At 43.0% G+C, this 72,089-nt stretch overlaps 1 protein-coding gene across 1 annotated transcript; it reads left to right on the top strand.

Annotated features, from left to right (window-relative positions):
- Nucleotides 1-15,954: 15,954 nt before the first annotated feature.
- Nucleotides 15,955-60,595, top strand: NPR3 (natriuretic peptide receptor 3). Its single transcript, XM_086629417.1, has 8 exons — nucleotides 15,955-16,660; nucleotides 21,451-21,573; nucleotides 26,498-26,664; nucleotides 48,293-48,428; nucleotides 52,267-52,361; nucleotides 55,678-55,813; nucleotides 57,487-57,574; nucleotides 60,484-60,595. The coding sequence occupies exons 1-8, from the start codon at nucleotides 15,955-15,957 to the stop codon at nucleotides 60,593-60,595; spliced, it is 1,563 nt and encodes a 520-aa protein (XP_086485543.1).
- Nucleotides 60,596-72,089: the final 11,494 nt, after the last annotated feature.

The raw sequence follows: 72,089 nt of genomic DNA, 5'->3' as shown, positions 1-72,089 counted from the left end.
AGCAGTTGCCCCCTCGTTAGGCAGGAACAATAGGCTTGCTCGCCTCCTTCTCCGTGGGCATCTCAACTTTATTATTAAAAGTTATTTTTTTAGGAGGACGAGAAAAATAACTGGTATTTCATGCGAAGGAGACTAGTTTTGTTTGTATATCCATGATGGCTTCGTGTACAGCCACTACAGTACGCAATCCAGTAGTCTTCATGGTGCCAAGAGGTTTGCCATATCTACCAGGCATTTTTCTGCTTCTTCCAGAAGAGATACATGCTAGTGCTTGCTAGGAGGAGAATCCTTACTAACAGCAGAAATCCCACTGTCCTTTTGTAGGTTGGAAGCATGCTGCATAGTGACAGCCTTGTTCCACTTGTGTTCCAGGGGCCATGTCCTCTTCAATTGCCCGTCTTGGCACCGCTGCTTAATACCTGGAACTGTCAAGATAAGACATTCAAGTTACTCAGGTTCAGTTTGTTCTCTACTACCAGGCAGGTTTTTTGAGTAAAACACAAGAAGGTTGTATCTGGTCAAATGTCGGAGATGTCCAGTTTCAGTGCTCATAGTTACAGATGCTGGGGTCACAGGTTACAAATTCCAGGTGAAACTTAGAACCGGGGTTCACTCAGACAAGCATTAGACTCCTACCAGGAATCCTTGGGCCTTTTAAAGAAGTGAGGTGCTGAGCGATTTTTTTTTGCCCCTTGTTTTTCTCTAATAAAACTAGATTTGGCTTTCTGCTTCTTCATAACAGACATACCAGTGATAACTCATGTCTCGAATTTCCCCTGCATCTCAGATTTACCCCTACTTCACTTGGCTAAAACATTTTAGCATACTTAGAGCTGAGGCAACAATATTTTGTTGTTTCACATCATGAAAAGTAGTAGATATGCATACATTCAATTAAACTCAGATCTTTCCTGTGTTCTTTTCGTAGAATTCATACATATCATTTTGGAGGGCACATTTTTAACCCAAGTGACTTTTTCCAAACCTTTGCCTTTAGGATAAACTGCCCTCCCTTCACAGTATTACAGCAGATTACTCCTATTTTCCAGTGAGATTTGCATTTGAAAACATAAAACCATTGTTTTTCATTTAAAATCTTTTTTGGATACTAGTCTCAGAAAAAGATGTGCTGTCTGCAGTTGTGCGGATCTGTGACTCCCACTCTGGTCTCCACTCCTAGTTGTGACTGGGTTGCGAGACAGGTATTCAGAGCTCCCTCTTTCCATTTCCTATTCTTTGGTTAAGGTAAAACAGTGAGGCAGCAGTCATTTAAAAAGGCAAATAAAATGTTAGCTATTTCATATACTGAGGAGGAGTGATAAACTGAAAAAAATAAAAATCACATGTCCTTAACTATCCTTAATCACAACTTCAACTATTACAATGAAGTAATGTTAAAAATCCAATTGATACTGATGTGCAGAAATAGACTCCACAACTTGGAATGTTGTAAAGTAGGTATGTTTATTGCAGCGCAGTCTTATACCTACTCCTATACTCCTATACCTATCCCCCTATCAATACAATCTTTTCCCCAAACTTCTGGCTCTTGGACACATCCTTGGTTTTTGTACCTGAATTTGAACTAGCTTTTACTATAACTGAACATCACCAAGCTATTCTACTACGTAACTTTTTTCCCCCATATGTATGGAATATCCCAGAATCCAAAATACCTTTTTAGTAACCTTTTTATCCTAACAAAAAATATTGTGGTTCATTTTAGTGTGCCTTTCAGAATTTAAAGTCTGAGAGGGCAGTTTATTTCAGATATTTTTGTAATAATGGAATTTCAATTTCTGCTTTTCCCTATAGATGTCACTGATATTTTTTCCCTGAGAATAGTCTTTTCTGTGCCTGTAACAGCAGACCACAGATATATTTACGTAACACCTATAAAACAAAAAGTTGTTTTTCATAATTTATTAAATTTAAAAAATAATTAGCACAGCCTTCCTGATACTCTTACCAGAAAAAGTAGTGATTTGCACATTACAGAGACCAAACTGTTCCTTCATCTTCTCTGTAAGCAGAGTCCTCCATGCCACGGCTCATAAAGGAATCTCCTGCATAACATGATTAGAAGCAGGAAATACATTTCAACATAATTCATTTGGAAGTCCATAACCATCTGTTTTCCAAATTTATTTTTGGATTTTTGCTCCAGGTAATCTCCATCACACTCTGTAGCACTGAAAATTATTTCCAAGTAGCAAAAGACAAAAAATGCTTGTATTAGGTTCTTCTGCAAGTGCTCTATCAGACAATTTTTGGGGGAAATGGCAGTCAACACCGGAAAAGCAAAATGTTGCATTCTAGGGTTTTGTTTCCTTTGACCATATTTTTCATCGCAGTTATGGCTTAATTTCACACATTTCCAGTGAAATTTATTTTATTTGCAAAGTATGTTCTCAGTTTCTCTTTTTAGCCATGACTCAAATGTTCTGGTGATCTTCTCATTATCATCCCTTTGTAATGATGTTTCATGGACGCCGTCCAATAACATTGCTTCAAATAAAGAAACACATGAAAGCTGATGAAAACAGGGACGTCTTAACGATGAATTTTGTCAAACCACTTGTGACAAGTTACATAAAGTCTTTTTTCTGTGTGTCATTTTAACTTGGAAGTATTTTGAATCTTACTAAAAATAATACTAAACTGATAAATCATTTCAAGGTTTTGTAACGACAAGGATAAAGGACAGAAATCTCTCCTTAGTTAGCAGTAGCTGCCAGAAGATGGACTCCTGAGGGACTACATTGTTAGATGCTGCTCAGAGGAAAAAGACATTCCGAGGGGAGATACAAAGTTTTATTTATTCACAGTTTACCTGGAAGAGTGGGATGATATGTCTTGGCAATAGCATGGAACAGAAAAAACAACTGATCACTCTCTTTAAAACAACTGCTCCATACGGAGGGACCATAACATCCACGGGTCCTGAAGGAACTGGCGGCTGAAGTTGCTAGGCCACTAGCCATCATATTTGAGACGTCCTGGCAGTCTGGTGAGGTTCCTACAGATTGGAAAAGGGCAAACATAACACCCATCTTTAAAAAAGGGACCAAGGACAACCCAGGAAACTACAGCCTAGTCAGCCTTACCTCTGTGCCAGGTAAAATCATGGAACAGATTCTCCTGGTAGCTGTACTAAGGCACATAACAAATAACCAAGTGGTTGGTGACAGCCAACATGGCTTCACTAGGGGCAAGTCGTGCCTGACTAATTTAGTGGCCTTCTACGACAAAGCTACAGCTCCGGTTGACCGTTGCTCTGGTAAAGCAATGGATGTCATTTTCCTGGACTTGTGCAAGGCGCTTGACACTGTCCCACGTGACATCCTTGTCTCTAAAATAGAGAGACATGGATTTGACAGTTGGACCACTCAATGGATAAAGAACTGGCTGGATGGTCGCACTCAAATAGTTGTAGTCAATGGTGCAATGTCTACATGGAGACCAGTGTCAAGCGGTGTCCCTCAGGGGTCTGTTCTGGGTCCAGTGCTGTTCAACATCTTTGTCAGCGACACGGATGACGGCTTTGAGTGCACCCTCAGTAAGTTTGCCGATGACACCGAGTTGTGTGGTGCCGTGGACTCACTTGAGCGTAGAGATGCCATCCAGAGGGACCTTGACAGGCTTGAGAAATGGGCCAGTGCAAACTGCATGAGCTTCAACAAGTCAAAATGCAAGGTTCTTCACCTGGGTCGGGCCAATCCTAGGCACAAATACAAACTAGGCACAGACTGGGTTGGGAGTAGCCCTGAAGAGAAGGATTTGGGGTTGTTTATAGATGAGAAGCTCAACATGAGCCGTCAGTGCGCTCATGCGGCCCAGAAGGCCAACCGCATCCTGGGATGTATCAAGAGAAGCGTGGTCAGCAGGTCAAGAGAGGTGATTCTCCCCCTTTACTCTGCTCTTGTGATTCTCCCCCTTTACTCTGCTCTTGTGAGACCCCACCTCGAATATTGCGTCCAGTTCTGGTGTCCCCACCATAAGAGAGACACAGATTTGTTGGAGTGTGTTCAGAGGAGGGCCACAAAGATGATCCAGAGGCTGGAGCACCTCTGCTACAAGGACAGGTTGCGGGAGCTGGAATTGTTCAGCCTTGAAAAGAGAAGACTTTGGGCGGACCTAATAGCTGCCTTCCAATACCTGAAGGGAATTACAGGAAGGTTGGGGAGGAACTTTTTACAAGAGTGTCCACTGATAGGACAAGGGGAAATGGGTTTAAGTTGAAGGAGAACAGATTTAGATTAGATCTTAGGAAGAAATTCTTCAGTATGAGGGCGGCAAGACTTTGGAATAAATTGCCCAGAGAAGTTGTGGATGCCCCCTCCCTGGAGTCCACAGGTTAGACAGAGTCTGTCCACAGGTTGGGCAGAGCCTTGAGTAGCCTGATCTAGTTGAGATGCATCCCTGCCCATGACAGGGAGATTGGATTAGATGATCTCTGAGGTCCCTTCCAGCCTATGCCATTCTATGATTCTATAATTCTATGATTCTATGATAACATCTCTTTTCAGCCTTCTCCTTTCTAGACTAAGCAAACTTAACATTTGAACCTGCCGCAGGGGGACACACTTCAGACTCTGGTTCTTCCCTTCTGAACTCTCCAATTCGTCTGTGTTTCTCTCAAAATAATAATGCTGAAAGCAAACATAGTGCTCCTGCAGAGCGGAGAGGACTGTTTCTCACATCTGACATACAGTACTTCAACATAGCAGCATCATTTTGCTCACTTGCCTTCGGTGTGTGGCTCTTTAGGACGAGCAGAATCTTTTCTACAGCACTATTCTGTACTGTATTCTGCTTTTCTGTAAACTTTTCTGAAGGGCAAAGCACTGGACATTATTAAATTGATTATTTAATTTCAAACTATCTCTCCAGTTTGTTACGATCGTCAAAATTTTAAAGGATTTGTCAGTCCTCTTTCATCTTGACATGTTCACAGATTTTAACATGTACTCTTTCCTCCTTCATGCACCTAATGACTTTTGGCAAAGAATCAAACACAGGGTAGAATCAGCTTGAAATATTCTTCCTGTTTAGCACCGGCTGACAGATAGCTGCTCTCTAAGTATATTTTTTTAAACATTTTTGCCAGTTTCATCTAATCATGCAAGTGTTCAGTAAACTAAAGCAGCTTGCACAAATATAGACCTTTTTGTTTCAATAAAGTGCTTTTTGTCAGAGCTGGCTGCGCTTCTTGCTTTCATGTCCCTCTGATGTCTCCCCGTTTCTTTGTCATGGTTCTGGCTCTGTCTTCACGTGATTCTCCCATACCTGGAAAACACTGCATTGCTCCTTTCATGAATGTCATAGGGTCAATCACCTCTTTAAACCAATGCTGCACTGTGTAATGTTCCCACCAAGGGTAAATCACAAGAGAAGGAAAGATGGTAAAAAAAGAGACTGTCTACATATATGTTTATTTATCTTCTAGATCACCTGAGCCCAATATGCTGTTTTGTGTGCAGCTGCCTTGGGATAAGAAACTTGTTATTGCAGCCTACCTGGAGCTGTTTTCTTCACTACATCAGAAATTATCACCCGCCTCCAGTCTTTTGGCGTTTCTTCACATGGAGCTGCTCCCCAACCCGGTTCTATCAAATGACCTAGTTTAGCAGAAGCACCTTTTACACTCAAATCGTACTGACAGAATGAGGGTAAGTAGCAATTACACATGCAGTTGTCATGCCATATCTATCTGGAAGGGCACTAAAGTCTGGCAGCAGAACTCAGCCAGCCAGCCAGCTAGAGGCTGGAGGCCCATCCCCAAAGCCCTGTCTTTCAGGTCAGCTACTGCCAGAGTGGGTGTGACATCAAGACTTTTTTTTGCCCTTTTTTTTGATCCTTGCAGTCCAATTAATTTTGGCAAGAATAGTTGTACACAAACCCAGCACACTCCCACTTCAGCTACAAATTACATTGCGGTCTTGCTCTGCTCTGTCCTACAGTGGGCCCACTCCCAACTGGCTTTGAGAGAACAAAGTTGGCCAAACTCATCTTCTTAAAAGATCTGTCTGGTATTAAAAAAGAGTGGTCTAACAATTAAAGTTGAAAAAAAAAAAAGAATTAAAACCTGATATTTTCTGTCCTTTTTTTCTTATGTGAAAACTGCTGGGTAAATTTAAGAGGAGAAAGGAAGTGTAAAACCGCTTACTTCTTCAGAAAGAGGTCTAATTTTGCAGCCTTCCAGTACTTAAAGGGGGCCTACAGGAAAGCTGGAGAGGGACTTTTGACAAGGGCATGTAGTGATAGGACAAGGGGCAATGGCTTTAAACTGAAAGAGGGCAGATTTAGATTAGATATAAGGAAGGAATTTTTCACTCAGAGGGTGGTGAAGCACTGGAACAGGTTGCCCAGAGAAGTTGTAGATGCCCCATCCCTGGAAGTGTTCAAGGCCAGGCTGGAGGAGGCTTTGGGCAACCTGGTGTAGCGGAGAGTTTCCCTGCCCATGGCAGGGGGGTTGGAACTACATGATCTTTGAGGTCCCTTCCAACCCAAACCATTCTATGATTCTATGATTCTATGATTTCTAAATACCTTTTACAAGCAATATGGGTACCTGTTGTAGAGTTAATTAAATCTCAAGCAGAAATGATCTTTGCTCTCCAAAGCCTTTTAAGTCCTCTGGACAGAATTCATGTGGTGTTGGCAAGGCACAGCAGACATTTGTATTTCAGCACTTGCCACTTATCACAAACTATGATATAGTTCCTTGATGGAGACAAATGCGCATGAGGAACAAGATGGCCATTGTCTTGTGCATTTCAGCAGCAACCACCCAAGGCAGAACTGAGCCCAAGAAAGAGTCCACGGTATTCACATGAGTAAAATCCCAGGGGCAAATTTTGCAGGTGTTCTAAGACATGGAAATGAAAACAAAAGTGAAAATCACAGCATCACTTTGATCCAAACCAAGATGATTTATCCTTCTAATTTAGTTCAGTTAGCATGAAGAGTCTGTTCAATACCCATATAGTATCTATAAATACAGAAATTGATTGCCTAAAGAAAGTGAATCTTTTCCAATGTAGCCTAGGCGGAAGAGGAAGGTGCATTTTGGGAAGGGGCAATGTAAGTCAAGGGTTCTTTATAAAGTTTTAAAAAGAATGCAGTAATTGCTTTCTTTGTATTTCTCTCATCTCCGAAAGTACTTAGAAAAACAGAGGAAGTGTGAAGATACTTTGGTTAAATTAAAAATAAATATTAAAATCTCTTTCTTCTTAGAAATAAAAGTTATCTTGAAGGTTTTATTGTCGACTTATGATCAGTGTTTCCTTCCGTAGACTTCAGTGGAACCATGCATGTGCTGTAAGAGACTAATGATTAATGTAAATAACATTCACAGCGTATGAAGCTGCATTTTGCCAACGTTGTATGTTGTCTGGGGTGGCAGGCAGCAGACAAGAAGTGTTACTCCTCCTTGAACAGCCATGACAAGAAGTTTAATCTTCACTATTTATGGAAGAGAAAGGAAAGATTAACTTTCACTCTGTGAAAATCCAGCACTTCCGAGGAGTAACCTTGTGGAGCTCAAGTCAAGTCAGCAGAGTCTGGCGAGCCGGCCTCTCCATTTTTGTGGCGATACAGTTGTGCACTGCATTTTGCTGCTGTTCAGAGATTTTTAGAGCAAAAGATAAACCAGAAAATTTTCCACCTATCAATAGGAACTAGACAAGATTTCACCCGAAATATTACATGATAATTCCTCGTAATTCATCATTGCTTTCAAAGTTTCAGGCAGAGCTTCTTCTGCAAAGACTTTCAAGGGAAAAATCCACATTTTTCAGGGGTTTATTTTTGTAGTTTTAATCTTGCTACACAAAGGTGGAACTCCACTGTTTTGTCCTTTTTGGGAATTCTGTTCCTTTTTTCTTGGAAGTTCAGTTGATGACAAATGACTTGATCAGGCATAGCTTTCCAATGGCATTACCACATTAAATATTTTCAAGTGATAAAGCAAATCAAAATCCCGAACTTTGATGGTGATTGAGTTTATAATTGAATTACACTTAAGAGTTTTACAAGTAGTTCTCATATAAATAAAGAAAAAACTCAAACTCAATTGACCAACACCTGGGACTGGCTCAAAATTAAGGTCTCTATTTTACAGCCTCTGGTAACTGTTTTCAACACCACCACAAAACAACTTTCACAGTAGAGCATTGTATTACTCACAGACTCGCAATAAACCCAGAAGAGTAATTACTCTTGTTTGTATGTGGTCCAGAAATGACACCTGCACCACATCAATAACCACGCTATACAGTCAGTGCACTTCTTCGTTGGTGGATTTATGAGTATCGCCATACTCCATTGCCCTTGAGGTCAAACCCTCTTCCTTCCACTTGTGACCTGGGCTATGCTCAGCCTGATCACTCGTTTTAAATTTCCTCTTTTTTCTTTCGGGGAAGCTCACGAGCATTTCACTACTTCTGAGCGTTTGTCCACATTGTCTGGCCCCATGCTTGGTACTGGTTCAACACCGTGCAAGCCCTTCTGTAGCCCAACACACACACATACAAGCCACCTGCCACATTTTGTAGTGAGAATGGAGCGACTTGCATTTGAATGGGTGTTCTTGGCTTTTATTGATAGCTAATTACCTTCAAAGTCGATGCTGGCAATTGATGATCAGCTGGCTCTTTCTAATGAGGCCATGTTAACAAATGAGTCCAGGATTTCTGGTTGGCCTTTGAACTCTTACACCTTTACTTATTCTGCTGCTTGCTGCCAGTATAATTTCAGAGGCTTGCGGATGCTGGATTGAGGCTGAGTTCAACAAATACACATCTATACATAGTAAGAAGACCAAGTCCTCCCTAGCACAGTTTTATAATTAAAATACCATGCAAATATAGCATACTTTCTTATTATTAATCAGAGCAATTTAAAAAATTGGTCCAAACAGAATATAAAATATAGGGATCAGTTCCCGTTACCCAGGATGTCTTCTTTTTGTTAAGCATATGAAGTGGTTTGGGAAATCTGTGGTAGGACACAGGCAGGAATCACTGTGCCCAGCTGTCCCTGAAGAATTGCTAGTGCTGCAATGTCTCAGGAGGAGGCAAAAGAATCAGTCCAGCTTTCCCCTGGCTTATACAAAGGAAACAAACCGAGGTTCCCCAGTGTTATTTCTGGCACCCTCATCCAGCAGTCTGGAGCAGCTGAGGTCCCTCAAAGTCCTGTCCCAAAGCAAGCGTATTCATCCCTGCAGTGCTGTGTATGTGCCGTTGGGTCACCAGTTGGGTACAGGGTTGGGATGGGGATAAAGCTCAGTTGCTGGGGATGGCCAGTGCGGGTACAATGTGATAAGTAAGTTGCAAGGAGATGCCGTCCACGTAGGGGAGAGGAAATCTTGGATTTATGCTGTTAACCTTTTGCTGCTCGTAGCATGGCTTGTAGGAACATCAGTCTTTCTAACCTTAGAATTGACATCGGGTTAAACACAAACATGTTTTCATGTGCCTGTCCTTCACACACAGGCTCCACTCTCCTCACCCCCCTGCAAATTGAAGGGCTGAAGTCAGAAAGAAGTTGCCAGAGTTTTTTATCGATGTAGGGCACTTCCTTAATCTCTTGAGGAATGGCCAAGGTTTTCCAGCTGAAGTTAGAATAAGAACAACAAAACCAAAAAATGCTATGGTAGACAACATCCTGAAATCTTGAACCCAAACTGTTAGTGTTCAACTAAAATTATAAGCAGCTGAAAACAGTGTCAGTTTGTATATAAATGTTGCATGTAATGCCATTAATCATAGAATCATAGAATCATAGAATGGTTTGGGTTGGAAGGGACCTCAAAGATCATCTAGTTCCAACCCCCCTGCCATGGGCAGGGACACCCTCCACTACACCAGGTTGCCCAAAGCTTCATCCAGCCTGGCCTTGAACACTTCCAGGGATGGGGCAGCCACAACTTCTCTAGGCAACCTGTTCCAGTGCCACACCACCCTCAGAGTAAAGAATTTCTTCCTTATATCTAATCTAAATCTGCCCTCTTTCAGTTTAAAGCCATTGCCCCTTGTCCTATCACTACATGCCCTTGTCAAAAGTCCCTCTCCAGCTTTTCTGCAGGCCCCCTTTAAGTACTGGAAAGCTGCTAGAAGATCATGCCAGAGCCTTCTCTTCTCTGGGCTGAACAGCCCCAACTCTCTCAGACTGTCTTCATAGCAGAGGTGTTCCAGCCCTTGGATCATCTTCATGGCCCTCCTCTGGACTCACTCCAGCAGCTCCATGTCCTTCTTGTGTTGGGGACTTCAGAGCTGAATGCAATATTCCAGGTGGGGTCTCACGAGAGCAGAGTAGAGGGGCAGAATCCCCTCCCTTGGCCTGCTGGCCACACTTCTTTGGATGCAGCCCAGGATACGGTTGGCTTTCTGGGCTGCCAGCGCACATTGCCGGCTCATGTTGAGCTTCTCATCATTAACTAAATGGCAGTATCAAGCAGGATAGAGTAGGTGGAGCTAATAACACTGTAATAGCTAAGATACCTTATTGCTGTGTTTATTGAAAACTCTGGACCTTTTCTGTAGCCATGTGTTTTCTGGCTTTCTTTAATTTTGAAAATGAAAAGCATAGGAGTGGCAGTAACTGCTGCAGCTGCAGACATGCCTTGCCTGCAGAAGTACAGGTAATTATTTTTTCATTAATACTAGTCATAGCAGAGGGAAGAAGAACATGAATTTTAATAATTCCTAAAGCAACTACTTTCACTGGGAAGTGGTAGGACTCCTGGAGAGAAATTGACTTCCAATAGAAATACAATCTTGTACACACTGTTGTTATTTCCAAACACTTCAAAAGATGATTTTGCCTGTCCCTCATCGAACTTGAAGTGTTTCTTCCTGCAGTTATCAGAGGATAACCTTCCTGAGATGGATGATGAGTTATTAGAAACTGCACAATGCTGTATATAATTGTGACAATTCTAGTGGCATAATAGAAATGAAAAACTATTTCTCCATATTTAACATGAATCTCAATGAGGCCTATATTTCCTTGGCAATGTGTCATATATCGAGACACATTCATTACTAAGGTGGACAGTTCATTGTTCATGCAGACTAGCGTTTTAATTGGAAGGGAAGCATGGAATGTAATTCCAACATGCTGTCTTGATGGGCTGCTGCTGTAAAATAGAGTTATTCTTGCAACTTCACAAGCAAATCTATTGCCTATCTTTAGCTTTTTTGTACATAAAATATGTCAGAGCTGATTTATCCCTGCTATAATGCCAAATGGATTGACCTGAAAAGGAAGAGAGGAAGAAATGAGGTGACTGAAAGTGTATCATGGAACAGCTAATGAAACATCTCTAGTTTAGGGTCATTAGTGCAGGGCAGTGCTTCAGGGAGTCTCCAAAGTCTTCCGATGGAAATAAAGGTATGGATCCAGTTCCTTTGATATAACTGTATGGGGCGCAGAATTAAGACTGTTAAAAGACACACTTGCTGACTGTGATTTACACTCTATCGGTCTCAAGGTATTAATCTGTGACCTCCTGAAGCTGCTGTAACTTATACCAGTTGTCAATAATCTAATTTTGATAAATCATGGTATGTCCCTAACATGCATATCTGTCATAATTCTTATGCCAGACTGGGACCTCCTAAGACAATTTCGAGAGCAGGATTTTTCTGTAAACCATGGCAGCTCTTTCTGCATTTTTCCTTGACTGCTTCATCTCTGCAAAGATTTCCTCATTTGTTGTCTTTCACCCTGTTGCCTCACATTGAGTATTGCCCTGTAGATGTGAGGAAACACAGCAAGTGTTTGTGATCAGATTACATTGGGTTATCAGGTTGGGTTTTAGCTCCGTAATTTTTATGCTTTAGAAGAGTACATGATTTTGAAATACTCTCTGCGAACATGAGCAGCATCTGTGACTAAGTGGGGTGTGCGTGTGTCAGTCTTTTTCATCCTAGCATCTGCTTTTACATAATTGAACGGCACATCTCTCATGGGGCTTCACCTCAGCTCACCTTTCAGTATTTGTGAGAAAGGCTGGGTAGGTGTAGCATTGTGTCACTGCTGGGGGCCACCAAGCCATAATTTTAGCAATGGTAGTGAAAATATTCAATGTAGTGGAGGGGTGATCTTGACATCACCCTAGACCTCAGAGACAGCACAGTTTGCCTTCCCAAGTTCTGTTCTCCCCATTTGTAAAATAAAAATGAAATCTGTGCAATTTTATCTTATTTTGCCCTGTGAAGTAGGAGCTGTTAAGATAGCAAAAGCAGTGAGTTCTGCAAAGTGTTATTAATGTATGGAGGGATGTATGCTCACGTTTTGTGCGTGCAGTTTTGTCATAGAATCATAGTATCATAGAATGGTTAGGGCTGGAAGGGACCTTCAAAGGTCATCTAGTCCAACCCCCCTGCCAGGAACAGGGATATCTCCAACTAGATCAGGTCGCTCAGGGCCTCGTCCAACCTGGCCTTGAACGTCTCCAGGGATGGAGCATCCACCACCTCTCTGGGCAACCTGTTCCAGTGTTCTACAACTCTCACCATCTTGTAGTTCCTGTATATGTATTTACACAGAATTTGGTGTCAATTAAAAGAAGAACAAGTAAATATGTCTCCTTTCCATTTATTTTTTTAGCATCGGATCAGCTCAAGCTTGAGTTTTCATGCTGCAATATTTTCACCTAAAGGCTGTGTTGCATTTTTACATAACATACCTATACAAAGGTAAGACCAGAAAATGCAAAAAGAGACACCCAGATACATCATGTCGCAGTAAGAAAGGCGTGTTCCAGAAGAATATAGATTCCTTGAAATAAAAAAGAGAACAGATTTATTGAAAAATAAGGAAAGAACTTGAAAGTCTGAAGGGCAGGATATATTTGCAGTACAGAGAACATTAAAATATTTCATCTTTTCCACCTCTAGGGGGGACTATGTTTTCAGAGAACCTGCCTGGGAACAATTTTCTTAATCTGTAGCAGACTGCTCAGACTGTTGCTAATGCTAGCTGGAGCGAGTCAAGTGATCCTTGATTTGTGTATGAATTATTTCTGGGGGGAAAATAGCCTGTGTCTGAAACGACCTTAGTCCTAAAGGGCCAGTCTGAAATCTCTGCTCCTGCTGCAGTCCACGGGCATTCTGCCTGCTACCGATTCACAAGTGCAGGATTTGTTCCTATTAAAAAGCATTTGTGTAGCTGAAAAAAAAATAACGTGTGTGGAGAAACATTGAATTTAGAGCTATGGAAAATACTGTAAGTGAACTATATGATGAGGTGGATTAAGTGACATTTTGAGTTGGGATTAATGAGTAAATTCTCATGCATAACTTCCTGGCTCAGAAAAATAAATCAATCACAGGCTGGGATTCTTTGTTATCAAATTGCTTAGGGTGAACGGGAACAACTGAAATGTTCATGACACTTTGGGCCCACAGAGACACTGCGACTCCCTTAAGGATGAATGCAATTGCTCAGGTGAGTAAGGACCACACACTGTGGGCCAAATCTTTTTCTGAAAGCATCAAAATTGGTCTTGACGCTACTACTGCTACACAGTACTGGCTAGATGCCTTTTATTTCTTCTTCCCCTCATGATGGCCCTGCTTCTCCCACTCTTATTCATTCTCAGCTGTACTTTACCTCACAAGGAGCAGCCAGTGTGAAGGGATGGCAGCCTTGTGATTTATGGGCTTACTATCTCTTCTGTTGTGTTTACACAGCTCACACTCAAATAAAACAGCTAGGAGAGTATGGAGCTCACACATAAAATGAAAAAGATATTCTGGTGGGGGAAGGAGGGAATCAAGAGAGATCCGTCCAGATTTCGGTGTTGTAAACACATCTGTAGGGTCACCATAAAGCAGTGACTACAAAGGTCAGCATTTCAAAACGTGTCTTAAGAAAATGTTTTTGCAAGCTTTGTGGTGAAGATGGCTGGCCTGTTGTATATTGTAACATTCTGCTTAATCTCCGCTATGTTATACGGAGTCATTTACAACAAAAAATGCCTGACATAACTTACAGTACAGGAACATACAAAACCAGCTTCACCAGGGTGGGTGTTTATGTAATTTTCAAGAACACTCTGAAGTTCGATTCAGTAATCAAATAAAACTACGTGAGAGGCACATTTCTCACAGACGCTACCCATCTTTGAATTTCTGAGCTTCTTTATTTTACCAAGCCCCATTAGATAAATGCTCCCGAAAGAAAGATTTTTTTGATGATTATTTCTGTACATCCTGTACATCCAGGGAAGGTGTCCCTGCCCATGGCAGGGGCCATGGAACTAGATGATCTTTAAGGTCCCTTCCAACCCAAACCATTCTATGATTCTATGTTATCTGCTGTTTTCATTCCCCTTTGGTTGTAATTGCGCAAGTGCTCGCAGCTTGCTTTTCTTTTTAATCGAGGCATCTTAAAGGTGAGCAGATGGGTCACCCCAGGAGCCCAGGTTTCCCATTCATAGACTGCACAGTGAAGGCAGCAACAAAAGTAAGTTTACACATACTGCCCTGACAACGACCTCTGTGCGAAACTAAACAAACCTCCTCTGTAAAGCCAGGAGCCAGTTCACTCACCTTTTAATGCAAAGCTGGCACTCTGAGTAACCATAAAATATCAAACCGCGCAGACTTGCTCTGGGTTTGAGGAGGTGTGCTGATATGGGGCACAGAAAACTCCACAGAGAACCATCCTTTAGCATTTCGCTGTCAAAAAGCAATCAGGTATTCCAAAGCCTCTTTCACAAAACATTGTGCACACTTCACATTGACTTTATTATTTATTCCAGAACGGGAGTGTCCATTTTAAACGGACACTAACAAAATCTTAAGCATAGCAGCTTTACGGCCAGTAAGTACAGATGAACAGAGATGCATTTAACATGCTGTGACCAGGCAGTGTTGTCAAGATAAAGCAAAAAGTTACTTTCCTTTCTTTTTCTCAATAAAATAACCTCAAAACAGGATTGACTCCTTCACTGGGGAAAGCTCTGCTGCTCAGGGCATGAAATTGTGTCTCTGAGACACAGAGCATGGGAAGTGACAGGAAAATGCATCGGGGCCCTCTTGGCATGGGGGTCTCAGAAAGGCCCCAGAGGGATATGGGCAGGGGTCAGGGATCCAATGCCAGATTCCCTATAGGGTTATGCCGTCCCTGCGCACGGGCACCTTTCTGGGTGAGGAGACGGGAGTCGGGCAGCCCTGCTCGTACCCCGCCGCAGCACCCCTGAGAGTCCTGCCTGCATCCCCCAGCGCTGATGCTGCAACCCCCCCCTTCGCCAAATCCCCCCGCCCCGCTGAGCGCCGACCCCCGAGCCCTCGCGGGTGCTCAAATGCTTCTCCTACGCAGTGACGCGCAGCTTAACCGGGCTGAGGCAACGCGTTAAAAAAAATGAAAGCGCGACGGGATCCTTTACCCCCCGGCCCCGACTGCGGGGACTCGCTCGGCAGGGAGGGCAGCCGCCGAGCAGGAAGGTACATGTATATATACGTACGTAAGTGTTCTATAGGTGGCACGGACACCCCCCGCCGCGCGGTTTCGGCGGGAGCGGAGCGCGGGCGCGGGGGGGCCGCCGGAGGGGGCGGGCGGGGCGGGCGGGCGCGGCCGGGCCGGCTCCTCCCTGCGCACAAACCCGGCCGCGCCGCGCCGGGCGTGCGGAGAGCGGCTGCCGCTCCCGCGCTACTTAAGGCGGGAGGGTGCAGCGCGGCAGCCCCGCGGGGGGATCCGGCGGGGGGGGCGGGCGGGGGGAAAGGCAAGAATTGATAATAATAATAATAATAATCTAAGCTATAAGAAACCAAGAAAAGCAGAGCCGAGATGCTCCGTCCGTGACCCGAAGGCTGGGGCAGGTTGTGAATTCGCCAAACACCTGAGAAATAAAGCACGACCGAACAATTTCGAGGCGGGCGGGGAAAGGGGGGGCGAAAAGTTTGCCGGAGCTCGGGCGTCTCGGGGGGGGCGGGCGCGATGCCGCCCTGGCTGCTCGGCAGCCTCTGCTGCGTGCTGGCAGCGCGGGCGGCGCTGGGCGGCGGCCCCGCGGGCGCGGAGGAGGCGGCGGAGGAGAAGCTGATCCGGGTGCTGGTGCTGCTGCCGCAGGACGACGCCTACCTCTTCTCGCTGGGGCGGGTGCGGCCGGCCATCGAGTACGCGGTGCGGAGCCTGCGGGAGAGCGGCGCCGGCTTGCCGCCCGGCTACGCCTTCCAGCTCACCTACGAGGACTCGGCGTGCGGCAACCGCGCCCTCTTCAGCCTGGTGGACATGGTGGCCCTGCAGCGCCGCCGCCCCGACCTCCTGCTCGGGCCCGTCTGCGAGTACGCGGCGGCGCCGGTGGCGCGGCTGGCGGCGCACTGGGACGTGCCCATGCTGTCGGCGGGCGCGCTGGCCGCCGGCTTCGGCGCCAAGGGCGGCGAGTACTCCCACCTCACCCGCGTCGCCCCCGCCTACGCCAAGATGGGCGAGATGCTGCTGGCCCTCTTCCGCCACCACCAGTGGAGCCGGGCCACGCTGCTCTACAGCGACAGCAACCCCGAGCGCAGCTGCTACTTCGCCATGGAGGGCGTCCATGTGGTCTTCCAGGAGGAGGCCTTCCACATGGCTGTGCACAGCTTCGACGAGAGCAGCCGCCACCTCGACCTCGACGACGTCGTCCGCGCCCTCCAGACCGGCGAGAGGGGTGAGTGGCAGCGGAGTGCCCGGCTGAGCTCCTCGGCAGCACTCGGTGGCAGCCGGGGTCAGGGACGGGGCGCTGGGGCAGTGGGAGCACCAAAGAGGGAAGGTCCTGTGGGAGCGGGGAGTCACGTCATGTTCCCACCCGCGAGGAAGCTCGCTGCAGTGCTGTGCTGGCATCCCTGAGCTGGGCACCCCCTGATGGATGGGGACCGGCTGCCCTGAGCACAAGCTGTGCCCACAGAAGTTCATTAGAGCTTTGCCTCCCGTGGCGGGGAGGGAGGCTCGGGCTCAGAGACCATGCTAGGAGAGTTTTGTGGCATAGTAAGAAATCAGCTTTCTGCCGGCAGTCTGGGTTACCTAAAATTGCCCGCATCTGTGGAGCAGCAAATCTGTTCCTTATTCTCTTGAGATTTTTGAAGTGACTCTCTGTAAGTTCAAAGTCTAAGCAAAGATGTTTTCTTCCCACCCTGCTGTGTCTTGCCGCAGGGATCCTTTTCCCTGCTCCTGCCGTTGGAAGCCCCGTCGAGTACTTCATAAATAACAAATGCATTTAGGGGAGTCGGTCATTTCAGGGGATGTGTGGATGTGAAACCTGTAAGTGCGTGCAGTAATATTGCCACCAACTGTTAGCAAAACACTGTGGAGATAAATGGCTTGTAAAACATCTTGGAAAGTCACTGGATGAGCTGGCTTTGCAGCATGAGGTAGTAAAACGCTCAAAGTGCTTTAGGACATGCAAATTCATAGTTGGGTGTTTTGAAGTGAGATCTCATGGAGCAATGAGCGGATACATGGGTTTATCAAACAGGCGTTTTCTGTTAGGGGGCTTTTACCAGCCACAGGCTTCTCCAGTAAATTATTGCCAAAAAAACAGAAAAGGTGTATTCCAGGAGCGGATTACAGCATCAAGTTAAAGAAAGTCCTTAGCTGTTTTCCGGAAGAGACATAGATGTACAAAGTGCTTTGTGCAGTTTTTACATCCCTGTAGATGTTAAATAGAATGTTAAAATAGGATCAAAATTGGGCTGATAAAGATCATGCCGTGCGTGACCGGCACAACTGGTGTTCCGGTGCCACAGGCTGCGGACAGAGCAGCCTTGCGCTGCTGATGTCGTTACGCTGCCGCAGATGGCTAACGTGTGTGATAACTGGAGATCTAATAGCATACGGCTCTTTAATTCTCTCTTCACCGAAGCAGGTGCTTAAAATAGAGCTTTCCTAGTAAGTACCATTCGGGGAAGTGAACTGAACGGAAAGAAAGAAACGTGCAAGTGCTAGAGGAAACCGCAACGTGGGAAAAGATGCTTTTCTTTTGAATCAGCCTAACTTCTGCGTGTTTGGCTTTCCTGAAACTAAGAGCATGCCAGCACGCTTACGGCAGGAAGAGACAAGCGTGTGCCCTTAGCCAAAGGGAGCTGTGGCTGAGCCGTGGGAACGTGACTGATGGCTGAAGGCAAACCCAGCTCTTCAGACCGCACTGACAGTCCGGCAGGAGAGGCTTGCTTTCAGCCTGGGCTTAAACGCTTTGCTGAGCTGAGACTTTGGATCTCGCACCATTGTGTAACTTGCAAATGACCGAACAAAAGCAGTCCTCTGTCTTACTTCTTTCCCCTCCTTGTACCCTGTGGCATCCCCTCCCTCCGTCTCACCTTTTTGTTTGTCCTCTGGCTCATGCCACTACTGCAAAATGCAGCAAGTGGGGCCCTTCAGCTTCCACTTATGCCTTTCTGACTTTAAAGACTGACCGCAGGACTGGCCTGGCATGTTTCTCTGGGCCTGAGGGATGGTCCTGCTGCTCATGGCATCTTTGAGATGGTCACGGTATTTTAAAAGTCATATATCATGTGAAGTATGCACCATGTGCCTTAGATGAGGTCTTCATTTTTCCTGAGGACTCCTTGGAGGTCCCCTCCACAGAGCAGCAGGGCTGATGGGAAACAGGGCACTGTCCAAAGCACTGTCTAGAAACATTTTTGATTCCTTGGTTCTCTCACCGGCTTTTAAGTGCTCCTGTGTCACGCCAACCTCGACACATTCCTGTACTCTGGTTCTGCACCTTCTCTGTTTCCAGAGATTGCTGCTGGTGGTGGTCCCACCTGAGTGGTTAGGCTTCCTTGACCTGCTCTGAATGGGAGTGGGCTTTCAAGCAGATCAGAGTATGTGCTCGAAACTCTTTCAGGACTGAGAAAGAAGCTGCCCCATCAGCTGGCCCATGGGGACCTGGGACAGAGGCTGGCCCCATGGGTTAGGTTGCCACTGGCTGGGGTTTGCACTGAGCTCTTGGGGGTCTGGGAGGCAGGGGCACACCCAGCCACACACCCTTGTTTGCCAGCGGCTGCCTGTTCAGTCCCTGGAGACACTTCACAGGACACAAGTCCTCAAGGCACAACAAGATCATGATGAAAAATATGATGATAAAAGTAGTCTGTAGTGAACTTTGTTAGTAGTTCGAGCTCCCTCGTAGACTCAGTTCACCAGGCTGCAGACTCAGTGCTGTAGGCTGAGGTTTACAATAATGGCCACAAACCCAGGACTGTGCTTAAACACATTCTGCATAAGCACGTAGTCCGAGGCATGTGCATAGCAAAGGGAATGCTTACTCCTTTAGCTGGAATAAAACGCTTCAGTATTTGCAGGATGAGTCAATAATCCTAGTCAATAAATTCAGAATATTAGTATTAGAATTACTGTGGTCTGCGTGTATTATACTGGAGGGAGAACATTTTGTATGCGTTTGCACATACAGATTTGTATGTACACAATAGTAAGGTACAGATGCAGATTAAATACATGCAATTTACATTTTGGTACAGATGCAGATTAAATACACACAATTTACATTTTTGGAAGATTGCAAGAGACAGGACCATAGCTTGTTTGCTTCAAAATTTTGAAGTATGTTGTTATCTTTTCTCTCCTGCTGGGTTAAAAACCACATCCAAATAGCTAATATTACTTCCCTTACATTCCTTTAGAGGCTTACAAAATGCAATTTAATGTATTTTAAAGTAGGTTTTTTTCCCCCCGCTTCTTTTTTTTATTCCTCCTGCTCAAGGTCTTTTACTAGTGTTGTGGGAATCTCTTTGATTCCATCTACAGATTACCATTTTATGATAGATGTGAATTATAAAGGCGAGATCAAGGGAGAGTTGGGAGGGCAGCAAGGAAACATTTCAAAAGGAAATCTCTCACCTATACTGAAATTAGGAACAGTGAAACAAATTCATTCCTGATGTGCATCTGGAAGAGATTTGATCCAAATTTTATTGTAAGAAAATTTTTTTCCTTCTCTTTTCCTTCGTGCTAATATACTTCACAATGGTCATGAAATATGCCTTGCTCTGTTGCTCTGGAAATTATTATATTACTCTGCTATAATCAGTAGGACAGAGCTATGCATGGTATAACTCTCCTGAAGCGCGGGGATGTACCGAACATGACTCACCCCAGCAGCGCATCTGGAGCTGCGTGCCTGTGATGGCATCCAACCAGAAAAGCAAAGGGAGAAGATTCATTGTGTGCGAAAAGACTTGGCCTGTTTGGCCTCTTCATTTCTTATAATAGCAAACACTTCTACCCAGAAAAGCCGAATGTGGTTTTGATTCAGTTTTATTGTTGGGGTGAAAATGTTTGCGTACATTATTGTAGCTTTTGAGCCCTGCCATGCGTGACGGCGTTCTTGGAAACGCGCATGCAGTTGGTTTTGAATCATCATCCCAACAGGATCTCTTAGGACTTTGCTGTAGGATATAGTCCCGCAGCATGCACTGGTGTGATACTTTACTGCTCTCTCTGATGTCAGTAGCTTCATGCCCATAGTCTTGTGAACGTATATAAAAATTTGCAGTATAATGTGCTCAGTGTGGGAGGTGTCTCCCTGTTGCTGCAGGCCTCGCCTGAGTTCCCTCTTTCCCTTTGGAGAGGGAAGGGATTAGCAAGGGAAGCAGGTTGGGGAAGAGAACTCTAAGCCACAGTTGTCACAGTGTGGATGACGGTGCCCACATGGAGCACGCCTGTGGGCTCGAAGGTCCTGTTGTAGCAGCAGAGCCTCTGCTTAGCTCTTAGTCCACGATAAATGAGGCTCTAGTGTTTAATCTTGTAACCACCTTTGATGTTCATGCTCAGAAGGTGGCACTTGCCTTTCCCATTTCTGAATATTAAGTGTCCCATCAGTGGTCATTGCTTAGGCTTATTGCATACTCTCTGGAGAGAAAGTCACGTCCTGAAGAAAGTCATTCCACTGTCGCTAGATAGCTGCAGAGATGCTGCTTTATGTTAACTGTAGAGGGACAACAAATTCTAGAGCAGATACCTAAATTTTAGGTAGCTGAGGTGTAAGCGAGATGAATCTACACCGAACTGTTCAATGGAATGGAAATTAAAATGGTAATTTTGTTGTATCATGTTAATTCTTCTTCTTCAGATTGTCTTACGTCCTTAGTAGTAACAACAGAGGCTTATGGTTGCAATCGACTCTACAAATATATGCAGTTGAAGAAATTTGAAGCCAGAACTTACCACATGTTGCAGGGGCAAAAAAACTTAAATCACACACAGGCTCTATTTAATGGTTTTTAGAGGAGACGAGGCAGTAGGAGGCCTCTCTGTGTTTGGTACCTGCCTTCTGCCAGCTGTTCGGGAAATCAGCTTTGTTTGCCATCTGCGTTGTCGTGTTCGTTGCAACACCGGGAGGACAGCTGGGGTCAGTGTCTTTGGCAGTGTTCATGCTTGACAGGCTGTTCCCTGGAGTTCTTGAACTGCTTCTTATCTGTGTTTTCCATTTTCTTCCACCAGTTGTAATCATGTGTGCCAGCGGTGACACAATCCGGAACATCATGTTGGCTGCTCATCGGCAAGGAATGACCAACGGGGATTACGCTTTCTTCAATATTGAACTCTTCAACAGCTCATCATATGGTAATGTTTTTCCTGCCCAAGTATGTTGCAAAGTCTTCTGTAAGCCCGATAATATTTTTAGATTTATTAGCCTCAAAATACACTGCGCTGAGTCCCAGAATACACCACTGTCTCTCCCTGTTGTTGCAGTTACACTCCACTTGGACTACGGTATTGCAGGGAAAGATCTTGTGGCTATAGTTGCTGCTGGGTGGATCACAAGAATCCAAATACTCTATAGGCGTTACTTATTTAGTTAACTTAGGGGAAGCAGCACCAGACGGAGACGTTGGTTATAGGAGCCAGGTGTGAGTACTCCGTGCTGCAATGTGTGTGCCCAGCTCTCACTCTCTTGCACCATCCCCAGCCTTGTGACTGCCACGTCTCAGGCCAGGGGTCTTCCTGGCTGCCTGGTGGCCGGCCGTCTGTGCAGGTGGCTGGAAGGAGGCACTAGCAATGGCCGGGGCAGTGGGCAGCTGCTGGGCCTGGGTCTCCAGAAGTCATCTCTGCGTTGGAGGATCCACATGTCTAATTTGTTGCAGGTTTTGATCAGAAACTGCATCTGCAGAAATGCTCAGCAGTGTGGTGTTGAAGGGAAAGCACTGGGTGGGACATGGACAGTTCAAATGCACTAGAACAGGGTAGATAAAAGTGGCTGATTCCACCCCTAAATAAAAAGGGTGAGATTTGTCAAATTAAAACATGACTTTAAAATGTAAATTAAATATATTTTCTTTTTTTTTTACACATACCTACATTCAGTTACATTTGATATTATGGCAGCACGTGGCAGGGAGTAAACCTGCTCGTAGGGACCAAACCTGCTCTCAGGTACAGCTGTCTTGGTTAAATTCAGAGTAATACTGGAGCAACGTGTTTGCTGAGTTTCAAACGACATCAGATGCTTGAAGATGAGGCAAGTTCATGCCTCGGAACTAGGTTTTGTTAAAGTGTCAATGCGACTTTGGAAAGGAGCAGCATCTTTTCCCCCTGCAGGCTGCCTTAACTAATCCACTACAGCAACAGATTCATTTCACATTGAAAACCAAATGGGAATTGAGAAAGATGCAAAACTTGGGTTTTTTTCTTTCTTTCAAGCCTCAGAAATCTGACTGACAGGAACAACTGAATTCATAAAAGGATGATGTGTTTTGTTTGATAAATCAGTTAATTGTAAGTTAAATTTTTTGCCTAAACTTTTTGTTACTCGTCTACCATCTCTGAGATTATTTCACAGCAAACAGTACTGTTTGTTGGAAAGCTCTATAGTGAATGTCTGTGGCTGTCTAGATTCAGAGATACAGATATGTTCTCTATGCGTTCTGTTAACGCATGTAACAGAAGTACAAATACTGTTACATGCGTTATCTAGGTTAGCTACAGAAGTGCCAAGTTTTGCCAGATAATGAGGAAATAAATAACTGAAAGATAAAGTTGCAGAATAGGATCAAAGCCGATGGTTTGAATCAAGGTTTTCTTTTTGTTGAGTTGAATTTGGAGTGATTTTATCCCTTGTGGCATAAACAGAACTATTTGACATTGCAGCCTTAATCAGGACTGGAGCAAAAAGCCGAAGGTCTGCCCACATCAGCCATCCAAAAACTCTATAAAGTTTTAGCCCTTCTGTAGACCATGGGAGCTTTGCAGGCTTCACTTCTCTAGAAACCACTGATCAAATAACCCCTCTGGCTGCCAGCGATGGCTCGTTACCACTGCAGGACTGCTGCATTTCATCTCACAGAGTAGAAATGCATCAGAAGTGATTCATCTGGCCATAGGTACAAGTCTGTGGGTGAGCTGGGCTGCCTTTGGAGTTACAGGAGAAAAACAGGCACCCCTGAACAGCGATTCACCTCACCATAGGTGTCTGCAGAGGCTGAGATTAATCTCCCCCTGCAACTGATGGTTTCCTTGCCTTGGCTGAAATGAGCTCAGGGTGACTACCTGGGAAGTACTGAAGCTGACTGGGACAGATGGTACCCAAAGTTCTCCTTGAGCGGAGGTTGCTCATGTAAGAGCAGCATCTGCAGGAGGTGGACTGCTGTGTTTTGTCATGGTTTTGCTTCCCAGGATGGTGTTTGCTAGGAGGTAACAAGTGGTTGCAGGAGGCAGTGTTGCCATCCCCAGGCTCAGAGCCCTGCCCCAGCAGGGACCCTGGTGTCACAGTTCATGTGGAGTGGGTGTCCCCAGTGATGCAGCCCCCGGTAGACGGCACTTTGTTCAGCCATGTACAGGACAGTGCTGTGCCATTCTGGCTTGAGACCTCCACACAAGGTGATGGGGTGATACCTGTTTGCCCCACGGTCGTGTGGGAGTCTCTGGAGAATCCTCCTTTGCATCACAGGTGGTGCAGTCTTCTTGTAGCCTGTCCAAGGGATTAGTGAAAACTCTTTTCTGATATAGTGTTGTTAGAATGTGGCATTTCCTGCCATTTTCTAGGTAATAATTATTTTAAACTATTTTCTGCTTCTTTGTGGGTGTGTTTCCCATGAAGAGTAAAATGACTGTGCATCAGAAGTTGACTTCTGTGAAGATGGTCATCTGGATGGTCATGTGCAAAGCAAGTGTAAAAGAGAAATGTAGAGAAATTCCCCCAAAATTCCTTGTTCCCAGTGCCTGGAGAAAATAGTGTGGGTGCAATTGGTAAATTGGCATGTCGCCTTTAAGTTCAGATGACCATATTGCAGTTTGTTGTTGCCCTCTGTTCTGAATATTTTTAATTTTTCAGAGGAACAGGCATATTAAATGCCAAGGCTGCAATAATTGCACATAAGTACTGTGGCAACACAACCTCCCACGAAATAATCCATGAAGGAATTTAAATATGTAAATTATTCTAGGAACGCTGTTGTGCAAGTGTACCTTCCCAGCTCCCAGTGTCAGGATCTTATAAATAAGTAGGTATAGTGTCCAGGATGGAAACTTACTCACATTTGACCGGCATTATAATTTTTTTCGTATATAATCTCTTTTTAGCCATATCCATTTGCAAATGGACGCAAAGCTATAGCAAAGCCCTTCATGCTGTATTTTCTGCCATACTTCTTGAATACCGCCCCTGTGAAAAGCAGGTACCCATCTGGGGCAGAGGCTTTTCAGCTTCGAGGCTCTGGCAGGGCTTGTGTCCTCTTGCAGGGAAGCTAGCAAGACAGGCTAGCTTACAATTGCCAGATGTGCATTTCGTTCTTTTCTAAACTGGTTAACAAGGGCAGGGTGTAGGCGTTGTAGGGAAGAGTGCTACCTCTGAGGGCAAAATTAGACGGTGGGATGTTAGTTGCTCTCTAGTGTTTGCATCAGGTCTGATGAACAGGGTCCTGGTGTAAGTAATTTTGACCAGTTGAACTTTGTGTTGGGAAAGGAATCCCTAAACTATGGCAGACATATCTAGGGCTTCTTCCTAAGAGAATGAAATAACTGCCCCCCCCAAAAAAAAAGAGGAAAAAAAATTAAGCGTTAGCAAGGTTCATGGTGTTTATAAAGATTGCAGTCCCAGCTGGTACTGTGGTAAATAAGAAAGGTGGAAAAGAAAGGTAAAAGGGCTGAGGTAGTCCTGTGCCTACTGACCCGTGCTGGGAGTGACGGGAGCTGCCCTGCAGCCAAAAGTAGCACAAGGAAAGACTTGTCCTCAGGAGAAGTGCAGGTCCTTTGTTCCTTCCCCTGTGCTCCGCAAGGAAGCAGAGCAATTCTCCAGTTACTTTTATTGTCAGAAAAAAGAGGGAAAAAACCTCCCAGGATACTGGGAGGACAAAGTGTAGGCTCTGTCAGGTCACCTGCTGTGGGAGACGGGGGTGGTCTGTCCATGAATTTGCTCTTGCAGGCATGCGATGCAGCTGGTAGTGCTGTGCGAGGAACACCTGTGGGTTTGATGTCTGGACTCCATCCCCGTTAGCATCTCCACTGCTAAAATGCTTGCCTTCTCTCGGCCCAGGTGTCACCATGGTCCTCAACCTGAGAAAAGCAGCCACATCCTCTCTCATCTCGGGGTCCCATGTGGGAGCTTAAGTGCTAGTCTTCATCTTGGCGCCTTTAGCCGTGGTCGATTTTGTTGTTTTGTTCGAAAAATAAAATGACTGTCTATCTTTAATGATTTGTAAGCATTTAAAGGCACACTGCTTAGGGCTACCACTGTTCCCTCTAGGTCTCTTTTATCATTTATGTAGAATGGACAATGTGAACCTTTCCACTGATCTCGTGAATCTTTGGATCAGGCTCTCAGGACCTGCTAGGGTCAGGCTCTGTTAGGCAGAAGGACTCCTCTGCTAATTAACAGCCAGTCAGCTCTCCTGCTTTTTAAAAATCTGATTGCTTTTCTGGTGGTCTGAGTTAAATTGTTCCTTTGCTGTGACGCAAAACACATGTACATACAGCACAGGCACAGGATTGCATTTTATTTCTAAGTGTTTTTTTTCCACTGAGACCAGGGCTGGTCTGGCAGCCACCGCACACATGGTTCTCTCCTTGACCGCAGTGGGAGAGCTGTGGGAGAAGTAGCTGCACCATCTGCCTCCCATTCGGGGTGACGATCATACTATTGACTTTACTGGTGCCTTTCTGACTGTCCAAGAGTGTCGCTGGTGGAGTGACGTGTAACAAAAACTTTATGGTCGGATCCTCCTTCATTTGTTCTAACTTAAATATCTCTGTGTTTGAGATCTGGCGCATGATTTTTGCTCTGAGATGTCTTCTCACGCTTAGGCTTCATCCTATCCTTTCAAAATAAGCAAGCACAGCATGGCAGTAAAGTTGTCCTTCTGTTTGCACATTTAGTTCCCACTAGCCGTTCCTCCCTGCCCGGTTTCCTGCATGTCCTGGAACAGGTTCAGTTCTCCCTTGTAGTCTGCCATCTCCCCAAGGTGCAGGAGAAGAGACTTTTGGGTAGAAAAAGGAAGGTAATCCTGTAATGATATCTAATTTGGCATTGGAAATACGCTTCTTTTCCCCTTAGGAAATGGCTCTTGGAGAAGAGGAGACAAACATGACCTTGAAGCCAAGAAGGCGTACTCGTACCTCCAAACCGTCACTCTGCTGAGGACCGTGAAGCCTGAGTTTGAGAAGTTTTCTCTGGAGGTGAAAAGTTCTGTTCAGAAGCAAGGTCTACACGAGGACGACTACGTAAGTACTTGACGACATGCTTCAGGTCTTAGCATCTTCAAAAACACGCTCCTAATTAAAACGAAAGTAGCGGTGAGCCCTTCTCAGGACAGAATCACCTTGGTTCAGTTTTAAAAGCCCACTGTTGCTTATATAATCTCTTTTCTTTTTTTTTTTTTTTTTTGCGTGTGGATAATGCAAATAGCAGCAAGAATAGGCATGGTCTATGTGTGCTGGCTATGTGCACCACCATCCCTGACCAGTCGTCCTGTGCTTGTCCCCTTGTTCCAGCAGGAAGGCTGGGGAAAGTCAGATTGCTAGATCTCTCTGCCTCTCTCTCAATGGTCACTTGCCTTTTTTTTACAGGCAAAAAATTAAATTCTTCAGTTTTGTTCTCTCTCAATACCGTTTTTTTTGGTAGAATCATATCTCAGGAAGTTAACACTCTGTATTACATCTGATGAAGCTTTTCTTGATGCAGATGAGAAAAGTGGTCTTATTTCCTAACTAAGCATATTTAGGTGGTTGCTGTTGTTTATTTTGAACTATCTAAAATATCTCTGTAGTCCTTGTGAGTTGTTTTAAACCTAGGGGAGTGCCACTGTCCCCCAGAGATGGAGATGGGAAAGTACGTATTTTTCTAATCTCTGAAAGTGTAGGAGGATGATGAGTCTGAAAATTGCATTTGGGCTACTACAAAACTAGTTCGTTAGGGATTTTCATAGAAAAGCGTTCTGTGAAAGCAAGAATTTGTATCACATACCTATAGGGATTTCTGCATGCTGATACAAGTATTTCCTGGACAGTCAGCACTCCGCCTCCCAGACAGTCAGCCTTCCCCATGATGGAGAGTAAACTTTTCAAATATACTTAAAAAGAAAAGTGGCTTGAAGAGTGTTTGGTCAGTCTTTAGCTGTAGAAAACGAGAGCTGCAATACAAACAATTCCGTAGGAAAAGTGACTATCAAGAAGAATTTAAATCTCATGGAGTTAAGAGCATAAGACAAAACTACTCTCGTTATGATAAATGCCTACAACTAGAGGAATAATGAACCCATAAAGACAGAAGGAATTTAGGCTTCATGGACTAAGGCGGTATATTATGTTGTTTTTCAAGCAAATTGAAATGTTGCTGTGAAGTGCGCTCTGTGAAATTAAGATGCTGCTGCAAGGGTAAGTTTGCTTGAAAGTTGCTATCCTGGTGAAAGGAAAAGAACTGGTGCATCCAGAGCAACAGCTTTATCTCCTAAAGGAAGGTTTGGGGGCATTCGTGCTAAAAAACTCAGGAAAGCAACTCAAACCCCTCGTTTACTAGCTCCCACTTAAGCACTTACCTCAGCTTTTTGCTTTAAGCATTGTGTCCTGCCCGGGTGGAGGCATCATCTTTAGTTCAAAGCACAAGCAGATGAACGTGAAGATTGTGTTAATAAACGACCTTTCCTGCAGTTTATTGCGTAACATTGACTGTCTTCAGAAAACCTGTGCTTGTTGGAACTTGGATATATTTTATTTAAATTTTTATTTAAAATGTAATGTTGAATCACATCAGTGGCTTGTGTTTTTCCTGTGAAACTTTCAAAGCCTAAGCAGGCAGAAATAGTCTTTTGTTGGTGTTCTTTGCCTCGGGTTAGTAGAGAAACCTCATCTGAGTTTAAGGTCCTGCTCTCTGAAGAATGTGCAAAATTAGTTTTGAACAAGGTGTGGGACTGTATTTTGTGCTGTTTCTCCCTCTTCCCTCTGTATGCCCTTTTGCAGATGTCACTTAGCAAGATATGTACCTTGAAAATCTGCCACCTGCTCTTGGTTGTGCTTAGTGAGAAATGTGATTCTGAGTATTAAAGATCCAGTTATCCCCAGATTTGTGGCTTTTCAGGTGTGGGCAGCGTGAGATTTCCCCAGATTAGAAAAGGTTTAAACTGCTGAGAGCTCAGAATACTGTCTGTCCAGCTTGTGAGTGATGGATCGTGTTAAGGTGGGTGGTGTGGAGGCGGGCAAGGGGATGATTTCCTCTTCTTTAGGATGAGGACCCACTGCAAACCCTGTGCAATTGCATTGTTGATAGACACTGAATAGATGCAAGGGCTGTTATGGTCCAGTAGAATTGGATCCACGAGAGAGCAAATCCCCCTGTGCTGGTGGTGGGGAGATTTTGCAGGCTAATGTGTGTGTTGGGGAGACTCCTTACTCAGCTGTGTACCTGCTGCCAGGAGTCCTCTTTTCTCTTTCCTCACTCCATGGTTGCTCATGCAGTCAGAGGTTTGTGCTGGTAGTGCTCCTGGCTGTTGCAGGGCAGCTGCACAGGCACCTGGCTCCCTGCTGCTTTCTCCTTGACCTTCTTCTGCCTGGCTCCAAGGGATGCCTCTGCCTAGATCCCATTCCCACCTGTCATCCAGACCTTTTCATCTTGCTCCAAGCACTCACTCACCCAAAAACATTAGCCTTTGCTAGGGCCAGGCAGCAGCATTTTCCTGCTGCTGCCTCTCCTACTCCTCTTCCTGCTCTTCCTTTCCCACCTGGCTTTCTGCACCTTCCCAATCTCTTCTTGTTGTCACAGAGGGAGAACTTACAGTCTGTCTACATCTGCCACAGCTTCCTGCTCTCTGGAACATCAGTCCTTGTCTCACGGGAAGCTCGTGGTGAAGGCCATACGGATCTGGGGCTCCCTGTGGAGGAGTTGCACAGCATGGCTATGAGGGAAGGAGGTTTTGTTTTAAAATGCAGAGTGTCCTGATACTGCATGGATGCTTAAGTTGTATAGCTCTCAGCAGAGCCTCCCCTACCTGCTTTCTCACAGCCTCCTAGCAGAGGGGGAATATAAAACTTCTTTAAGAGGGATGGCCTTGGGTCAGCGTAGCAAAAAACATGAGCTGTGTTACTTCATTAGCGATGTGTGAATTTTAACTACCTGGTTTGCTTTTCATCATTTATGATGAATTTTGCATTTCCGCACTTGGGATAATGGGAAAGAGATGCTTCATATTCCCATAACCAATTGTCCTGCTGACATGTTCAGAGGAAAAACATGCCAGGACAGCCTTCTGGCTTAAGAAAAAAATCCATTTTAAAAACTAATGGGGAAAGATAAAAAGCCAAACCCAGGGCCAGTTCCTTCCACTCTGAAAGATATGTGGGTAGTGGGCACCTCATTAATGGTGCTTCTTTTGGCAGCATGGGAAGAAGGTGGCAGTGTTGGCCTCGGCATGCTCTGAGGAAGGCTTTGTCCTCCAAGGGAAGCTTGGGAGAGAGAGGTCCTTCAGCTGAGTGGGTGGGAAGCGGCAGAGATGGATTTTTCCCTGCTGGTTTCTGCTCCTGAAAACAAAAACTCTGGGGAAAGATAGCTGGTGGTACAGTCCATCTCAGGTCCCATCCACGGGTGTTGAAATATAATCCTCGTCCTTTTCTGCAAGCTGTGTCACAAGAGGTTGAACTCAGGGAGGTTTGGATTTGAAGCATTCAGCGTTTCTTCTTCTCTGTGTGCATTTTTCCTGTGTCATGGGAAAACAGGGCCCTGGGTCCGTGGTCTAAATTATCTCGCAGTGACCCTAACTCAGACAAAAGTCATTAGCGCTGCCATTTTGCCCTGGCTTCTTGCCAGCACTAATCCTAAAGGCATTATTATCTACCAAAAAAGAATATCATAAAAATGGAAATTAAGCAAATGACAGAAGGAAAGATAAGGGAGACAGAAAGGGCAAAGTCCTAAAGCAACAGCCGTCCAGTTGCCAGATGGAGGACACATACAGCCCTTGGAGGAGTAACGGGTCAAAGAGTGTTGGCCATCTTCATCTCCAGCTGTGAAATCAGACAGAAAACAGAAAAACATGTTCTAGGTACCTTTTTCCTAGGTCAGGAATTGCTGTTGTTTCTGCATGGATGTTATGCTGTGGAAATGGGGAAGGTGGAAGAACCTGTGCCTTGGGAGTCAGCAGGAAAGTGTGGAAAAGGCAATTTTCTCTCAGTCTTCCAGGAATCTCTTGTGAAGGAAAAAGCTTCATTAAGCACCTTTTAACTAAACAGCATCGAAAATAAGAGTGGCAGAGAGGTTCTGAGAAAGCATCTCAGAAGTATTTGGGTATGATGAGATGTTCCCTGTCTGCAGTGTCTCATTGCAACATCCCGTTGCAACAGCTGCCTGAGTCCGTTAGCAAATATTGTTAGTTTGCTTGGTCACCACTTTCAGAGTCTGAAAGCAGTTATTGTCACGTTAATGTAACCCAAAGAATCGTGGGCTGAAGTATCAGATCTGCTCAGCTCTCATTTCAGCGTTCAGTAGTGTCATGATTTGTGTTTTTTTTTTCAAGAAACACCCTGTAGTTCTGTAGAAAGCTGGACTGTTTTGTTTCACGACTACCTGGAGACTGACTTCTCTGATAAGATAGCTGGAAAAAGAGGAATTTTTTCAAAAACCCATTCAGATTTGGGGTTCAGCCATGAGGACGGTAGAATTACTTTAATGCTGTTACACAAATTGTAGCAGTTTCCTCACTTGTATAATGTTAATGCATTAGGAAGACATTGGCAACAATGTGTCCTAGTCTCTGTAAACCAGTTGAGACCCTTGGTTTAATTGCAGAACGCAGGACAAGCTCTGCTTGCAGACCTACAGCCTAGGTGAGGCAGACAGCAATGGGAATTGTGTGCATTTACTTGAAAGAAGAATTTGAAACCATCTCTGAATTGGTGCGTGAATAACTCCCAACAGATACTCTAGTTAAAAATGTTTGTGAATAAGTAGCATTTCAGTTAAAGTATGTGCATGCGCCATTTTTATTAAATAATGCCGAACACTTAATGAATTGGCGGTAGGCTGAGGTTTGGAAGCTCTTAATGCACCTTCTGTTCCCAACTCAGGCCTAAGTTCAATAAATGCTTTTTTTATGTCCAACCCAGTATTCTGAGCTGGGATGACTTTACAGCCTGGGGTATTTGCTCTTCTGAGGTTACAGACCACCCATGGCTTGTTTTTTCTTCTCATTTAAGAGCTGAAAATGTAACTAATTAAACAAATATTTCTGCTGTGTTAACTACGTGACAGCATTGTTTGCGAGGTGGATGCGTGGGTTTTGTCCTAGCCACAGCCCTTTTCACACTGAAAATGAGCAGCAGGAGAAGGGAACTGGAGCCCAATTTGCCTGTGAAGTTATCTCAGTGAAAGAATGAACTATGCAGATTAATTAGATCAGTGAGATGCTACTACCTATTAAAAAGGGCAAGTCTTGTTTTATGTAAGGTTTTCAGCCCTCTGAAATGAGAAATGGTCCACATAAGCGCAGCTATTCGAGCTCCAACAGTTAACTACAAAAGCTACGTAGGAGGTAGCTGTGCTTATAAAGTTTATCATCTCATCCATAACATCCGTGCCAGACTCTTCCCCATGTGTATTCCTTACGTCAGCCTTTTAATTAGGATTGTACACCAGCTAAGATAAGGGTTGGGAGAAGTGAGCCATTCAGTCATGTCACAGAGAGACACTGAAAATGTAACATATTCAGCAGTGTACGTCCCACTCGTCTTTTTTTCAGGCACAGCAGGCAAGATTAATGACAGGCAGGCTTTTGTGTCTTCAGACTACACCAGGATGGGAGAGAGTTTTGGGGAGAATTTTTTTTTTAAAAAAAAAAAACCAAAAACAACTCTGCCAGGGAATAATTTGTTCAAATGAATAGGTCTATTCAGCTGCTGGAGAGCTTTGCTAATTGTGTTCGAAAGAATAAAAGCAAACCACAAGCTGCTTTTAGCAGCCGGAAAAAATGGGTTCACATGCCAGCTTATTAACAAGATGAATTCTATTAGCAGAACATATTTAGGATTTTCACGACCAGCCCTTCACCCCTTGCAATTAAGGAGAGTTTCTTCAATTTCCGTAAGAGCGGTGTTGGACTCTGGACTGCTAAATTTGGTGAATATAGAAGATGTTTTTTTTTTTTTTTGTGAAGTTAATGCTTTCTCAGTGGTGTGTAAGACTAGTGTCTTCCATGTTGGGGTCTTAAGCAAAACTACGGTGAAATAGTATGTTATTTGCAGTTAACAGATGTCATAAAAGGCAGGAAAAGAAAGAAATTATTCTTCTGTCTTTCAGTGGTTTAGTTTTATTTTTAGTTTTAGTTTTCAGTTTTAGTTATAGTCTATTTAGACTATTTTATAGTCTATAGTCTATATAGACTATAACTATTTTATAGTTTAGTTAGTTTTAGTCTATTTAGTTTTTCTAGCCTATCTGAGTATAGTTTTGAAGATGTCTTAAACCATGGAGGAGATAGTATAAAACTGTAGGTATATCTTAAAAGAGTAACGTGAACTCTTTGAGAATGTAAAAATTTAGAGTTGCTTGTCATCTATGTGTTGTATATTTTCCACAGCCCCATGTTTTTACTTGGATTTCACAGATATTCACATTCCACTTTACTAAACAGACACTCAGACATTTATGGGCAAGGCAGTCTTCCTTTGAAGTGCTTACTAGAAATACACCTTATTTTCCACTAATAAAGTGTGAAAAATGTCTACTCGCAAAGTTTTTAACCTGTTTTTGTTTGCATAGCTAATGATCCAAAAGCTAATTTGTCCCAGTGAGGTCTTGGTTTTATGTGTACTTGTAGAATTTTTGATACCAGCATTAACTGGTCTTCAGGCTTGGCTCTGAGATTCATAGATTCATAGATTTCTAGGTTGGAAAAGACCTTAGAGATCATCGAGTCCAACCATCCCTAATCCCCATTAAACCATATCCTCAAGTAGCTCATCCACCCTATTCTTAAACACATCCAGGGATGGGGACTCAACCACCTCCCTGGGCAGCCTATTCCAGTGGCTGACAACCCTTTCAGAGAAGAAATACTTCCTAACATCCAACCTGAATCTCCCCTGACTAAGCTTATGCCCATTTCCTCTTCTTCTATCACCCATCACTAATGTAAAGAGTCCTTCCCCTACCTCCCCACCAAAACTACAAAGGTTGTCCAAGGGCCGGGGGTGCAGCCAGGAGGAGACACCCCCCGTGCACCCACACCGCAATAAAGCAGTGCCGCTTTCCTACACTGCAAACTCTGTTAGGGGGTTTCTGTCCAGATTTTTGGTGACAGGAGGAAGAAATTATACAAGAAACAAAAGACCAAATACACCCAGGAGTTTGGGCATCAAGAGTGCCTGGTAAAGCAAAAATGCAGCTCCAATTAAAACCGAAATAAAAGCAAGAGCTGGTCCAGTTAAAATAAAACAATATCCCTTGAGACTAGAAGATCAGAAGGAATAAAAGAAATAATTGATAACTTTTTCAAGATCTAAGAGCTATTAACACAACTGTAGAAGATATATATTCTGTAGCAGCAAATCCATACACCTTGTTAAATAATAATCAGCTATGGTTTACCGCTTTGGATCTAATAGACATATAGACATGGCACCATTGACCACAACTCTTTGAGTGCGACCGTCCAGCCAGTTCTTTAACCACCGAGTGGTCCATCTGTCAAATCCATGTCTCTCCATTTTAGAGACAAGGATGTCATGTGGGACAGTGTCAGACGCCTTTCACAAGTCCTGGAAAACGACATCCATTGCTTTACCCACGTTAACCAGCGCAGTAGCTTTGTCAGGCACAACTTGCCCCTAGTGAAGCCATGTTGGCTGTCACCAACCACTTGGTTATTTGTTATGTGCCTTAGTACAGCTACCAGGAGAATCTGTTCCATGATTTTACCTGGCACAGGGGTAAGGCTGACTGGTCTGTAGTTTCCCGGGTTGTCCTTGGTCCCTTGTTTAAAGATGGGGGTTATGTTTGCCCTTTTCCAATCTGTAGGAACCTCACCAGACTGCCAGGACCTCTCAAATATGATGGCTAGTGGCCTAGCAACTTCAGCCACCAGTTCCTTCAGGACCCCTGGATGTATCTCATCAGGTCGCATGGACTTGTGCACCTTCAGGTTCTCTAGGTGTTGCCGGATCTCATCTGCTCCTACCCTGGGTGGTTCTTCGCTCTCCCAGACCCAGCCTACATCCTCTGTGATTTGGGTGGTGTGGTTCGAGTGGTTGCCAGTGAAGACTGAGGCAAAAAAGTTGTTGAAAATTTCAGCCTTCTCCATGTCCTCAGCAACCAGGTCACCCTTATCTTTCCAGAGGGGCCCCACATTCTCTCTCATTTTCCTTTTTTCTCTCACATGCCTATAAAATCCTTTTCTGTTATTTCTAATATTGCTGGCCAGATTTGACTCTGTCAGGGCCTTAGCTTTTCTAACCTGGTCTCTGAGTACACGAGCAACTTCCTTGTAATCATCCCGTGTTACCAGTCCCTGCTTCCATGCTTTGTGTAATCCCCTTTTGTATTTGATTTTAGCCAGGAGTTCTTTGTTTATCCATATGGATCTCCTGGTGTTTTTGCCTGATTTCTTCCTTTTAGGGATGCAATGCCTTTGAACTTGGAGGAGATGATCCTTGAAAGTCAACCAGCAATCTTGGGCTCCCAGTCCTGCCAGGGCTTTATCCCATGTCACACTACCAAGGAGGTTCCTGAAGCGGCAAAAGTCAGCTCTTCTGAAATCAAGGGTTTCAAGCTTGCTGAGCTTCCCCCTCTTAGCTGCCCTTAGGATCTCAAACTCCACCATCTCATGGTCACTGCAGCCAAGGCTACCCACGAGTTCAACATTACCTACCAGCTCTTCCCTATTGACGAGAACGAGGTCTAACATGGCACCTCTCCTTGTTGGGTCCTGTATCACTTGGATAAAGAAGTTATCGTTAATGCATTCCAGGAATCCCCTGGATTGCTTGTTCCCCGCCGTGTTGTTTTTCCAACTGATATCAGGGTGGTTAAAGTCTCCCATGAGGACCAGGGCTTATGAACGAGCAGCAGCTCCTGTCTGCCTATGTAGTGCCTCATCCACTTGGTCCTCCTGATTGGGTGGTCTGTAGCACAGTCCCGCTGTAAAGTCTCCTACCCTTCCTTTCACCCTGGCCCCCAGGTACTCGTTTCTTTCGTCATCACTTGCCAGGTAGAGCTCCATGCGTTCTAGCTGTTTGTTCATATAAAGGGCAACACCCCCTCCTCATCTCCCCTGCCTGTCCTTCCTGAACAGTTTATACCCGTCTAGTCCAACGCACCAATCGCAGGAGTCATTCCACCATGTCTCTGTGATGCTGATCAGGTCATAGCGCTGCAGGCTCACAAGCATCTCCAGCTCCTCTTGTTTATTGCCCAAGCTGCGGGCATTCATAGAGAGACATTTGAGTTGGGTCCCTGATGAGGTACCTGGAGCTCCCTGATGATGCTCAGGTGTTTCCACAGTAACCAACCCCTCAACAACCCCTGTGCTCTGTCTGCAACCTGGCATGACACCTTGATCCTTTGCTAATTCACAAGACTGCATGATCTTGCTAGTGCATTCCTCCCCCACAAGCACTGGCATACTGCATTCCGGCTCCCTTCCAGTGATCCTGATTTCACCCCCACCCCCTTTCATACCTAGTTTAAAGCTCTGGCTATGAGCCCTGCCAACTCCCTTCCCAAAACTTTCTCCCTCTGTGGGACAGGCTATTACCATGCCTGTCTAACAGACCTGGCCTCTTGCAGATCCACCTGCTGTCAAAAAACCCAAACCCCTGCCAGACACACCAGGCTTGGAGCCAGGTATTAACCTGTTGGTACTTCCTGCCTAATCGCTTGTCATTGCCCACAGCTGGAGGGATAGAGGAGAACACAACCTGTGCTCCTGATCCCTTGACCAGGTGCCCCAAGGCTCTGAAGTCCTTCTTCATTGTCCTTGGAGTGGTTCTTCCTAATTGCTCACTGCCTACCTGAAACAACAAAAGGGGGTAATAGTCCGAGGGCTGTAGGGAAGGAAGCTTCTTCCTTACATCTTTAACTCTGACCCCTGGGAGGCAACAGACCTCCCTGTGCAGTGGGTCTGGTCTGCATATCGGGCCTTCTGCTCCCTTAAACAGTGAGTCACCAGTGACAATGGCCCGTCTTTTATTCCTTACTGATGAGGTTTTAATGCCGACGGCAGTCCGACTAGGCTTTGGTGACACCTCCAAAGTCTTCCTGAAAGAACAGTATAGGTGCCGATCAGAAACACCTCATGTCTATGACCTCTTGCGACATCAACACGCTCATTTCTTACGGTGGAGCACGGGAGGTTAAGCCACTGGGATGTAGCGCTGAGAAGGACTCACTCTCCACAGGGACGAGTGTTTTAAGAGGAGGATGGGCTGGCCCCACGGGTGAGCCACGTCGGCTGGGTGTGCAAGTGCTGGCGGAGCATGGGCAGGCAACGGGGCTTGAGTGTGCTCCGCCTGCGCTGCCGGAGGAAAACAGTGTACCGTGCTGCCAGCTCCCGTTTTTTTTTCGGTGGATATTTAACAGTTCCTCTGACGTGGAGGGGTTAATGTAGTCAGCCGCTGAGGATGGGCTGTGTGAATAAGGGCAGTGGTGTTCTTGTGCGCGCAAGGGGCCGTAGGAAGCCACAGGAGGATACTCACGACTTTCCTTCTGTCTTTAGGAGGTATTTTTTTCATTAGGAAGAGAAGCCTGAGACAAAAATAGAAAAGTTTAGTCCATTCCAAGAAGAACTAATATATCAAGGCATATTGAAAGGACAAGGTCTCTCTATGTCCCAGAGCAAATGAATAAGAGGGGCATGAGAAAGGGGCATGAGACAATGGGAGGAGGGTAGGTGAGGAGCTCTGGGTGCCCTTCGCTCAACGGCAGGGAACAAGGCAACATTCAGTAGGCAGGAGGACATTTACATTTGATGGGATACGCGTTTGTACAATGCATCCAGTTAGCCCACCGGACTGCAGACTACGAAATACCTTAGAAAGGAAAATCAAGCAGGATCTCAGGGATCGAAGAGTCAGTAAGGAGGCAAGAAGCTAAAAAAGTGAGGTTTTAGCCTTTTGGAGGATCTGTAAATCCTCAAATTTTGAGTCGACTACTGTGCTGCTGCTGCAGGGTGGGAGAACATGTTCCAGGAGTGCAGCTGGAACATTACGGCTCGCTGACAGGTGTGCATAAATATCTTCTGAGATAAGCTGCTCTACCTCTCCTTTCCCGTGCTGGTGGGATCCTCGCAGGTGTGCCAGCAAAGGGATAGTTAATCAGCCAGTTGAACACCTTTCATCAGATACCCGGCATCTGAAGGAAACCGACAAAAACAAGTCATTTGTTTTTAAGTTATTTGGAATGGAAGCATGATTAATCGCAGCCTGAGGGTTTGCATTAGTTCTGTGCCATTAAGGTTTACAAGTTCGTATGCCCGTTTACCCTGGTATTTAATAAAAGGATCATTTGTCATGGCAACCCCAGCCTCAGGTGGCCTTTTCTGGCACACGATTTACTCCTAGCCCATCTGTACCCTGGGTGGTGGCAGGTCATCCCTGTCCCCCAGCACCCGGGTTTCGGCTCCGAGGCGCACCCCAGGATTCCCTGCAGACAGGGCAGTGCAAGGGTGGAGTTCAGATGGCCTCAAAGCAGGGGTTTGATCCTGAATTTCTCTCACGCTAGCACAGCAGTTGTAGCCCCGGGGCTTTTAGATGAAAGAGGCAGAGGATTTGAAAGGAATGGCTCCCTGTGGGGTTTTTGTGAAGACTCGACTGGGTCTCCGTGCAGCGGGATTTCCAGTGGGGGTTGTTACCTGCCTGCGTTGAGGGTAACGGGGTCACATCCATCTCTCATTCTGCACCTCCTCTGCTGGCAAGGGTGAGGCGTTCTGCTGATCCTTATGAATCCCAGTTTTGTGTGCCTGATTTTTGCCTGGTACTGAATAAGGAGCTTAAATGACTAATCCCAGCTCCGAGCATACTCTAGAGCTAAGCACCACTTTTGTCTGTGCCTAAGTCACCCGTGTTTATCCAGCCCTTAAGACTGTATTTAAAGGAAGCACTCTGCTGGGTATCTTTTGCTAAACTGCTGCAAAGCAGAAATATGACGATCCTTTCACAGCCCTTTGAGCAGACACTCATGACAACCCTGCGTGGCTTTTTACCCCATCGAAGATTTCACCAGTCCACCCTCATACTATTTGTTCACCAGCTAGTGCAGCACAGGTAAATTCAGCTTGAACATATGAGTTTTCTCAGCAGTGATATAGCAATTTTTCTCTGAGTTTTGTGTGAGAACTGATGTGATCTTGCGACTTTTTAGTACAGAAAATAGAATATTTCTGTGATTTTTGTGGTTTGGTGATAATGTTAGAAATGCAGAACCCAAAACAATTGCACATTGTACAAAGATAAACATTTAACAAAAAATGTCCTTCCTGTTTGTCATAGCTCTGCATTTATTTAAACCAGTTAGCTTATTTTAGCAAGTGGAACTGATTTCTTCAGATGAATGACTCTGTCATCTTGAAAACTGAAATATGTTCCTGCTTGAAAAACAGAATTGCTTGCTGACATTTAAAGCTTGATATGTAATGAAAGAACTGGGGTTTCTTTTTGGTTACTGGGTGTTTATCTGCAATTAGAACGTCCCCATGGTTACATAATGCTAACTTAAAACGTAAGCATTCATTACAACTGTGTAACGGGTTATCATCCGACTACCAATGGGGTGCTTAGAAAAATCTACTTAAAACAAGCGTGTTTCAATTTCTGTGTATGTTCAGCTGAAAATAATAACTTCTTTAATATCTCTCACGTTTTCACCTCTGTGAGTAGAAGTATGATTTCTGAACATAGCTTTGTAACCCATCACATGAACGACCATGTAGTTTGTTAGAAGGTAGGAAATCCTAAAAATGTAGAACGGTTAATTTATAACTGACAGCTATAACTTGTACAATTAAGAACCCTTCAGTGTTCGAGCAATGCCAATATAGCGCTGGGTGCTAGAGATCCTTTGCATTGGTCGTTTACGTGGAGTTAAGAGATGTATTATGAACACGGGGAGGTGGATTTCAGCTTAGCTGCAGGCACGCAGTGATGCATTTCTCTGATTTTCTCCATTTCCTTGGTACTGGCCTGGAGCCCTTTAGAGCTGAGTTGCGCAGGCAAATAGTATGTGTGTGAAGCACAGATAGAGGAAAAATTCCCCTAAATGATTATTCTGTAGGTAGTTCACTTCTGGTACAAAACAGTGCTGCTCCTTAGCTACATGGATTGCGCTCCTCTGAGACCAATATTAAAAGGTAGTACAGGAACCAGAACCACAGAAAGATAAAATGGCTGGTACCAGCTCGCAGAAGGAATCAGTGGGCACTTTAGATAAAGCCGGGAATAAATTCCACACAGGTTTGCAGGGGGATAACCTAGTCCCAGAGGTGCTCTCCGTTCCTGGAGCAGGGCAGTTTACAGCTCATCCCCCTCTTGCTTTGGCCGTGCTGTTGGAGGTCTGGGGGGGGTCTGAGACCCAGTGGTGTCAGGCTGTGGGCTGGGTCCAAACTTCATGCAAATCAGCAACAGCAAGAGCCCCTTGACATGATCTGACTGTGGGTAAGGCTCTAAATCTGCTGAGGTGGCGATTCCCGTGTCTGTGCTTAGTGGAAGGAGCAAGTTTTGGCCATATCTTGAAGGTTTTCTGCCCGGCCAGTTGGCAGCAGGCACTAAGGGTTTAAAGCTGTTTTCTAGATAATCATAGGAGAGTGTTGCAAGCAATAAACAAACAAAGAACGAGCAACTCTGGGAGTCAGTGGGGCGGGAGGGGTCCTCCATGCCCTTGCGTCTCCGTCGTCGCTGTGCCCTGTCGTGTTTTCGCTGGCGTTTCCCCATGCAGCTCCCCTGCAGCCTGGAACTGTACGGGTTTCTGCTTCAATTCACCGCTGAGACAAAAGAGCAACTTGTGCCTGCCCCAGCCGGATGACAGTGAGTAAATCTACCAGTTTTTCAAGAATGGGCTATTAAGAAAAACAAGGAAGAACGCATGAAGAATGAGGATGAAGTACAAGAGCAAAGGAGATGGCTTTGTGGTTAGTTTTCTTTCCCTAGCAAGAAAATAACCTTCACTGACAAAATCCCTTAACTCCCTGAAATTGGCAGCCTTTATTAAGTAAATCCCACATACTGGTTGTTAATTTACTTTTATTTTCTTTTTGTTTCTTTTATTTCAGCAGACCTTTTTGTGGAACGCAGGGCTGCCTTCTGGTCCACAGCTGGCTTTAAAGTGGATGGGAGTTTGTCACTGTTAGTATTTCAGTCCCATTGGAGTAGGCATCCTCTTGTCTAAGTGGAGCAAAGGTAGCAATGGTTTGGCATGCCCGGGATGCACATCAGCTCGTGTGCCAGCTGGTCAGATGCATGGCTGAACAGTGCAGGCAGGCAAAGGCACGGTCTCGCCCCGAAGCAAAAGGGCTTAGCTGTGGCAGAGCGTCTTTGTGTCCAAATCAAGCAGACTGTGCAGTAAAATCAGGGATCTTTCTATCCATCTTGTCTCTCAAACAGTGCTCTCAGGCTTTTTCATGATGAAGGTGGGCGGCTGGTGGGCTGTGACCACTGCTTGCTCCCCAGACGTAGTCATTGCCCTGGTCTTTCTACGTACACCTTCTCTCTCAACGTGCACTTCAGTCGCAAAGTCCTCACGCGGAGGCCGGATCTCCTGGTGTGCGGAGTGCTTGGGCAGAGGCTCATGTCTCCATCTCCGCTGCGCTCAGCATTGCTGCTGTGCTGATGCAGGCAGGCAAGGAGATGGCGACAAGCAGGCAGCCTTGTTGGAAAAAGCCTCCTTAAAAATAAAAGGAGGTGATGTCTTGTTCAATTGCAGTGCCAAATTTTTAAGGTATAATTTTAAAGCAGAGTATAAGCCTCAGTTTGCAGAATTCATATAATAAAGTCACATGCTCCCCAATAAGGGAAGTCTCATATGGGTTTCCACATATACACTGTCTCCCTGTGAAATGTGAAATTGATGGAACGGTATTCGAATAAATCTCTCTTAAATATGCATAAGGTTTTATTGTTCTATGACATCTCCTTATGCTGGGGAACGCTCATCCTCTTTTTCTAGAGGGAGATGCGGGTTCCAGCACCAAATAACAAATGAGAGTTGGACAGTCATTGACAAAACCAAGTCCTGAGCTCTGGCCTGGTGTTCTTGAGCAGGTGCCAGCGTATATATTTATGTATTTATAGAGAGTTGATATCAGTGAACACAGTGAGAGGCTGTCCTTGGCTACAGCTGCGTTGTTCAGAATTTGGCATAATGCTATATGTTCTTTTTCAGTTGTGAATTAAATACTGAGGAAATGGCCTTCTCTGGAGAACGCATGAGTTTCTATTATTTTTCTCTTTCTCTTCCTGTTGCTTTGAACCACTAAAGTCCAGCTCCATTAGGGAAGCGGTCTGGTTGCCCAAGCGAACAGGCTGTATGTTTAGTATTGGGCATCCAAACATACAGCTTTGATTAACTGTTTTACAGCTTTATCCTCCTTTCCAGTTGCTGGGCTGGCTTCACAGTGATGTGATCTCTGTGGGAACAGGTCAGGTCATGTATGTGCTTACATGCCTGTAGGCACCCCGAGAGATGCTGTTTATGGCATCTGGCTATGGATGAATCATAGAATCATCTGGTTGGAAGAGACTCTAAAGATCATCGAGTCCAGCCATTCACCCTGCACTGTCAGGGTCCCTAAACCATGTTCCTCAACACCAAATCCACACGGTTCTTAAACACCTCCAGGGCCTCCCTGGGCAGCCTGTTCCAATACCTCACAACCCTCTCTGTAAAGAAATTTTTCCTGATATCTAACCTAAGTTTCCCCTGGCGTAACTTGAGGCCATTCCCTCTCGTCCTGTCATTCATAACGTGGGAGAAGAGCCTGTGGCTTTGCATTTGTTATACTTGGGAGTCCTTGAAATCCCAATCCATGGGAGTAGCTGTTATCCATAGGAGAGATTTAGGAACTGTTGTCGCTCACCAGCCTGGGCTGCGGCACCAAGGACACTGTTGCATCCTCCGCAGCCAGGAGGAAATGGCCTGCCTCTTGTAGGCAGGATAGGTACCTTGAGTTGATTAGTAATTAGTTAATTAGTTCATTATCTCAACTCAATCCAGCTGGGTAAGAATGATTGGTGCCATACTCTGTGAGTTTCTGTCATTTTGTGGCATTAAGAAATCACGTGAAGATGTGAGGAGCTGGATGGTGAGTTAATGAGAGCTATGCAATCCTGTTATGATGGTAACACACAGGATGATACATGGTAGGGTTACAGCAATAGGACTAACAAATTACTGCAAAGCTGAAACTGGACATGGCATTACTGATTTGAAATGCACTTTACCTGTTTGCAGGTAATGCTCAGATGTGAGGATATTCTTCCTTCAGCTTCACATTCTCAATCTATCTCTCACTTCCATCCACAGTGTTTCATTGACTTTATACAAACTAAAAATTTAACAGAAAATCAGTTTGTAGCAATCCTATTTTATCTTTAAAAAAATAATTTGAAACCAAATCAGTTGAATCTGTCATCTACTGTATGGGGATCATGAGCACCTTGTTCTGGATTTGTGCAGATCAGAGCAAGGGCATACCAACTCATCAAGGAACTGTTGAGGGTTCCTGGGCATCCCAGGAACACAAAGGAGTACTTGTGACAATGGCATCAGCAGTGGCTATGTCCTGGATGAGAGTGTGTAAGATCAGCAAATGGTAACAAAGAGAAAAGTCCCTGCTCCAAAATTAAGTGCAGATATTGCTGGATAGTGAGTCAATTGACAGGAGACAACCAAAAAGATTTGTCAAGAAATGCATCTAAGAAGGTGAGCTACATCAGGTTTTCCTTGGAGAAGCATGTAAAGGAGGGACCATAATTATTATTGTCTTAGTGAAGAAGGATTAAAAAGACAAAACTAACAGTTAAATTACAACTGTTCAGAAGAAGACTTGTTACATTGAGATACATTAAACCAGCATGAGATAGTAGGAAAACATCTACCTGTACTGTAAGATGTGTTACTGTGCGGAAGATGTCCATAGTCGCGACGTAGGTGAACCAACTTGGCATGAGATTGGTTTGAAGTACATCATGGCATATATAGATTTGAAATATAGTTGATGTATTTGAATTTTGTTGCCATATTTTTACTGTGTCATGCTGTGGTTTTACAGTATAACACAGTATTGCTAAAATTCACGAAGGTTCATTCTCAGTATTTGTAGTCCTGAGGTTAGATGAGCTTCATGTGTTTATAGGATCAAACTTCCATACTTGATTGCTAAAAGTTTCGTCCCTGTGGACTGATCTGAAAGAGGGTGAAATATCAGTGGACTTTCAATGGGTGTTAGCTCACCTGAGCATCATGTCGAGTATGTAAATTGGTAAATTAGCGGCTGAGGGAGCTGGGACTGTTTAGTCTGGAGAAGAGGAGGCTCAGGGGCGACCTTATCACTCTCTACAATTACCTGAAAGGAAGTTGTAGGGAGATGGGGGTTGGTCTCTTCTCCTGTGTTATGAATGACAGGACAAGAGGGAATGGCCTGAAGTTATGCACCAGGGGAAATTCAGGTTAGATATCAGGAAGAATTTGTTTACAGAGAGGGTTGTGAGGTATTGGAACAGGCTGCCCAGGGAGGTGCTGGAGTCCCCATCCCTGGAGGTGTTTAAAAACCGTGTGGATTTGGTGTTGAGCAACATGGTTTAGGGACCTTGACAGTGCAGTGTGAATGGTTGGACTCGATGATTTTGAAGGTCTCTTCCAACCAGACGATTCTATGATTCTATAACATTTTTGCAAAAAGTCTGGATACACCTTATGCAATCCCCTGGTGTCCTTTCTGACTTTGGTTTTGACTGGGACTGTGGTTTGACAACTTGAAAATCACTGCAGATGTACTGGGAAGTAGATGCAGAGATCTAGTTTGGGGAATGTTAGCTGTTTGCTTTTGCAGAAGAGGAAAAGGGATGGTGATCCTCCCCACCTAGCACTGAGGTGGTGTGAATTGTAATTGCCATGATTCAGAGCTGGGCAGTTCCAGATGTAAGAGAATAACCTTGCTTAACAGTAAGTGGGCAGGATATGGAAAATTATGGGTCCTGCATAGCTGTAGCTTGGCTGTCTTCCACGTCAGTAGTATTTTGCGTTGCTGTATATGCTGTTAACACCTTGGTATATATGAATAGTGTGGTTACACTATAGCTGCTTGGGGAACTATAACTTTGAACTGTGTAAAGTTTATTCATGTGGTTTGTATGCAGAGGAGTTTTTTTTCTGATGGAAGGTGGGTAATTAGAGAAAGAAAGTATGAAGATAAAAGGCGCAAATGTATGTTTATCTCATCCAGCTGTGCAGTTAGCTTACCTGCTTTTTGGTTATATGGTACCATGAATAGGATGTGAAAGTAATGTGGAAGATATCTCAGCAGGGGGGTTTCCACATGTTTCTATTGCAGCCTCCAAAGATGTTCAGCAAACCTGGCAGCTTCTCTGCTGCCACTTGTGTTGCTGATGACGCACGTTGAGGGGTGGCTCTGCTGTGCGGTACAGGTCAGGGACAGCAGCGCTTTGGTAGATCTGACGTAAAAATTATGATCACAGCGTTTGGAGCTCAGCTTGCACCTGTAATTAGAAAAACAGCGTAAGTCAAAGTGGAAAATACTAACATCAAAAATTCTGCTTTTTATTGGAGCTCAACTAAAAGAGCTGTTAATTGCCTACAAGATTAGTGAATCTTTAATAGCTTTTTTCACTCGGTTTAGTTTTGTCCTGAGGGCTGTGTGATATTGAACCACACATTATTAATTACCATGAAGACCTTCAAGCGATCTGTGAAGACGTCTTCACATTTACTCTGGTTCCTGTTTGACACATTCATGGAACATTAATTTCTTCTAGCCCTTTTTAACCCTTTTCCTGCAGCAAAGGAAGGATGGGAGGATGGGGTGGTTTGTAAGCATTATTTATTATTATTCTCACATATTCTAAAATTCAAATGAACACAGACCAAAAAGCGTAAAAATTGTTGAGGAAAATTTGATGTCAGTCTGTTTATCACTTCTGATAGGACTGAATGTAGAACAGAAGCTATGTTAAAATAAAATAAAATAAGAATTAAAAAAATCCTTCGTTTCCACGAGGTACATGAGATACCATTAACAGACTTAATGTTGTCCAGAAAGAAAGTCTTGGGACTATATGGCTTGACATACTTTCTAATAAGTCAGGAGTGGTATTAAATGGAACAAATTTTGCACTCTTGTTACTCAGAGGATCTGTCTCTAAATGATCAAGCAAGACGACATGCAGAAAAACTGTATGCCCTTCACGGCATCCTCTATCCCCTTTCAAGAACTGGTGCTTGACCATTCTCCCAGAATAACGTGAAAAGTAGTCAGTGTGCCCAACATAGGGTTTGGCTGGGGGGTGTAGGTGCGTTCTCACATGCAAACAGTGAATATCACTCTTTCAAGAGAAGATTTGAAATGGCATAAATTGCCAGCAGTTTCACCTTCCTTGGTAACGTAAGATAAAATGGTTTGTGTGTGAGGAGCTGAGAGGTGGCAGAGATGATCTCCTGATGATTTTCTGATGTGATTTTTCATGTATAACGTTAGGGCTTTTGGCCAAGAGGCAAGGCAGGGGGCTACGGCAGTAACCTCCCAAACTGCCAAGTGGGATTTGACAGGGCTTAGCTGGCAAATCTGCAGTGTCTACAGGAGGGTTTTCAGGCATGGTGGCATGGGTAGATTTCAGATTGAGCAAATTAGCTGACAAAATGGATTTTGAAGGTTGCTGTGTTACGCTGAGGGGACTTTGCCATGGACAAAGGAAGTGACAAATAGCTTTCCTTGAAAAGGATACCAGCCACAAGCTGTAAATCAGCCAGCAGGGAGGTAAAGCAAAGAGAGACTCATTTCTCTCCTGAGAGAATGAGTGTCGCATCAAGAAAGCCCATGTTTGATCATCCACAGGCCACTTGGAATCTAACGCTGGCACATAAAGCAGTTGTCAAGCTTTGTGGTTTCTTGGTTTGGGGTTGTTTTTCAATTCTGAAAAATTAAACCTCCTGCTGGCAAAGCCTGTCCTAGTGTGCACTCTGTCCATCAGCTCTTGTTATTCCACCAAAAGCCTGACGTTCACCTCTTCTTTCATGCTTTCTCCTTAGGTCAAAATAGCTGCAGCTGCCTTTTAGTCTTGGCTGTCAGACTGAGCTGAGCTGTTCTGCATCTTCTGTAGCACTGTGGGCTCTTTCCCTAAGCTAGTGGAAGCATTTTCTTAATGAAACATAGATTAGAGTTATCTAAAAGTCCAATTTTAAATGTCAGAGCAATGTAAACTTTTGTATTATCCATAAATAGTTCCGAAATTCTCCTGACTGTTGGCAATCAAGAGTGAAGTCTTGCATGTAATTTCTTTACCAGGGGCTTGGTTAGCTCAGCTTAGTGAATCAACTAGGTAATAGTTTTTATCTATGGAGCAGCTATTTACTTAACTGGCCACATTTTTATCTTTTAACATTTTTAATGTCCAGCTAAAACTGTAAGAGTGAGAGTAGCACTTTCTTTACCAACATTTTATATTGTTTAGATTCATTGAAGTTGAAGGTAAGGTAACCTAAATGTTATTTCTATCCAGTAGAATATTTGTAGAGTTGGATTGTTCACTGGAAAAGGCAATAAGAGACCTCATAATGTGATATAATTGTTGATTACACCTTTGCTAGGATGTCAGAGGCTTTTCCATTGTAATGAAACTGTGAGTGAATGGGGACATCTTCTTTGCAACTGAAAAGATAATTCATTCTGAATTACCGTGCATCAATGCAGGGTGCATTGCGCTACTGAGGAGTGAGATGCTGCCTACAGAATAGGAATATCTGTGCTGCTCTAACCATGTGTGTCTGCGTCTGCCCAGGGGTCTCCACCTCAACTCAGCTCCTAAAATAATTATTGCATCATGACTGAAGCACACCAGTCTCCTGTGAACAAATCTGTAATGTTTCTGCAGCACTCTGCTTTTAAGTGTTGTTGTTAATCACAGTGATGTAGACCAAAAGCTGCAGGTTGCCTACATAGACTTGTGGGAGGCCAAGCTGGTTGGCAGCAGTCTTCTTTTTTATTAGGGTTAGAAAGCAGCATTTCATTTGTTTCATGTCACTTACTGAAAAATCTGTAAAAGACAGGAAACTGTTCTGGCAGTTCCAGAGAATGCATTACTATAGAGGGTAAGTAGTTTTCTCCGTTGCTCATTTGCTAGTGGAGAGATGCTCAGCTGAGAAGGGCCAGAAAAGGAAGTGGTAATCATTAAACAAGCAAATCCACCGGTTGCACTCTCCAAAAAAAATCATGACAGAACATACTTCCCAGTCCTAGGAGGTGCTAAGTCCTCTGTGCAGGGGGAAGAGGATGTACTTGATGCTGTGGGATGAAGGTGCTTAGAGCATCTCACATGGTCAGCTGCAGAATTTGTGCGTCTGGGCATGGGAACTGTGATCCACAAATTTCTCTCCTATCTGCAGAACTATTCAGACACAACATTGAAGTGTGATTTGAAAGTTCAGAATAGCAGATAGTGGTTAACTGTTTTTAAAAATGGGTCAAAAGTTGTCGTTTCCCCCTGGGTTTTTTTGAGACTCATTCCTTTGTGTTCCATCAGTTGAGAAAATGACCTCTAAATCAGTCATTTTGGTTAGTTTGGAGATTCTCTCTAGTTAACCTGTTCCATAGGGAAGAAAAGTTTTTAATGTGTCAATTGCCATTCCTTTTTTTTTCTGTTTTTTTTTTAGGTCAACATGTTTGTGGAAGGATTCCATGATGCTATTCTTCTTTATGCTCTAGCTTTACAGGAAGTCCTGAAGTTTGGTTTCAGTAAGAAAGATGGGGAAAAAATTGTTCAGCAAACACGGAACAGAACATATGAAGGTAAGAGTTAATATGGGATTCCAGCTTTCAGAGTCAAAAAAATTCAGGTCTTTTTTGTGTGCAGAGTAATGACCTGTGCCTATTCCACTCTTAAATGAGAGGAAAATAGCCATGTGAAATCACATACATCTTTAAGGCTGGCTCACATACCTCACCAGTCTGACTTTTTTTTGCACCAGCCTCTGAGGTCTTACTCCGCTTAAAAAACTCTTAACAATTTAATGACCCTCACTGATGCTGTAAAGAAACACCAATAATTTTCTCAGGCTCCTTTGTTTTTGAAAAGATTACAGCTGCTCGCTTTACTCCTGTGCATCTATTAGCTCTGAGACTGCCTCATTTTTTCCACTTGATTTTTTTATCTTAAAAGCCTGGGAATGGATAGAAGCAAGCAGATGCCGGGTGGTTTTTTTTTTTTCGTTTCTTGATGGGGCTCCTTTGGGCCCTAGAAGGATTTGCCCCCAGCCTCCTTTCAAGAGCTGTGCGTGTTATCCCAGAGGGAGTAGCTGAACAGCACTGTGTCTTTCTGTGCCTGATCCTGTAGGTTGCAATTCCACAGTGCAACTGTCACTTGTATGTCACCCTGCTGATGGAAAGCAATCTGAGTTCTTTGGCCAGGTAGGGATTGTAATAAAGAAACCAAGGATTATTGCATTCATCTGTCATCTTTTATAATATTCCCATCAATCTCTTCTAATACTCCCAATCTTTTGGTGTAGGATTGGCAAGGTTTCTTGTGGAAATGCCTAGGAGAAGGAAACATTTCCCCTAGATAAGAAGCGAATTATATTTGAATGTGTAAGAAAAACCTCAGTGGCCAGATTCTCTGCTTTAAGAACACACTGGACATAGCAGAGGAAGGCGAGAAAGACAGCAGCTCAGAATCTCTTTTCTCTTCTCAAATTGTGACCTGAACACAAGGCAAAAGGGTCCCCAGGGCAGCTTAAGGCAACACAGGGATTGCTTTAAATTACGCTGGTTGCAGTCATCCTGGAAGGAGTCCTGCACCAGCTGGAGGTTGTGCTTGATGTCCCACTACCTCCCTTAGCATCCATGGCTTCTCAAAACACACTATTTTAACAGAGATAATCTAGTGTCTAAGGATTTGCCTCACTATGTGGTTATCCTGTGTATGAACAGGTGCCTGAGCGCAGCCTGTGTGTGTTTTCTCTACTCCTGCTTCTCTGCCTCGGGAAGCCACCAGCTGATGTGCCCGCGCAAGTCTTAGAGTATCGTGTGCTCTGTGCAGGTTTTGTGGCTGATTCTGACATTTTTCTTGCAAAACCAGCCAGGAGGAAAAAACGTTCTCTTTCCCCACTTGAGAAAAACAGTTTGTTGTTGCTGGCTGACCCGCCACAGCTATTCTGAAAGCGTAGCTCTCAAGTTGAGCTGTGAGGGTGCACCTGAAATGGCCAAAATGCCATGTAAGTCCTATGCCATCTCCTCTCTGTGGAAGTACTTTGCTGGACATAATTTTCAAAGATAAAACTAATTTTGAAACAGGCCTCTAACTTGATGTCTTGCAAGCCAGTCCTTTTAGGAAAATGTCCCTTTATTGTGCCTGTAAACCTCTCTTTGAAGAGGATGCAACATCACAGACTATGGTCCATTCATACCTCCACCAGGCTCTACTGGAGGACTGAAGCTTTATAATTCACTTAAACTTTTGCAGCCCTCAATGATGAGAACTTCCAGTTTCACTAGTGACATTAATTCACCTGCTGACGTCTAGATATCTAATTGCCCGGGCACCTCATTTTACAGCATGCCCTGAATAGATGACCCATTGAAACGCTGAGATGTGGATGCTGTTTCCTGCAGCGTTCACAGTCTGCCAGCCGCAGCTGCCCAGGCAGCATCGTGTGCTTAGGAAAGGATAAGGCTGAGGTGATCAAAGGATTTCTTATTGCTTGGTTTGCTAAAGACACCTTGGTAGGACTGCAGGGCACGTTTTGTGGAGAATACTTTCTATTCATTGACATTTCCTCTCAAAGAGTAGTAAAATTTTCTGTGTGTGGGTATCTAATATAATAGAACAAAAAGAGTCTGATAAAATCATTCTGCCTTCATCTCAACTCAGTTGTTCATTCAGGTGGTTTCAAAATTTCCTAGATACGTTTCTTATGGAAAAACATTGCGGGAAATGTTGACATTTCAAACTCTTTGTTTTGATTCAGATGGAAAACTTAAAAATTACTCTTTCTTATTAAAAAAAAAATCCCATAGGAATTTTGAGTTTCTGCAAATTTTAGTATCTACTTGCAAAAATTGAGTTTTGACTTTCTTAGGCCTGGAAGGTGTCTGTTCCAATTAACGCCTCCTGTTAGATCGAGAATACAAGTTGCTGTGTAGGTGAGGACGTCACAGCTCTTTGTAGTGGTTTCTTCCAGTGCTTCCACAGCCAAGTGGTTTTTATTCCCATTCTGTTTTCCTGCAGTAATCAAATTGGCAATTGTTTGATTACTGTATTGTTATAACGAAACAGATGCTTGACAATAATCTTTTGATGACCACTATATGTTTTGAAAATCGCAGTAAGTTTAAATATTCCTGACATCACTAAAAGAGAACAGAGACAAGATAAATAGAGGTATGTTAATCTGTTGTATGTTTTCTATCATTAGGTGTGTTAAGGGGAATTTAAACTCTGGCTGAATATCTGACCTCTGCTCTTCTGATCTACCATCACTGAGAACCTGATTCTTTACTGGTGTAGGGGCTGGTCTAATCCTGTAGTTGGTGTAAAATGGACGTAAAACATGCCTGTTTGACTTGCACTGTAGTAAATGGCTACATTTGGTGTCAGGCAGTGGAGGATCACGTTTGAGAATATCTGAGGTGGTAAACCATGTCAGTGAAGTCTTACAATGTCTTCATCATGGTTTATTGGTATTGTTTGATGGATTTTGAGAGCCCGTTTGACCTACACCACAAGAAGTTGGAGCCATGCTTTTTGTACACAAGGGCATACATTGAAACAGATTCAGACTGAGTACAAGGAAGTGTTTATTCACCATGACAGTTGAAAAAAAATTGCCTCAGGGAGGTTGTGCAATTTCCGTCCTTGGAGGTTTTGATGACCAGATAAAACCCAGAGCATCCTCCTGCTCTGACCTCCTGACTGACCGTGCTCTGAGCAGGAGGTGGACTCAAGACCTCCTGAAGCCCCTTCAAACTTGAGTTATTCTATGAGTCTATGATTCTCAGTTTCCCTAAAGTTTCCTAGAACTTGTAAAGGAAGGAAGTGAACTGGGTGTCTCAAACTATAAAACGAACAGCACCATATTATGCAGTTAATCCTATGTAAATGAACGCAGGACTTGATGCGTATGTTGTGTGCATGGTGCCCCTTGTCCATGCCCCCTCCAGTGTCCCGTCAGATGGAAACAACACTGGACTGGCTGTATGGGTGCACCAACGCCGTCAGTCTGCAAGGGCCAGGGCTGTGCCCCTGCGTCCTCTGCAGCACATGAACTGGACTCTTCTTACTGAGGCAACGTTAGATATTTCAGGGTTAGGCTCTCTGTAAATAATTCACATTAAATATATTTGTGTTTTATTCTTGCATGCTGGCTTTTGGATTAGATTTTTCTCACGTATTCCACAAACAGTCTCACACATTTGATATTTAAAAAGGAGAAATGTTAAGAATTCAGGAATGCAGGCACCAAGATGAAATTACAATTTCTTTTGGAACGCCGACAAAAATGTTGGGAGACTGATGAGATTTCCTGTCATATCGGTCTATAAAAACCTGTCCACTGTTTTCTTGTTTTCCTTGGAAAGCCTCAGTATTTTAACTAATTAATTCTCTAATTCCTCACATGCCATTCTTTAGGCATTGCAGGGCAGGTGTCCATTGACGCCAATGGAGACAGATATGGGGATTTCTCTGTGATTGGAATGACGGACCCAGAGGCAGGCACACAGGAGGTAAGGAAACAAACACCATTACTGTTGGCCACTGATGAATTAGACAGTATAATGTAACACCGTATCATCTGTTTACTTCGTGGGCATCTCTTTATTTAATATACACATTAAAATGGTATTGCTTAATCTTATCAACCTGGAGACCAGATCCTTTCTGTAAAATAATTATCTTGAAGTAGTTATCCTAAACTTTTTTTAAACTTAGTTAACTTCTTTTCTTTAACAATACACCTTTCTTTGCAGGATGCTAGTCTTTAAAATTTAAAGGGTGAAACCCCACAAGCTAGCTAAGCACTGATAAATTTTTAATATGAGAAATTATTGTTTAAAATGAGCAATACCTTTTATTTGTTGGTAAGAAGAAAGATTAGTGTTACAGCAACAGGGATGCACAAGTTACCTGGATGTATAAACACAGTGAGTATTTTAATCTTACCCTGTGGTCAGCCACAGGCAGGAGGGCAGACCTTGCTTCGCCTTGTTTATGGGGCAGTAAGATCTGAATGCGTTGTTTTTGATGTTTAAGAGATGTTTTAAGAAGACGGCTCCATATACACCATACAGGTTATAGAATCATAGAGTCATAGAATGGTTAGGGTTGGAAGGGACTGTAAAGATCGTGTAGTTCCAACTCCCCTGCCATGGGCAGGGAAATCCTCCACTACACCAGGTTGCCCAAAGCCTCATCCAACCTGGCCTTGAACACCTTATCCTACTGGACGCAGCAGGAATGGAAGTCGCCAGACTGTGAAAAAAAGTCGATGAGAAATAGCACCAGCTGCATGTAGAGAGTAGCACGACTGGGTTGAGTTTATTAGTGCATACGTTGCCCTAACTCCAGCTGCAGCCTAAGGCTGCTGTTAGTTGCAAAGTCAGCATCAACTGAAGCTTTGCTGGCCTCCTCGATTACATCAACCTCAAACGTAAAGCAGCAGTGAATCTGATCTGGACTTTTCTAAGTGTGGATTTCAGTGCGATGAAGTTACATTGTTCTTGTCAGTGCTGTGGCAGAGACAAACTCAAGAGGCCTTTTTAAAAGCATGAGGATGTCTAGTGTGTTTTGGAATGTGAAAGTGACTGAAAAACTACAGCAGTAAACTGCAGATGCTCCCAGGGGTAGGAGTAATCATCATTAATTGAAGCTAGGAGTGCAAACTGGTTGGGATAGCTTTGGTTTGAACAACTTGTATCTTTTATGTTTGTTCAGTCCATTAGCTCTTTATCTCATTTATTAATTTAATCTCTTTTCCCCTCCCTTCCTTCCATTGCTCTTTTACTTGCAATTTAAGCTATCTTTTATTTCTTTGATGTTACATTTCTCCGTTTAACATGTTGCTCATTTTAATTTCCCTCTGCTTTATGATGCATATAAATACGCATGCAATTAATATATTTTACATGTAGTTATTACTTGTGTCTGCTACGTTCATTTCTACCCTGGTGCCTCACTCTAGAAACACTGATTCTCTGATGCCTTGTTTTATTCATTTTGCCAGTTTTTTCCGTGTCCTTACAAGAATGTTTCTCAGCTGAACTGAGCCAGATGAATGGGTGTTTGGGCAGAGCTGTTTTCCCAGGTCCATTCACAGAGCCTAAAGCTAGAAGAAAACATCAGATTGCCTAGTTTGACCTCTGCTGTATTACAGGCAGGCAGGTTTCTTACCCTTGTGTGGAGCCCTGAAGTTTACATGTGATTGAACTCAGGCTGTAACAGACGTTTGTTTTTCATTTGGCGGCACTGAAGAGCAAGCACTGCCTCGTTTGCTCCCTCGATATTTGTTCCACTGTTCAGCCACTCTTGCTCTTTTAAAATCTGCGTCTTCTGATCTGAATCTCTTTGGTCACTGCTTATAGCTATTTGTTCTTCTTAAGCATTTCTGCATGCTTTCATGTTTAGTAAGCCCTGCTGGTAGAGGACTCTGCCACTCCTGTTTGATAAATTAAACAATCTCTTAATGAATAGTCTGCTGCCTGCAAATGGTCTCTTGAGGCTTTTTTCCCCCTACTTTTTCTAATTTACTGAATTTGCCTTTATTTTTGAACAAATGTTTAAAAAAGTCTTTCTTCTAAGGATTTCTCTCCCAGTTGCAAAACTGGGAGAGAAATTAGCTCCTCTATTTAGTGTAAAATCTGCCTTTGTGTATCTAACCATGGCAAATGTTTTCTTTTAACTCTCCCTTCAAAATGAAATTTAGGTGAAAGATTCCAACAGGCGATCAGTGGCTTGAATTCTAAACCTAGTGTATTAATGTATGATTTGTATTCATGATAGGACAAATATGTCTTTTGATGTGCTTCTGTCATCACTTCTGACTACTTCAGTGTCATGATATTTGGCCTTTATTACTGTATATAGATTTTTTTTTGAGCGATTTTCAGATGAGTGACCTACTACTGTTAGCACAATTTAGTCCTGCAACTTTGCAGTAGAACCAACATATGTTATCTTGAATAAAGCCTGGATTTACTGTTGAGGACAGGACTGAAATTGTAAAGTATCTTGATGAATTGGTCTGAAAAAGTAGTCCATGCTACCAGAATAGTAAGCGTGAAAGGGCCTTTCTGTGTAAATATCAACAACGGCAGAAATAATGAGGTGCAGAATGACAGGATCTGTCGTAGTTCTTCAGAAGATTTGAAGATTTTAGCTGAATTAGATCAACTACCTCCAGATCCTTGCAAAATAAAAAAGTCCAGCCTAGAGTGCATCGCTGAGAAGCTTAGCATACAAGCTACTTGAAACGATACTTTCACTTAGCTGGGTGACAGTCCTGAGCACTCATCCCACTGTGGAGCAATTGAAGAAAGCTGGGGGAGAGCAGGAGGAATATACAGAGGGTTAAAAAAACTTGTGTGAAGTGGGTTTATATAGGAGAGAAGCCTTAGGGCAGACCAAATAAGAGCCTGTGAATATGGAAAGCAAAGTTTCAGAAAGGAAGAGTCTCCATGTCCACTGGCAATTCGATAAGTAGTGATGGATAATTGCAACAAGGGAGACGGAGGTTACATTTTAGGGAAAGGCACTGACAGTAACCATAGCTAAGTTCCAGAATAATTGTCTACTGGAGTTGTCAAGTCTCCACCTTCGGAGGCTTTTAAGAACAGGTTAGATAAAGATCTGTTAGGAGTGCTTTTGTTCAGCGATCCTGCCCTGGGGCAGGTCATGCACTACTTTACCTCCCACGGACCCCTTCAGCCCTGTTCCCTGTGATTCATCATCCTGCCGCAGGAGTCCAAGGGAGTGATGCCGCTCTCCTGTTTATTTTACTTCCCTAAGTTGATAGGAAAATTTTTCATTCCTTTCTTTTTTGCATAGGTGATCGGGGACTACTACGGAAAGCAGGGGCGTTTTGAAATTCGATCAAATGTGAAATATCCTTGGAATCACGGCAGGCTGCGACTAGATGAAAGCCGAGTTTCAGAGCATACAAACAATACACCGTGTAAATCATGTAAGTTTAGTGACTTAATGCTTCTGCCCAGGCCGTCAGAGAGAGGAATCTGTGTGGTGATGCAACATAATGGGCCATATTAAATTGCTTAGCACAGTTGTCCAACTGAGACATCATGACGACGTCTCTCTGCTGACTGTTTGGGAAGTTAAGGTCTGGCAGCCCTGGGTAGTATGTGGTCTGAATCACTTCCCTGAACTTAAAACATGACAGTAATGATGATGCACAGCCACAGGGCCCTGGAGGCTTTAGGACTTTCCAGGGGCTAAAGGTAAAATCTCTTTTAGCCAGAAAGAATGATATAACTGAAACCTCAAACAGAGTAATCATGTTGATAATTAGTAGCTGGGGAGACCAGTGCTGATGGAAGCAGTATTCTCCCAGTGCAGGATGATTTTCAATGCTATGAGAAGTCACTCATGAAAATAATGACTATGATAAATGAAGAGGAGGGAGCAGTTTAACTTCCTTAGTATTTCTCTGTTCCTTTCTACAAACCCAGGTGGGCATGGAAAAAAGAACAGGCTGCACACACATGTTCTTCAGCTGCCCTGCGCTTTGCAGAGTGACAAACCCTACTTGGGCTCCTCTGCAGCCACTGTGTCCCAGCGCTGCCTCTGTTGAGATCTGGAGCAAGGCAAAGCTCATATGGCTTTAACTTGAAACAGCACAGGTTCAGTAGAAAAAAAAACCAACATTAAGGAGCTGTTGGATAATCATACAGTCATGTTAATAAACCTGGGTGATAGAGGGTTATGATGCTAAACCAGGTGAAATTAGTTTGTTTCTGTTAGAATGACTTGGGGCATATTCAGTGCTGATTCTTATTATGTGCCACATAATCCCAGTCTGTGTTATAGAATCATAGAATCATAGAATGGTTAGGGTTGGAAGGGACGTTAAAGATCATCTAGTTTCAGCCCCCCTGCCATGGGCAGAGAAATCCTCCACTACACCAGGTTGCCCAAAGCCTCATCCAACCTGGCCTTGAACGCTTCCAGGGATGGGGCATCCACAACTTCTCTGGGCAACCTGTTCCAGTGCCTCACCACCCTCAATGTAAAAAATTTCTTCCTTATATCTAATCTAAATCTCCCCTCTTTTGGTTTAAATCCATTGCCCCTTGTCCAATCACTACATGCCCTTGTAAAAAGTCCCTCTCCAGCTTTCCTGTAGGCCCCCTTTAAGTACTGGAAGGCTGCTATGAGATCACTCTGGAGCCTTCTCTTCTCCAGGCTGAACAGCCCCAACTCTCTCAGCCTGTCTTCATAGCAGAGGTGCTCCAGCCCTCAAATCATCTTCGTGGCCCTTCTCCTGACCCGCTCCAGTAGCTCCATGTCCTTCTTATGTTGGGGACTCCAGAGCTGAATGATTCAGATTATGATTCAGACCAAGCTATCCAGACCAGTTTCTTAACAACATTCCTGTGTATCACATCTCTAGAATTGTGTCTTCGTCTGACACTGATCTTGGGGCTTGTTTAACTCCAAGTAAAGCAAGGACAGAAAATAAACATACAGACACTGGAGGTTCCCATGGAGTCCTGAACTCTGAAAAGCTTTAGTTATTATCTGATGTTGGTCACTTATTTCCTAGTTGTGTGTATTTTCCAATATGTGAATGCAAATAGTTCTCAATATGAACCCTGATTGTTTATTTTTCCCCTTTTCAAGCAGGTGGTCTAGGAGAATCAGCAGTTACAGGAATAGTTGTGGGTGCCTTGCTCGGAGCAGGATTGCTAATGGCTTTTTACTTTTTCAGGTTAGTCCAATTCACTGAAAGTTTTGTAAACTCTTTACTCGTCATCCAAGCCTCTGAGCTCCTGGCAGCACATCCTTGATGGGAGACAGAGAGTTGCCTAATAATCGGTGGTAACATTTCCACCAAAGACAGTGAACACACTTTGATTGTCCTTTTGTGTATAATACAAATCATTTTACTGACTCAGGGCCTCATCCTATAACCACCTGCATAGCTGAGTGATTTTACTTATGGAAGTAATTCCAGTGAGTTCCAGTCATTCACAGTTGCTCTAATAAAGTGGTCTGGCCTTGAAAGCCTTCTTTGTTTGGTACACCTCACCAGCACAATTGTGCAGACAGTGATCTTGCAAGAGATTTATATCACTTGCCTGATACCATTGCTTAGTTTTTGAGTTTTGAGTGGAATTGTACTGGAAGCTGGAAAGAGATTTCTGTTTTGGTATAAGAGCATTTGGGTTTCAAAGCTGTGCATTTAACTTAATAAGCTGAGGTCAGTGCAGGGTGATCAGTGTTTTATTCCTTTTTAAGTAAAATAATTCTAACACTGATGGTCAGCAAATCTAAAGTTTTAAGAGTTGATCTGACACTGACAGAATAAATTAGTTATACATGTTCAGCATCTTATGTATACTATAATTTATCATGTTATGGTATAGAAGAGAAAAGGCAGACAGGAGACTAGAATTAACCTCTGCATATAAGAATCAAATAATTTTATCCAATAAAATCTGTTTATAAAAAAATGTTAACAAAATGAAACTGCTTCAATTTACCACCACACTTCAGGGTTTCAAAAGATCCTAGAACTAACATTATTCATCAAGTACCTACAACTGAAATTCTGCAAAATAATGGTATCCTTGCATGTGTTTGGTGCTTATATAGTATGTTGTTTGCGTTTGAGACAACATAAGTCAGCTGAAACTGATTAAAGACTGTCTTTAAAAGAAAAAAAATAAAACAGAAACGAAATCTGTCTTTACGGTGTATGATGTCAGAGGTTCTTTAGATCTTTTAGACGTTCTCAGTCTGAGATGATAATTTTTAGGTGTGTTTTTTTAGCATTGCTGATATTGGGAGGGAATTGTTATGAGAGGACAAGAAAAGAGGCAAAAAACTTATCCTGAGCTGGTATAAAACTACACAAAGCGTCATTGTAGGAACAGAACTTAAACTTCTAGTCATCTAACACAAAGATTTGGATTGGAAATCCGTGTGAGCAGGGGCAAATGCCTGTAAAAGGACATGTACACACCTGAGCTCAACACTGTCTTTGTATTTATGGTCAGAGGGGAGAAATTAACGCTTTTTTGGGTGTGGTTCATGTCATCCTCATGTCAAAGCTAAACCAGGTCAGGAGAATGCCTCTTAAAAATGCCTGTTTCTCTCCATTGACTGAAGGAAGCCATGGGTACTCCGTCAGGTAGATCTGTATGTTGGAGGTTAGATCTAAAGACACGAGTGATGTTCACCCTTGAGATCTGATTGCACTCACTCAGAGCAGGAGTAGGGACAGCTCTCTAATTCCACCATTAGAATAAAGACATGAAACATAAGATATCGGGATGTATGAGTCAGATTTTCAGAAAATGCAGGTCTAGGAATTGTGTGCCTGAAAGTAATTTGTATCTGCAGCTTCTGTACCTTTCAAACTGTATGTGTACCTTTTGATTACATGTCATTTGGATCTGTAATTACCACAAACACAGTTTTCAGTGTGCATGCAAACCATTAAAAGATCTGGGTAAGCAGTTCTAGTATGTAGCTTTGAAAGGAGTTAAAGAGCTACATTTCTAAAACGTGGACCTGTTCTTGTGCATGAGCTACTACTGCACATGCTCTGACCTGTGGAAGGATCTGACTTGAAAATACATAAATCAAGTAAAAAACCTAGGTTTTTCAAGTTATTTTGGAATCTACTGATACACAAATGTGTAGGGAATGTTTTCAGGACTTGTAGGTTCCCACTTTATATTCAGCTATGTTACCCAAATTAAAACCTTGTTGTTTTGAAAATCATTCTTCCACTGCTACATGTCTAGCTCTGACTCCTGCTACATATGCAAATAGAGCAGAGCTTTCCTGGGCATATAAGCTTCTTGTCATGCGTCTGCACAGGCAGTACAGTATGCATATGGGGTTGGACTAATGCCCTTCTGAAAAATTGGTCCAGAAACTTAGTAGAAGCATAAATGCGTAAAATATAAATGTGAATCTTCTTACGATTTTCTGGGGAGATTTGGGTACTAAAGGGGAAACTGAAAGGCAGTCAGAAGGCTTGTTTGACGTATAAAGTAACATAACAGAATTCTTCAAAAGGCCCTAGAGGAAGACACACAGGAAAAAACGTGTCTGATGCATGAGCAATTGTATTTACTTCTTATCTATCCTCTACATCCCTCTTGTTAATTTGTCATACTGCCTCCTCTGACCTTACAAACAGTAGCTTTCTCAGAGGGAGATGGGAGGATTACTTAGTTAATCCATAGTTTCAGTGAGAAACTCAAGTGAATAAAGAGTCAGATCTGTTGTTTGAACTCTGCAGAAAGCACCCCCCCATATACTGGAAGGAAATTTGGCTTTGATCAATATAAAGCAGTGATGTGACACAGTTCACATGACACTTCACAAAAGCTTGCTAATCACTTAGATCAGAATTTTCAAAGAAGCAAAGGTCTGTGTCTTGGTGCTTTGAGACTGCTATGTAGAAATTAATAGGCATTCTTGAGCCTGGGTAAAATGTTTCGAGGCAAACTACTTTAATCTTTGACCAGGGTTTCACATTCTGCCACATTTCATTTTTCAACTGACATCCAGCTGTCCCCTACAGGCATTCTTTATAAGGCAAGTCCTGTTATCCTATAGCTAGAGAAGGATTTCTCACTCTGTTCCTCTCTTTTCATGCAGAAAGAAATACAGAATAACTATTGAGAGACGAACTCGACAGGAGGACTGCAACATGGGGAAACATCGGCAGTTACGTGAAGACTCCATTAGATCTCATTTTTCTGCTGCATAAAGAAGAAGAAAAGGAATCCCATTATTTCTGGGGAAAAAAAGCATTAGGGAAAAGGACACAACCAAAGACATCAGTGTAAAAAGAAGAGGCTCTTGAAGAACTCACTCTTTTAAGCAGTAATTTTGTCTTAATTTCTTTCAGAAGCTCAGGAATGATTTGCTAATTGCATTATGCCGCATGGCCTTTCATCTCATGAAAAAAGAAAATGATGCAGTTTGATGCTATAGGATGTACTTAATACGTAAAGACAGTATTTCTTAAGGCATATAGTAAGGGCAGCAGATCTGAGTTTAGTTGCCTCATTCTATTCCCTTTTTTTTGTTTTTTAAGCTCCTACCACCTCCTTCCTTAACTGCATCTCACCCATGGGTATCTAATATGGTTTCATAAGCACCGGTGCTAGTTTGCTGTCAAAAGGAAAAGGGTTCGTTTTGAGTATGATCCTGCATCACTAAATCATTGCCGTTGATTACAGGGGATACAAGATTGGCATATGGAGTTTAGTTCTGGGAGAGGAACTGGCACTTGGTTGTAATTAACTCTACTGGGTTGTAATTAACTCCATGAGAAAGTCAGGCAGGTGGAAACACATGCAAGCCATTCTTGATTGTAGTATCACCATCAAAAGCACTAATTCTCCCTCTCAGATGTTGGGAGTTAGGAAAAACTCCAGTGAAGGATGAGGAGTTTCGCTGGTTTGAAATAATGAGAGAGAAGACTATCTGGCCTCCAGAGAGGGCTGGCTAATTCCTCAGTCTTACATGTGTTTTATTGTGCTCTTTTCTCTCCACTGCCATGACTCTTCAGAGAGGCAAATATAGTCCATGTAGAGCCTACTCCTGTTCCCAGTGAAGTCAATGGTGAAATCCCATTAACTTCAGTGAGCACAGGACTGCATCCAAAATTGTAAATATGAAAGTGTTTGTATAGCTGACGCAATTCAAAAGGGGATCTTTTTTGTGTAAAAATGACATTCCATGCTACCATTTTATTTTTAGGATATTTTTTATCTTGTATTTTTCTATTAAAGTATCTATTTTTGCTTTGGTAGGATTAGAAATTAAGGGAGAGAATGTTTTGAAGACGTATTTTTTATGATAGGAGTAACATGCAGGGAAAGTCGGCAGCTGTAAGTACATTTTAGAACCTGTATTTAGGGGAGGAGAAGTGACTTTATGGATAGTAACAGACTTTTTGCCCCACTTTCTTCTCCAGGCATGCACAACATTCAGATAGTTATTTAAACAATATAAATGCAGTTATTGAATTCTCTGCGTGATGATGGCCCTGATCCTGAAAATAATGAGCTTTTCACATGTTAAATAGTCCTGCATGAGTCAGTGAGACAAACTATTCATGTGTGTACAACTAAACACGCAAGGATTTACCTTCAGGAATCAGGGCAGTAAAGCACTACTTAAGGGCTGATTTCAATCCTGCTGCCATCAGTATCCCTGGGGCTTTTGCCATTGACTTTACCAGGAGCAAAACTGAATCTGTGATGAATTAGCTACTGACAGGTTATTTTATACTAGACAAAGGAGAGCTCTGTGCTTTCTAGTCAACGAGTGGAAATGAACAGTATATATTGTAAATGTGAAGAAGACCCATAACAATATTGTCTGTGGGAAAACCCAGCTATGACTATGGTTCTAGTGGGTGAAATCTTTTGGTTTATCCTGTTATGATTTCATAAGAAGAACTTTCCAGTCTCAACAGTCATAGTCAGACTTGAAAGTTAGTCTCAAAACTGTCACTGAAGCCTGTGTTCTACAAAACTTCTAGACCCTGAGAAGCCAGAGTGCCCATTTAGAGAAAATGTTTTGGAGTAGCTGGAGAGCAAAAGCAGGCTCTGTCTTCTTTCTGCTGCCTTTTATTTGTTGATAGGGAAACACCCAGTGGATTATTTTCTTGGATTTTTTTTTTATGTTGCACTTTATGCAGGGGTTCATCACCTGTCCTTGTGAAATATCATCCAATGTCTCGGACAGCCAGAGGACAGGGCTTCTTGACTGTCAGGGCAGCACCAGTATAGATGGTGGATGTAGACCTGGTAGATTTGGTGTCTTTAGGTCTCACTGTAACAGCTGTTGTTGATGTGGTAGATTTCCACCATCGTGTTTTGCACTCTAGGCCTGTATGACTTCTGCAAAGGTGCCTTACCCAAAGTAACCATGGGCACCAGAGAAGAAAGTAGTCTAGAGCAGCATTCATATTCCTGTGGTGGTGGAGTTGGGAATAAAAAAAGGACTTCCTGATTAGTTTGGGGATTTTTTTTTCAAGCAGTGGAGTTTGTCTAGACCCTGGGCATGCTTAAGGTTTGGGTTTTTAAAAATAATTTCCAAAGGAGTTTTGATCTACTTCTTGTTTTGAAAATATGTGTTTCAGTATTTTTACTTTCTTTTATCCATTCAACTACTTTCCCATAGAAAAATGGGAGGAAAATTTTTGAATATGTGGAGAAAAAAGTGTATGATTTGAAGCATAAACTTTTTTCAAAATGATGTTTGTTATGACTTGCCTTGCAGTGTGAACTAGTATTCAAGCAGTCTCTAGTTAGGGAGCAAGACAGTAGTGTAGATCTGTGTTTTTCCTGTGCCATGCTCAGTCAGGTCATACCAGAAGATCTGAACCAGGAAGATCTATCTGGGACGAAAAATTGTTAAGACAGCATTTTTATTGCATCATCTTACTATAAGTAAACATTTTATAAGTGAAAGGTCACCTTTTAATTAAAAAAGTAATAATTCTGACCCCCAGTATAAACCTTATATAAGGTTTTTAGTCATGACGTCGGGAAGTGTTTTTATGAGATGTCTGTTTGTGGGATGCTGATGGAGTCCTAGCCACAACTTTACATCCCAGCACCTCGCAAGAAAGGTGAACCTTTCTTGCACACTAGAATATTTTTGATCAATGGTCTTTAATCTTTATAAATTGGTGCACACCTACCTGTGCATTTTTCCCATGTGAGTGTGGAGATCATTTCAGACATTTCACATAAGTAGATTCCTGCATAGCATAAATAAACTTGCTCTTCTTAGCTGCCTTTCACAGGCCTCTTGGTAATAGTTCCCAGGTCTTCTGTGGACCATAGATCAAAAACTGCATAGAGTTTAGATTATTCAGCAGAGAGATTCTTTACCAGCTAATGCACTTTTCCTTTCTGGTTCATCTGCATTAGCTCAATGCCACAATGTTTAGGCTTCAAACTCTGTAAGGGAATGTCTAATCAAAATAATAATAATTGATTCTCAAAAGGGTTTTCAAACCCTACATTTTTGGCTTCAACAAATTGCCCATATTACAAACATAACTCTGTATTTCAGAGCCTTGACACAAGGAAGGCCTTGACTCAGCTCAGCACTTCAGAACACACTTAAAATATGCTCAACTTCAGCTTCTAAGTGCTTTGCTCACTTAAGACCAAAGGGTATGATCATGGCCATGGCCAAACCAAAGGGAATCTTGCTGTGTGCTTGAATCAAACAAAGGCTGACCCCATAGGCTGTATGCTTATTGGTAAATCTTACAGTTGTGCCTGTTAAGTTGGAATTGAACCAGTGGCTTTATACCTTTTGTTTGTCAAAGTTTTTAAATTACCAAATATTGGTCAGCTTAATAGCTGATTCACCTCAAAATCCTCTTCCTGAGGGTTCTATGGACAAATTACCTGACTTCCACCCTCTTACCTTCAAAACGTAAACTCCCACTGCAAGTTGACAGAGATGAAGCAAAACTTTTGATAGTACCTGTAGTTAGTATGCTGAGACCTACAACTTTGGAGTCAGATGCCTAGATGCTTTTTTCTGGGCCTTTGGTAGTTCTGGAAGTTTTGTTTATGGACAGTTTGTGTGTCGTGAGTTGCCTGTGACTACCACCATCACCAGTTAATTACCAGTTTCTCCTGTGTTGTGCTTCACTGATGAAAAAAACGCAGCTAAGTTCCAAGAACAACTTTTCTGCAAAAACTTTGGATTGAGGGTACTGTGCACCTTGCAAGATTATGGTAAGAATTCAGTTTATTAGAGAGTTGTATTCATCCACTTCTGAAAATAAATTTTGTTGCTTTATTTCAAATTTGGTTTTGAGAAATGCGTTATTGCATTATTGAAAGTATTTTGCTGGTTTTTAATGGAGAATTATTAAGGTGTAGCTAATCCTTTGAAAACGTTTGTGCTGGACAAAATAAGCGTGTGCTCCCTGACAACATGTTTTACTGGGAGGCTGATCTCTGTGTAATTTTTTGGCGTGGAGATGCAATCACACTCTTATTGAGCTGACCAAAATATTTCTCATTGATTCAGTGGAAGTAAACTTAGGCCCTCAGTGAAGTGTCTTCAGGCTTGAAACTCAGCATCTTGAAGCAGTTCAGAGTGAATTTCTCAGCTTTGCAGTAGAACAGGCTGCATCAGCCTTAGCTGACCTTGGCTCCAGTGTGATTTTCACCTCATGAATGCCATAATGCTCCTGGAAAGCCAAGAATAGACATCAAAGACAGGAAGCTAATAGTCTTGGTCATAAATTTCTTTGGCAATTCAGTCCACCTTTTCCGGAGCTCAAGACAGTTCCACATCCTTCACTACCCTCCTCTGTGCTTCACAGTAGCCATGTAACTGTTCTGTTTCTTTAAATAAAGCAGCTGAGGTTGTTTTTCCTCATTTTCTCCCAGGATATAGTGAATACTCTTGAACTCCCGTTTTTTTTCATGTTCTTTTTTCTAGCTTCAGAAGTACTTTGAAAAGAGACAGCCATTTTCCGTCATTTAGTCAGAAATGCTCCCTCTTCACTGAGAGGTGGCTTTTAGTAATTTCAGCTGTTGCTTGTTGCCACCATGCTGCTCAGCTACTGGCACACCTCACATCGGTCCATGGCCACACTGGCTGTTATCAGAGACCTGGACCCAGAATTGTCTGGTGTTGCCTGTCTTTTTTAGCAAAGCATGGTTGAAAAATCAGATTGACCAAAAACCTTGTGATGCTGCTCCTTTCCTTTTAAAAACATCAAGGCTGGCACTGTAAATCGTGATTATAGAAGCAGTCCCATTAAAGCTAAAATGATTACGGGACTCACAGAAAATGCAGTAGTCCAAGCATGGTGAGATGATGTCAGGTGATGTCAGCCACTCGTTTATTTTTTTTTTTTTTCCCTAGTAGTTGTTGCTCTAAAATGACATCAAATCTAGTGACCACTGTCTCCAAAGCAGGGCATATGGGAACAGAAATGTAAGTTTCTAACGGTACCTTACCTTACCTTTTCTGTTGGTCAGGAACATGCCCTAGTAACTTGTCTCACAACAACAAACAATGAAGGGGCAAATTTCAGCATAGTGCATGTTCTGTAGGAGGCTGTTTTAGCCCTTTTTAGAAACAAAGAAATACAAAAGTTACTTTTTGGAATATATTTTTAAGAACATACTAGAAAAAAGTTTCACCTTCAGCTGTGTTGTGTGTGTCCCTCTCCTCTTCTCCCCTTGCTTTCTTGCTGTTGAAAGCACAGAAAGATTGATGTGTGCGTGCAGCCTTTCAAGTGGAAGAATGGAAGCATTTGCACTGTGCATATCCCTGCTTAGAGGCAGAAATGAATTCAGATGGCTTGAGGCCTGTATTTTTTCCATTCTCAGATACCTTTTAACATTTGAGCTCTGAGACTGCTGGAAAATGATTGTTGAAATTAAAACAAATAGCTGTTTGTGAGAAACCTCAGACCTGGCTGTGTACAGGGGTCAGCAAGCTGTGCGGCAGACTTTGATAGTGTCTTTTCTCTTCTAGAGAATGACAGGAAGCCTGAGCACTGTGGTTTGCCCCAGTGTGGCCTTAAGTCTGGCTTAAATGCACCTCTCCCTTCTCTCACCCATAGAGGAAGAAAGGATGAAGGTTTACGTTGGTGGTTTTGTGAGCTTACTGCTGGTTCTGATTGAGAAGATAATGCTGCCGTGGCTTTGAGACTTTCTTGGGCTAGTGTTTAATTACGTCCAGTGTATCATTACGTAGGCTGTTTTATTATGCTATTACTTCTTCCAGAATTTACTTTTCAGAATCACTCCTAACTGACATACACCAAATTTACAGCATACAAAACTAGCTTTCGAAAGGAGAGGCTTAGACTTCATTCAAAATCTCTCACTTACCACTAAGTTAATATTCTGCATTAAAAGGCAAAATACTCTAAATAACCTGACACTATTAAAGTTTGTGTGTTAAGCTGTAGTACTTCAGAAATCTTATGTGGATTCATTGGTGTTAAATCTCTGAAAGGTTAAAATCCACTCTGTGTGAACTGTTGCTTGGTGTTTCTGTCATGGGAATGTTTCTAGAGGACACTTGAGCAAGCAAAGAAAATATACCAAAAAGGATATTTAAAGAAATAATATTGTTTTAATGGTTTCTTTTGTAATCTCAACTGGTATGCACAAGGAACACACAATTTCCCCCCCCCCCCAGCAATGAACAGAGATTTTGCTAATGTTATACTAAACTGTCAACAGACATAATGAGCACAGCTATGTTGGTCTATGCTTAGTAAGGATCTTGACTTCTCTTTCTCTGTGAACTGCATGTGCAGTGTGACAGAGGACTGCACCACCACTGAAAAGCCAATACCACGGTTACTAATCAGTGGTCGTTTATCTTGGTGCTGTGTGAGATGCTAAATATTTCCTTCCTTAGGTTAGTATCTCCCTGATGTAGCATTGTGGCAGATGTTGTGATGACTTCTGCGGTATAGAATGCAAGGGATGAAAACATCTGTTGAGAATATAAGGAGAATATCTGTGCAGTTGAGTTAGGGAGAGAGAAGAGGGAACATGCTCAGGAATTGGTTATAGTCCCATGATGATACTGTTGACCGTACGGAGGATGGGATCAAGCTCTTTCTGCAGAGTACACTGTCTTTATTGTTCAGTATCTACATTTGCAGAGATTCAGCAGAAAGCTTGTTCACCTTTTAAATCCTACATAGCCTCCTTACCTAGAATTTAAACAGGATTTAAGTGGTGCATAGGACCTGCTCAGCGTGTACCATGCCTTTAGGTTGAGTATTTACCTAGTAAAAATGTCATCTTGACTGTGCAGGTCTGAAAGTGCTGAGAAGACTTGGGTAGAGTGGCAGGATGAAGGCAATGGGTAGAATTTGCTGTGTTTCTTGTGCATAGGGTGTAATTGTCACAAAACTAAGAGGACTCAGGATAGACACTGTGGATGTTAACTTTGTCCCCTTTTTTCAGTGATACTGTTCATTATTAATGCAAAAATACTGGACAGCAGAGAAACCTAGTACCGGTCTAGTAGAAAACAAATGGAAAGCTGCACAGTATATTGTACTGATGTAAGTAGAACTATCTGCATATAATGTGATTTTATTTATTGTTGTTTTTGTGTAGAGGAGAGTGCGTACTCATGACTGTGGATATAACCTTTGTTTATTTGTGTAATGTATTTCATTTCTTCTACAGCTTGGTCATTTAAAATATCTACATTCACTGGTGTCCTTTGACTTTTTATTCTGTGCATTTTCTTTCACGCATTTTAAAAATGCAAGAATATCACATAACCTAAATTGTAACAAAATGTTTCCATTAAAGACATAGGAATATGTTATCATCTGTTTCTGTGGTGTCTTTTGTCACCTATTTATTACATTCTTGGTCTTTTTCATGTAGAGGGTACAATCAGATGGTACAGAGTTAGTACCGGCAGGATTATTTTGGGTCTGAGATGCCATATAAATTGCCTGGTTTTAATGATGATTAGTGACAGATTAATCAGGAATCAATCTAACCTTTCTTTGGGAAGAAAATTCCCCTGTTGTTTTAAGCACTGAGAAGGGTTTTAATCGCTATAAACAAACTTTGGATATTTTTCTGTTTCTCCAGAAATGCAATTTATTTGAACAATTTTGTTCCTATTTCATTGGAACCTTGACTAGTAAGCATTAATTTTTATAGCCCGCAGAGAGGCAAAACTTAACACATTTTACTAAGCAACAAGTTTGTTTCTTTGCAGGAATCTTATCAGTTTGGGGAAATTTAATTCAGTTTCTTTCCTGTGCTTTCATATACAGTCTTCAAATTATCCTGTTTTGTCTAGCCTTCTGCTTTCTGTATACATGTGTCTGTTGTAGCAATGTTGCCAAATTTAAGATTTGTGCTTGAGAGTATGCCAGGCCTTTATAATCTAAAATAACTTGGAAATGAGTGTGAGGAAGAAATATCTGATCACAATCGTATCAAAACTACTAGTACTAACAATTCACTGGAGGGTTGATAGAGAGAGAGAAACATCTCTGGGTTAACTATGGACCTGAAATCTTTCTGCAGCCCAGGAAAGAGAAAAAAGCAAAGAGTAAAATTACAGGCTCGGAGAGGTCCGTTCATTTAGGAGAGGGTTGAACTACTTTCCTAGCTGCCATGACTTTCACTGGTAAATTTCTAGTTTTGTCACTAAATTTCATGAACTCAGTACTGCCAACAGGAAATTAGTATTACCAGTTTGTATGGCTGCATAAAGATGCAAAGAGATTAACTTTCTGGGATTGTAGAAGATACTCCCAATATATGTTAGAATTGAGATGATTTTAAATCTGCCTCCTCAGAGATACGCTTCTAATTGTATTAATGTTGTACAGATAGAAATTACCTTTTCTCCTGCTTTTCCTTGATGGTTATGCGCTGTCTTTGTCCCATTGCAAGCAGGAATTTTCTGGAAGTACCTAGCGATTTTCCAGTATTTCTGTATAAACCATTGTAGAAAAAATTGTACAAGTAGTGTTTTGCGTTTCTGCTAACTGCAGTAATCATTAAAGGTGTTTTGTGGTCTTTTCAAAATTGAACATTTTACATGACTCATCTCCAGTCTCTTCTAGCAATTTAACATTCTAGTCAGGATAAACTAAAGATTAGTTTACTAATGTTTACTAAAATTCTTAGCTTGCTAGAGCTGAGATCAGTAATGACACGTGCTTTACTGCTGCTGTATCGTAGGGATACATTGCCAGGGAAGCCAGCAGAAGAAACTTTTGACATCTTGCCTTCACTGATGGCAATGGGAAAATATCTCATCAGCTTCAATAAAATAAAAGTTTTCACTCAGGCTTGGGAATATGGTATGAGAGATTATTGACTGAATTTATGTTCAGTATGTGATCCTCAGGCTATTAGTGCATGTCCAACACATCATTACTTTCACAGTAGCAAGACTTTCTTTCACTGTAATTTTTTTTAATAGCTTATCCTTCGAAATGAATGCTTGAGATATGTGTACACGTATGAATTGTGTACATGTATACATACATCAATATTTATGAAACAGTTCACCCAAATGTGTCGGGTATCTTTTCGTCAGTGTCAGCCAGTCTGACAGGTAAAAATTTAATTTGGTGAAATTACTTACAGCAATTGACCTTCAGTGGTAGCAACTTTTGGATATCATTCTAGATATCCGGTAACCTAGCTGGACACATTTTTGTGGCTTGCTTAGGAAACTATTTCTTGAGGAACATTCATCACATTTCTGAAAAATTACGGTGGCAGTTGAGCCAAATCTTGGTCTTGAACCTCAGCCAATGTTTTCTTGAGTTGAAAGAGCACTGCCAATAAAAAGTAATCATACAACTGACAGAACCTCTTTTGTTGCCTCCTAGGATAACCATAATTTACAGTCTGTAATGCCAAAAAGGGTCTCCCTGTGTACGTATGCTACTCTTGGTAAATTTTCCTGAGTCATCTTAGGGTTGGTTTGATGGTTCTCTGCCTCAGGAAAAAAAAAAAAATTGTATTTGCCTTTCTGTAAGTAATTACTCTGTCCAGCTATTTGCTCTGGCAGTGCAGTGGTTTATTATCAATGTCTATTACTTCTTGACACTGCGGTTCAATTCACACAATAAACCCCAGCTTTCGACTTTTAGATACATGTATATATAGTTAAGAAACTAGCTGATGGCAAAAACTGTAACCCTGTTTGTTCTGGACATGAGGAGACATAGGAAGCTCACGTGTATGGAATCCCTGTTCTTTTCCCACTTTTATTTCTACACTTCCAAAGCAATTTCCCCAGCCTACTCTATTCCTAGTACTCACTATGTGAACATCCACCAAAGACTAACTACTACCATGCTGTTGTATGAGCCAGCAAGCTTCACAACTGATTATTTCTCTTTCTGTCTCCCTTTTGGGGTCTAGCAGGCTAATAGCAAAAAAACATGCAGGAGAAGCAGTGCTTGTGCCTCTTTCTCCTACCTCTTACCTAGTGTTAGAGTAGTAGTGGCATGACTGGGGGAAAACCAAGGTCCTGCATTTGAATCAGGGCTAGAACTGCAGTTTTTCTGCCTCCTAAGAGGATAATCTAAACATGAACGCTGTTTGTGAACCTTTGTCTTGCTATTTGTGAACCTTCGTCTTGCTGAACTCATTTACTGTTGTATAAAAAAAGAAAATGCCTCAAGTAAAGGCATTTAAAAATAATTTTCCTGTGATCTAAGTGCCTAGACCACCAGACTACAGCAGGCATTTCTCACTTCTTATTTCTCTTGCTGCAGCAGAACAATTTTTTTGTTGTTGTTTAGCCTTCAGTGGGAGAGTGAAAAGACAGACTATATGCTATAGCACAGGGGCCATTCTGACAGCAAGGTAGATTTGTGGATGTAAATCCCTCTTCACACTGAACAGAAGAAAGATATGATCTAGGGCTTGTTTCAGCCCTGGTAACTAGTACTTATTAAAAGGTCAGTAGTAGGACGAGTCCCTCTGATTGTGACTTATGTGTCCTGGCCAAATTAGATGTCTGAATCAAGGATTGAACTAATGTCTCTGACATCTGAAGAAGGAGAAAGCTGCTCTCGTTATGAAGAATTTCAGATATTGAGAAAAATCCTGACAGCACTATCTGTCATTGAACTTGCACACATGTATAATGGCTTTAAACTGAAAGAGGACAGATTTAGATTAGATATAAGGAAGAAATTTTTTACAATGAGCATGGTGAGGCACTGGCACATGTTGCCCAGAGAAGTTGTGGATGCCCCATCCCTGGAGGTGTTCAAGGCAAGGCTGGATGAGGCTTTTGGCAACCTGGTGTAGTGGAGGGTGTCCCTGCCCATGGCAGGGGGGTTGGAACTAGATGATCTTTGAGGTCCCTTCCAACCCAAACCATTCCACGATTCTATGATTCTATGATAATATGCTTCTGCATATCATCCTCTGAAAAGGATTGCCAGTAATGTTTATGTTGAACTACTGCTTGGGCAGCCTGAAAGTGTTCAGAGTGCTGAGACTCATGCAGCACTTGTTTCCATGTGCAGGATGGAAGGTCTAAAGGAAGAATTCAGAGCCCCAGACTGAATGCTTTCATTCAAGATATCTTCAGAGCACGGGAAAGGATCCCACTTGCTCCCATTTGATTACTGCAGTTTCATGGGATATCAATTGGAATAATGGCTTAAGAAATATCCTTCTTTCTTAAGAAAAAATACTTAAGAGGTACTTTTCATGCTCAGGCAT

Source organism: Tauraco erythrolophus, chromosome Z (assembly GCF_009769465.1).
Source record: "Tauraco erythrolophus isolate bTauEry1 chromosome Z, bTauEry1.pri, whole genome shotgun sequence".
Taxonomy (NCBI): Eukaryota; Metazoa; Chordata; class Aves; order Musophagiformes; family Musophagidae; genus Tauraco; species Tauraco erythrolophus.
This window is presented reverse-complemented; position numbering and strand designations above follow the sequence as displayed.

Bases quoted from the DNA above. Each gene is read 5' to 3' on its own strand.
- NPR3 (XM_086629417.1), top strand. From the start codon at position 15,955: ATGCCGCCCTGGCTGCTCGGCAGCCTCTGCTGCGTGCTGGCAGCGCGG. The intron at 16,661-21,450 runs GTGAGTGGCAGC...TTCTTCCACCAG, and splicing joins CCTCCAGACCGGCGAGAGGG to TTGTAATCATGTGTGCCAGC. The intron at 21,574-26,497 runs GTAATGTTTTTC...TTTTCCCCTTAG, and splicing joins CTTCAACAGCTCATCATATG to GAAATGGCTCTTGGAGAAGA.